This window comes from Arachis ipaensis, chromosome B8 (assembly GCF_059453495.1).
Source record: "Arachis ipaensis isolate K30076 ecotype BB chromosome B8, ASM5945349v1, whole genome shotgun sequence".
NCBI lineage: Eukaryota > Viridiplantae > Streptophyta > Magnoliopsida > Fabales > Fabaceae > Arachis > Arachis ipaensis.
In genome coordinates this window covers 31,088,585-31,160,270 of record NC_142443.1, presented here as the reverse complement: position 1 = coordinate 31,160,270, position 71,686 = coordinate 31,088,585, and the positions used below count along the sequence as shown (strand labels likewise).

General features: G+C 36.1%; 4 protein-coding genes and 2 non-coding genes across 7 annotated transcripts; 2 read left to right on the top strand and 4 right to left on the bottom strand.

Moving 5' to 3' along the window:
- Positions 1–5,444: 5,444 nt before the first annotated feature.
- Positions 5,445–5,552, bottom strand: LOC148547596 (small nucleolar RNA R71). The gene has a single exon (XR_015898256.1). It is a non-coding gene; the product is annotated as a small nucleolar RNA R71 (small nucleolar RNA).
- A 28,617-nt stretch (positions 5,553–34,169) lies between these two features.
- Positions 34,170–38,707, top strand: TLP7 (tubby like protein 7). The gene is made up of 4 exons (XM_016315378.2): positions 34,170–34,873; positions 35,712–35,799; positions 37,144–37,273; positions 37,933–38,707. The coding sequence occupies exons 1-4, from the start codon at positions 34,556–34,558 to the stop codon at positions 38,513–38,515; spliced, it is 1,119 nt and encodes a 372-aa protein (XP_016170864.1). The 5' UTR covers positions 34,170–34,555; the 3' UTR covers positions 38,516–38,707.
- Positions 38,708–44,314: 5,607 nt separating this feature from the next.
- On the bottom strand, positions 44,315–48,332 carry LOC107624662 (multiprotein-bridging factor 1b). Its single transcript, XM_088496240.1, has 4 exons — positions 48,096–48,332; positions 47,356–47,439; positions 44,974–45,056; positions 44,315–44,581 (listed from the first exon to the last, which is right to left on the bottom strand). The coding sequence occupies exons 1-4, from the start codon at positions 48,235–48,237 to the stop codon at positions 44,462–44,464; spliced, it is 429 nt and encodes a 142-aa protein (XP_088352366.1). The 5' UTR covers positions 48,238–48,332; the 3' UTR covers positions 44,315–44,461.
- Positions 48,333–48,423: 91 nt separating this feature from the next.
- Positions 48,424–50,316, top strand: LOC107624663 (cytochrome C oxidase assembly factor). 2 transcript variants are annotated; one of them, XM_016327119.3, is made up of 4 exons: positions 48,424–48,552; positions 48,649–48,753; positions 48,862–48,966; positions 50,120–50,316. In XM_016327119.3, exons 2-4 carry the CDS (start codon positions 48,685–48,687, stop codon positions 50,159–50,161), a joined length of 216 nt encoding a protein of 71 aa, XP_016182605.1. In that variant the 5' UTR covers positions 48,424–48,552; positions 48,649–48,684; the 3' UTR covers positions 50,162–50,316. The 2 variants fall into 2 exon arrangements, with proteins under 2 accessions (XP_016182605.1, XP_088352367.1); XM_088496241.1 differs by having other exon boundaries at positions 48,483–48,552; positions 48,653–48,753.
- A 1,433-nt stretch (positions 50,317–51,749) lies between these two features.
- On the bottom strand, positions 51,750–54,032 carry LOC107614276 (uncharacterized). The gene is made up of 5 exons (XM_088496910.1): positions 53,869–54,032; positions 53,681–53,749; positions 52,394–52,975; positions 52,130–52,174; positions 51,750–52,025 (listed from the first exon to the last, which is right to left on the bottom strand). Exons 1-5 carry the CDS (start codon positions 53,887–53,889, stop codon positions 51,966–51,968), a joined length of 777 nt encoding a protein of 258 aa, XP_088353036.1. The 5' UTR covers positions 53,890–54,032; the 3' UTR covers positions 51,750–51,965.
- A 14,210-nt stretch (positions 54,033–68,242) lies between these two features.
- On the bottom strand, positions 68,243–68,350 carry LOC148547595 (small nucleolar RNA R71). The gene has a single exon (XR_015898146.1). It is a non-coding gene; the product is annotated as a small nucleolar RNA R71 (small nucleolar RNA).
- Positions 68,351–71,686: the final 3,336 nt, after the last annotated feature.

Here is a 71,686-nt window from a genome sequence, read left to right as displayed (position 1 = left end):
GTGCCCATACGCGAGCCTCCAAGGCAAGTGCTGAAGCCGAAATTCCCTTAGGGCGGGTACGATGGTATCCGTAGATCCATCGGCTGCCAGGTAGTGCGATAACTCTGAGAACAGCGTCCCAGTCAAATTGGTATATCTGGCGCTTGAGTGCGGCTTCTTGAAAGGCATCCAATCCTTCTGGAATAGGGGGAAGACTTAGAACTTTTTGAATGGCCTCTTCTGTAATGGGGACTTGCTTCTGACGGACATAGACAGACTGCAGGGTTGGCAGGTGAAAGTTGGAGTAGAACTCGACTACCAAAAAAGATTGACCTACCTTGGCTGTTTCTGTAGGAAACCCCATTGCCTTCGGGCAATTTGCGGCTCAACAAAGGTAGCAATATTGGGCGGGAGGAGAAGAATGTATTCGTTGTTGTAACTCCTTTCAGCCAGGATGGGGAACATCTGCTCATAGTAGTGATTGGGGAATCGCGCAGTGTCCTTTGCTGAGAAGGCTTTTTCTTTATCATCAACCTTTATAATCCTCTTAATTTTCTTTGTTGAGGGCTTAACTGCGGTTGAAGAGGGTTCTGCCACTAGTGCTCTCTTTGTACCTCTTCTTGCTGGTTGTTTGGGAGTAGCTTTCTCTTTTCCTTTCTTGGTGGCCATCCTTGCTAATGGGGGTGAGAGAGAGTAAAAAGTGAGAAAGAAGGAAGAAGGAAAGAAGAGAGAGAGAAGAAATAAGGAGGGAAAAGAGAAAATAGGATTTGGGGAGAAAAATATATGATAATTGGCAAAATTGGGGGCTGTGCGGCGCAAGCGACGCGGTCGCGTGGGGCACGCGGTCGCGCGACTTGCGCTTAAACTCAATGACGCGATCGTGTCGGTCACGCGGTCGCATGATCCGTTTTAGGCTAATGGCGCGAGGGTAGCCTCGCACTCGTACAACTCTCTGTTCAAAATCATATTAGTGCCAAATTTTGGGTGACGCGATCGCATGGGGCATGCGATCGCGTGAGTGGTCAAATATTAGGATGTGACGCGGCTGCGTGAGGCACGCGGTCGCGTGAGATGGACTGCGCGTCCAGCGCCAGTCTAGCACTACTCTAGCACAACTTTCGGCTGTGCACCCTTATGACGTCGAAATCCAGGTCACGCGGCCGCGTGGGGCACGCGGTCGCGTGGGAGGCCATTGTTCCCATATGACGCGGTCGCGTCGGCGACGCGGTCGCGTGGGACGGTTTGTGCCATTGGCACGCCTCCAGCCCTGCTCCTGCGTAACTCTCTGTTCATATTATTATTGTCTCCCAGCTCCTTGCAACGCGGACACGTCAATGAGGCGGTCGCTGATGAGCGGATAATTTATACGCTTTTTGACATTGTTTTTAGTATGTTTTTAGTAGGATCTAGTTACTTTTAGAGATGTTTTCGTTATTTTTTATGTTAAATTCACATTTCTGGACTTTACTATGAGTTTGTGTGTTTTTCTGTGATTTTAGGGATTTTCTGGCTGAAATTGAGGGACTTGAGCAAAAATCAGATTTAGAGGTTGAAGAAGGACTGCTGATGCTGTTGGATTCTGACCTCCCTGCACTCAAAGTAGATTTTCTGGAGCTACAGAACTCGAAATGGCGCGCTTTCAATTGCTTTGGAAAGTAGACATCCAGGACTTTCCATCAATGTATAATAGTCCATACTTTGCCTAAGTTTAGACGACGCAAACTGGCGTTCAACACCAGCTCTCTGCCCAATTCTGGCGTCCAACGCCAGAAACAAGCTGCAAAGTGGAGTTCAACGCCCAAATTGGCACAAAAGCTGGTGTTCAACTCCAAGAAGGACCTCTACACGTGCAACATTCAAGCTCAGCCCAAGCACACACCAAGTAGGCCCCGGAAGTGGATTTATGCATCAATTACTTACTTCTGTAAACTCTAGTGACTAGTTTATTATAAATAGAACTTTTTATCATTGTATTCGGAGTCTTGGTTACTCTGGTTCCCCTCTGGGGCCGAGACCAATGAACTCCATTATCGCTTATGTATTTTCAACGGTAGAGTTTCTACACTCCATAGATTAAGGTGTGGAGCTCTGCTGTTCCTCAAAGATTAATGCAAAGTACTGCTGTTTATCTATTCAATTCAACTTATTCCGCTTCTAAGATATTCATTCGCACTTCAACCTGAATGTGATGAACGTGACAATCATCATCATTCCCAATGAACGCGTACCTGACAACCACTTCCGTTCTAACTTCGATTGAATGAGTATCTCTTAGATCTCTTAATCAGAATCTTTGTGGTATAAGCTAGATTGATGGCGGCATTCATGAGAGTCCGGAAAGTCTAAACCTTGTCCGTGGTATTCCGAGTAGGACTCTGGGATTGAATGAATGTGACGAACTCCAAACTCGTGAGTGCTGGGCGTAGTGACAGACGCAAAAGGATAGTAAATTCTATTCCAGTATGATCGAGAACCTCCAAGATGATTAGCCATGCAGTGACAGCGCATCGGACCATTTTCACAGAGAGGAATAGGATGCAACCAACGACAAGGGTGATGCCTCCAAACGATTAGCCGTGCTGTGACAGAGCATTTGGACCATTTTCCCGAGAGGATTGAAAGTAGCCATTGGCACCGGTGACATCCTTACATAAAGCCAGCCATAGAAAGGAGTAAGACGGATTAGATGAAGACAGCAGGAAAGCAGAGGTTCAGAGGAATGAATGCATCTCCATACGCTTATCTGAAATTCTCACCAATGATTTACATAAGTATTTCTATCCTTATTTTAGTATTAATTTCGAAAACTCCATAACTATTTTATATCCGCCTGACTGAGATTTACAAGGTGACCATAGCTTGCTTCATACCAACAATCTCCGTGGGATCGACCCTTACTCACGTAAGGTTTATTACTTGGACGACCCAGTGCACTTGCTGGTTAGTTATGCGAAGTTGTGAAGATATGTTTAGTCCATGGTTCTGTGCATCCGTTTTTGGTGCCATCGCCAGGGAATCAATTTCGAACAATAATTCACAACTTGAGTAACAATTTCACATACCAAGTTTTTGGCGCCGTTGCCGGGGATTGTTCGTGTTTGGACAACTGACGGGTCATCTTGTTGCTCAGATTGGGTAACTTTCTTTTTGTTTTGTTTTCAAAAATCTTTCAAAATTTTCTCCTTTGTTTTCGAAAAAAAAGTTAAAATAAAAATGTTTTCAAAAATAAATTATTCTATGGCTTCAAAACTTTCAAGAATGAATTCTAGAGTTTCATGGTAACATGTTGAATCCTATCTGGCTGAAAAGCCATACCCAAACTCCTTTGGGATTGGTCTTCAACTAATCACCTCAATGGATGTAAATCCATTCTAAAGCTTGACTGGCTATTAAGCCATGTCTAACCCTCATATTGGAGCTTTAGACTAAAGAGTACAAGATTCCTGGAATTCATATGAAAAATTTTGAATCCTTATTTTTTTTTCTTTCTTTTTCAAAATGATTTTCGAAAATTTTAAAATAAAAATACAAAAAAATCATAAAATCATAAAAATCAAAAATATTTTGTGTTTCTTGTTTGAGTCTTGATTCATGTTATAAGTTTGGTGTCAATTGCATGTGCATCTTGCATTTTTCGAAAATTCTCATGCATTCATAGTGTTCTTCATGATCTTCAAGTTGTTCTTGGTAAGTCTTCTTGTTTGATCTTTGCATTTGCATGTTTTGTGTCTATTCTTGTTTTTCATATGCATTCTTGAATTCTTAGTGTCTAAGCATTGAAGAATTCTAAGTTTGGTGTCTTGCATGTTTTTCTTGCATTAAAAATTTTTTTTTCAAAAATATGTTCTTGGTGTTCATCTTGACATTCAAAGTGTTCTTGGTGTTCATCTTGACATTCATAGCATTCTTGCATGCATTCATTGTTTTAATCTAAAAATTTCATGCATTGCATCATTTTTCTTGTTTTTCTCTCTCATTAAAAAAATTTTCAAAAATCAAAAAAATATCTTTCCCTTTTTCTCTCTTAAAATTTCGAAAATTAGATTTGACTTTTTCAAAACTTTTAAAAATCTAGTTGTTTTTATGAGTCAAATCAAATTTTCAATTTAAAAATCTCATCTTTTCCAAAATATTTTTCAAAAATCAAATCTTTTTCAAATTTCTTAGTTATTTTCGAAAATTCCAAAAATATTTTTCAAAAATCTTTTTCTTATTTTTATATCAAATTTTTGAAAATAACATAATCAATTAATGTTTTGATTCAAAAATTTCAAGTTTGTTACTTACTTGTTAAGAAAGATTCAAACTTTAAGTTCTAGAATCATATCTTGTGATTTCTTGTGAATCAAGTCATTAATTGAGATTTTAAAAATCAAATCTTTTTCAAAAACTAATTTCAATCATATCTTTTCAAAAATATCTTCTCATCTTATCTTTTTCAAAAAAAAATTTGATTTCAAAATATCTTTTCTAACTTCCTAACTTCTTATCTTTTCAAAATTTGTTTCAACTAACTAACTAACTTTTTGTTTGTTTCTTATCTTTTTCAAAACCAACTAACTAACTCTCTCTCTCTAATTTTCGAAAATATCTTCCCTCTTTTTCAAAATTTCTTTTTAATTAACTAATTATTTCAATTTTTAAAATCTTAATTTTCGAAAATTACTAACATTTTTCAAAAACTATTTTCGAAAATTACTAACTCTTTTTCAAAAATTGTTTTCGAAAATCTTCTCCCTCTCTCATCTTATTCTATTTATTTATTCATCTACTAACATCTCTTCCTCACATCACTCACCAAATTCGAACCCCCCTCTTCTATCTGTGTTTAAATTTGTCTTCTTCTTCTCTTCTTCTACTAACAATAAGGAACCTCTTTACTGTGACATAGAGGATTCCTCTTCTTTTCTTTTTCTCTTCTCTTTCTTATGAGCAGGGACAAAGAAAAAGGCATTCTTGTTGAAGCTGATCCAGAACCTGAAAGGACTCTGAAGAGGAAACTAAGAGAAGCTAAATTACAACAATCCAGAGAAAACCTTATTGAAAATTTCGAACAAGTAAAGGAGATGGCAGCCGAACCCAACAACAATAATGCAAGGAGAATGCTTGGTGACTTTACTGCACCTAATTCCAATTTACATGGAAGAAGCATCTCCATTCCTGCCATTGGAGCAAACAACTTTGAGCTGAAACCTCAATTAGTTTCTCTGATGCAGCAGAACTACAAGTTTCATGGACTTCCATCTGAAGATCCTTTTCAGTTCTTAACTGAATTCTTGCAGATATGTGATACTGTTAAGACTAATGGAGTAGATCCTGAAGTCTACAGGCTCATGCTTTTCCCTTTTGTTGTAAGAGACAGAGCTAGAATATGGTTGGACTCTCAACCTAAAGATAGCCTGAACTCTTGGGATAAGCTGGTCACGGCTTTCTTAGCCAAGTTCTTTCCTCCTTAAAAGCTGAGCAAGCTTAGAGTGGATGTTCAAACCTTCAAACAAAAAGATGGTGAATCCCTCTATGAAGCTTGGGAAATATACAAACAGTTGACCAAAAAGTGTCCTTCTGACATGCTTTCAGAATGGACTATCCTGGATATATTCTATGATGGTTTATCTGAGCTATCAAAGATGTCATTGGATACTTCTGCAGGTGGATCCATTCACCTAAAGAAAACGCCTGCAGAAGCTCAAGAACTCATTGACATGGTTGCAAATAACCAGTTCATGTACACTTCTGAAAGGAATCCTGTGAATAATGGGACGCCTATGAAGAAAGGAGTTCTTGAGGTTGATACTCTGAATGCCATATTGGCTCAGAACAAAATATTGACTCAGCAAGTCAATATGATTTCTCAGAGTCTGAATGGAATGCAAGCTGCATCCAACAGTACTCAAGAGGCATCTTCTGAAGAAGAAGCTTATGATCCTGAGAACCCTGCAATAGCAGAGGTGAATTACTTAGGTGAACCTTATGGAAACACCTATAACTCATCATGGAGAAATCATCCAAATTTCTCATGGAAGGATCAAAAGCCTTAACAAGGCTTTAATAATGGTGGAAAAAACAGGTTTAGCAATAGCAAGCCTTTTCCATCATCCACTCAGCAACAGACAGAGAATTCTGAGCAGAACCCATCTAGCTTAGCAAACTTAGTCTCTGATCTATCTAAGGCCACTGTGAGTTTCATGAATGAAACAAGGTCTTCCATTAGAAATTTGGAAGCACAAGTGGGCCAGCTGAGTAAAAGGATCACTGAAATCCCTCCTAGCACTCTCCTAAGCAATACAGAAGAAAATCCAAAAGGAGAGTGCAAGGCCATTGACATAACCAAAATGGCCGAACCCAATGAGGGAGAGGAGGACGTGAATCCCAAGGAGGAAGACCTCCTGGGACGTCCAGTGATCAATAAGGAGCTTCCCTCTGAGGAACCAAAGGAATCTGAGACTCATCTAGAAACCATAGAGATTCCATTGAACCTCCTTATGCCATTCATGAGCTCTGATGAGTACTCCTCTTCTGAAGAGAATGAGGATGTTACTGAAGAGCAAACTGCCAAGTTTCTTGGTGCAATCATGAAGCTGAATGCCAAATTATTTGGTATTGAGACTTGGGAAGATTAACTTCCCTTGTTCACCAATGAACTAAGTGATCTGGATCAACTGACATTGCCTCAGAAGAGACAGGATCCTGGAAAGTTCATAATACCTTGTACCATAGGCACCATGATCTTTAAGGCTCTGTGTGACCTTGGTTCAGGGATAAACCTCATGCCCCTCTCTGTAATAGAGAAACTGGGAATCTATGGGGTGCAAGCTGCTAAAATCTCATTAGAAATGGCAGACAATTCAAGAAAATAGGCTTATGGACAAGTAGAGGACGTGTTAGTAAAGGTTGAAGGCCTTTACATCCCTGCTGATTTCATAGTCTTAGATACTGGAAAGGAAAAGGATGAATCCATCATCCTAGGAAGACCTTTCCTAGCCACAGCAAGAGCTGTGATTGATGTGGACAGAGGAGAATTAATCCTTCAATTGAATGAGGATAACCTTGTGTTTACAACTCAAGGATCTCTCTCTGCATCCATGGAGAGGAAGCAGAAGAAGCTTCCCTCAAAGCAGAGTCAAACAAAGCCCCCACAGTCAAACTCTAAGTTTGGTGTTGGGAGGCCACAACCAAACTCTAAGTTTGGTGTTGAACTCCCATATCCAAACTCTAAGTTTGGTGTTGGGGAGTTTCAACAATGCTCTGAACATCTGTGAGGCTCCATGAGAGCCCACTGTCAAGCTATTGACATTAAAGAAGCGCTTGTTGGGAGGCAACCTAATTTTTATTTATCTAACTATATTTTTCTTAGTTATATGTCTTTATAGGTTCATGATCATGTGGAGTCACAAAATAAACAAAAAAATTAAAAACGGAATTAAAAACAGCAGAAGAAAAATCACACCCTGGAGGAGCATCTGTCTGGCGTTCAACGCCAGAACAGAGCATGGTTCTGGCACTGAACGCCCAAAATAGGCAGTGTCTGGGCGCTGAACGCCCAAAATGGGCAGCATCTGGGCGCTAGACGCCAGAATTGCACCCTGGAGAGAAGCTGGCACTGAACGCCCAGAACAAGCATGGTTCTGGCGTTCAACGCCAAAAATGGGCAACAAATGGGCGTTGAACACCCAAAATGGGCACCAACCTGGCGCTGAACGCCCAGAGTTGTGTGCAAGGGCATTTTACATGCCTAATGGGTGCAGGGATATAAATCCTTGACACCTCAAGATCTGTGGACACCACAGGATTATCTCAGGATCTGTGAATATCACAGGATCCCCACCCACCTCACCTTCTCTCTATCCATTCATGGTCATCCCTTCTGTTTTCCTTTCACCACTCACATCCATACACATATCCCTCCATCTCCTCTATATCTTCTTCTTCTTCTTCTATTCTTTCTTCTTTTGCTCGAGGGCGAGCAACATTCTAAGTTTGGTGTGGTAAAAGCATAAGCTTTTTATTTTTCCATTACCATTGATGGCACCTAAGACCGGAGAAACCTCTAGAAAAGGGGAAGGGAAGACAAAAGCTTCCACCTCCGAGTCATGGGAGATGGAAAGATTCATCTCAAGGGTCTATAGCTCAGTGGTAGAACATGTGGCTGCAAATCAAGAGATCCCTGAGATACCTCAGGGGATGCACTTCCCTCCACATAAATATTGGGAGCAAATCAACACCTCCCTAAGAGAATTGAGTTCCAATATGGGACAACTAAGGGTGGAACATCAAGAGCACTCCATCATCCTTCATGAAATTAGAGAAGATCAAAAAGCAATGAGGGAGGAGCAAAAAAGACAATGAAGAGACATAGAAGAGCTCAAGGACATCATTGGTTCCTCAAGAAGGAAACGCCACCATCACTAAGGTGGATTCATTCCTTATTCTTATTTCTTCTGTTTTTCATTTTCTATGTTATGTTCTTATCTATGTGTGTGTCTTCATTACATGATCATTAGTAGTTAGTAACTTTGTCTTAAAGTTATGAATGTCCTATGAATCCATCACCTCTCTTAAATGAAAAATGTTTTAATTCAAAAGAACAAGAAGTACATGAGTTTCGAATTTATCCTTGAACTTAGCTTAATTATATTGATGTAGTGACAATGCTTCTTGTTTTCTGAATGTATGCTTGAACAGTGCATATGTCTTTTGAAGTTGTTGTTTAAGAATGTTAAATATGTTGGCTCTTGAAAGAATGATGACAAGGAGACATGTTATTTGATAATCTGAAAAATCATAAAAATGATTCTTGAAGCAAGAAAAAGCAGCAAAGAACAAAGCTTGCAGAAAAAAATAGGCGAAAAAAATAGAAAGAAAAAGAAAAAGCAAGCAGAAAAAGCCAAAAGCTCTTAAAACCAAGAGGCAAGAGCAAAAAGCCAATAACCCTTAAAACCAAAAGGCAAGGATAAATAAACAGGATCCCAAGGCTTTGAGCATCAGTGGATAGGAGGACCTAAAGGAATAAAATCCTGGTCTAAGCGGCTAAACCAAGTTGTCCCTAACCATGTGCTTGTGGCGTGAAGGTGTCAAGTGAAAACTTGAGACTGAGCGGTTAAAGTCAAGGCCCAAAGCAAAAGAAGAGTGTGCTTAAGAACCCTGGACACCTCTAATTGGGGACTTTAGCAAAGCTGAGTCACAATCTGAAAAGGTTCACCCAATTATGTGTCTGTGGCATTTATGTATCCGGTGGTAATACTGGAAAACAAAGTGCTTAGGGCCACGGCCAAGACTCATAAAATAGCTGTGTTCAAGAATCATCATACTGAACTAGGAGAGTCAGTAACACTATCTAAACTCTGAGTTCCTATAGATGCCAATCATTCTGAACTTCAATGGATAAAGTGAGATGCCAAAACTATTCAAGAGGCAAAAAGCTATAAGTCCCGCTCATATGATTAAAGCTCTGTTTCATTGATAGTTTGGAATTTATAGTATATTCTCTTCTTTTTATCCTATTTGATTTTCAGTTGCTTGGGGACAAGCAACAATTTAAGTTTGGTGTTGTGATGAGCGGATAATTTATACGCTTTTTGACCTTGTTTTTAGTATGTTTTTAGTAGGATCTAGTTACTTTTAGGGATGTTTTCATTATTTTTTATGTTAAATTCACATTTCTGGACTTTACTATGAGTTTGTGTGTTTTTCTGTGATTTTAGGGATTTTCTGGCTGAAATTGAGGGACTTGAGCAAAAATCAGATTCAGAGGTTGAAGAAGGACTGCTGATGCTGTTGGATTCTGACCTCCCTGCACTCAAAGTGGATTTTCTGGAGCTACAGAACTCGAAATGGTGCGCTTCGAATTGCTTTGGAAAGTAGACATCTAGGGCTTTCCAGAAATGTATAATAGTCCATACTTTGCCCAAGTTTAAATGACGCAAACTGGCGTTCAACGCCAGCTCTCTGCCCCATTCTGGCGTCCAGCGCCAGAAACAAGCTGCAAAGTGGAGTTCAACGCCCAAACTGGCACAAAAGCTGGCGTTCAACTCCAAGAAGGACCTCTACACGTGCAACATTCAAGCTCAGCCCAAGCACACACCAAGTGGGCCCCAGAATTAGATTTATGCATCAATTACTTACTTCTGTAAATCCTAGTGACTAGTTTATTATAAATAGAACTTTTTATCATTGTATTCGGAGTCTTGGTTACTCCGGTTCCCCTCTGGGGCCGAGACCAATGAACTCCATTATCACTTATGTATTTTCAACGGTAGAGTTTCTACACTCCATAGATTAAGGTGTGGAGCTCTGCTGTTCCTCAAAGATTAATGCAAAGTACTGCTGTTTATCTATTCAATTCAACTTATTCCGCTTCTAAGATATTCATTCGCACTTCAACCTGAATGTGATGAACGTGACAATCATCATCATTCCCCATGAACGCGTGCCTGACAACCACTTCCGTTCTAACTTCGATTGAATGAGTATCTCTTAGATCTCTTAATCAGAATCTTTGTGGTATAAGCTAGATTGATGGCGGCATTCATGAGAATCCGGAAAGTCTAAACCTTGTCCGTGGTATTCTGAGTAGGACTCTGGGATTGAATGACTGTGACGAACTCCAAACTCGCGAGTGCTGGGCGTAGTGACAGACGCAAAAGGATAGTAAATTCTATTCCAGTATGATCGAGAACCTCCAAGATGATTAGCCATGCAGTGAAAGCGCATCGGACCATTTTCACAGAGAGGAATAGGATGCAACCAACGACAAGGGTGATGCCTCCAGATGATTAGCCGTGCTGTGACAGAGCATTTGGACCGTTTTCCCGAGAGGATTGAAAGTAGCCATTGGCACCGGTGACATCCTTACATAAAGCCAGCCATAGAAAGGAGTAAGACGGATTGGATGAAGACAGCAGGAAAGCAGAGGTTCAGAGGAATGAATGCATCTCCATACGCTTATCTGAAATTCTCACCAATGATTTACATAAGTATTTCTATCCTTATTTTAGTATTAATTTCGAAAACTTCATAACTATTTTATATCCGCCTGACTGAGATTTACAAGGTGACCATAGCTTGCTTCATACCAACAATCTCCGTGGGATCGACCCTTACTCACGTAAGGTTTATTACTTGGACGACCCAGTGCACTTGCTGGTTAGTTATGTGAAGTTGTGAAGATATGTTTAGTAATGGTTCTGTGCATCCGTTTTTGGTGCCATCGCCAGGGAATCAATTTCGAACAATAATTCACAACCTGAGTAACAATTTCACATACCAGTCGCGTCGCGTGATTTTTTTTTTTATAAAAGTACGGAAATGCAGATGCACGAAATGTACTAATGAAGAGAAGAGTTATTGAATAAGAAAACTAAAAATAAAGAAAAGAACGATCATACCATGGTGGGTTGTCTCCCACCTAGCACTTTGCTTTAACGTCCGTAAGTTGGACGCTCCACTAGCTCAGTCTTCGGCTATGTGGGGATCTTCCAAGAGGAAGATCTCAAGCTCCTTGTTTTTCTTCAGCTTTTCGCCATGGTATAGCTTTAAACGATGTCCATTAACTTTGATAGGTTCAGAGCTTGAAGGATGGCTTTGGTGATAAACTCCGTACGGTTCGGCCTTCTCTACTCTGTATGGACCTTCCCATCTTGATCTCAACTTGCCTGGCATGAGCCTCAGTCGAGATTTGTAAAAGAGGACTAAGTCCCCAGGTTGGAACTCTTTCCTCTTGATGTGCTGATCATGTATAGCCTTCATCTTCTCCTTGTATAGTCTTGAGTTCTCATAAGCTTCTAGGCGAAGGCTTTCTAGTTCCTGCAGTTGCAACTTTCTTTCAGCTTCGGCTTTTCCAATTCCCATGTTGCATTCCTTTACTGCCCAAAAGGCTTTATGCTCTATTTCAACAGGGAGATGACAAGCTTTTCTATAAACTAAGCGGAAAGGACTTATCCCAATGGGTGTTTTGTATGCTGTTCTGTATGCCCAGAATGCATCTTGTAGCCTGGTGCTCTAGTCTCTTCTATGAGGTTTGACTATCTTCTGCAAGATACGCTTTATCTCTCTATTTGACACCTCGGCTTGCCCATTAGTCTGGGGATGGTAAGCTGTTGCAACTTTATGAATTATCCCATGTTTCTTCATTAGTCCTGTTAGTATCCTGTTACAAAAATGGGTGCCTTGATCGCTCACGATTGCTCGTGGTGATCCAAAGCGACAAATAATATGGTTTCTCACAAAGAAAACAACAGTGTTAGCATCATCATTGCGGGTAGGAATTGCTTCTACCCATTTGGAAACATAATCCACAGCTAACAATATATAGAAATAACCATTAGAATTTGGAAATGGACCCATGAAGTCAATGCCCCAAACATAAAAAATTTCACAGAAAAGCATAATCTGTTGAGGTATCTCATCCCTCTTGGATATATTACCAAATTTCTGGCATGGGAAACAAGATTTACAAAATTCAGCAGCGTCCCTAAAAAGATTAGGTCACCAGAATCCACAGTCTAAGATTTTCCTAGCAGTTCTTTGAGGGCCAAAATGTCCTCCACTCTCAGATGAGTGACAGGCCTCTAAGATGGACTGGAATTCTGATTGAGGCACACACCATCTAATTATCTGGTCAGTGCCACATCTCCATAAATATGGGTCATCCCATATATAATATTTAGGCTCACTTTTCAGCTTGTCTCTTTGATGCTTAGAAAAGTTTGGAGGGAAGGTGCGGCTAACTAGATAATTAGCTACAGGTGCATACCAAAGGACTATCTCAGATACTGCTTGCAGGTTATCAAATGGGAAATTATTAGATATAGGAGTGGAATCATCTGTAATATGTTCAAGGCGACTCAGGTGGTCTGCCACTAAATTCTAGTTACCACTCCTATCCTTAATTTCTAAATCAAATTCTTGTAATAGCAGTATCCAACGTATAAGCCTTGGCTTGGACTCCTTTTTAGATAATAAATACTTTAGAGCTGCGTGGTCTGAATACACTACTACTTTAGTACCAAGTAAATAGGCTCGGAATTTATCCAGAGCAAAAACAATAGCAAGAAGCTCTTTGTCAGTAGTAGTGTAATTCGACTGAGCGGCATCTAAGGTTTTAGACGCATAAGCAATAACAAAAGGATCCTTACCTTCACGCTGAGCCAGTGCTGCTCCTACTGCATGGTTGGAAGTATCACACATTATCTCAAATGGTTGGCTCCAGTCTGGTCCTCTTACAATTGGGGCTTGAGTCAGTTCAGTCTTCAGCTTATCAAACGCTTGTTTGCAATTTTCACTGAACTCGAACTCAATATCTTTCTGCAGTAGTTTGGATAAGGGAAGTGCTACCTTACTGAAGTCCTTAATGAACCTCCTGTAAAAACCTGCATGGCCAAGGTAAAAACCTGCATGGATCTACAGAAATGCCAGTATTAGACACAACATGTCCTAGTACAATCCCTTGTTTAACCATAAAGTGGCATTTTTCAAAATTTAATACCAGGTTTGTACTGACACATCTATCTAATACTCTAGATAATCCATCTAAGCAAAGGCTAAAGGAATCGTCATAAACACTAAAATCATCCATAAAAACCTCCATACAGTCCTCAATAAGATCAAAGAAAAAACTCATCATGCACCTCTGGAAAGTAGCTGGTGCCTTGCACAAGCCAAAGGGCATTCTCTTGTAAGCATAAGTCCCAAAAGGACATGTAAAAGTGGTCTTTTTCTGATCCTCAGGAGCTATATGTATCTGGAAATAACCTGTGTAACCATCTAGAAAACAATAATGTGATTTACCTGACATGCGATCCAGCATTTGATCAATGAATGGAAGAGGATAGTGATCCTTACGAGTTGCTTGGTTGAGGCGTCTGTAGTCAATGCAGACCCTCCAGGTGTTCTGAACTCTGGTTGTCAGGAGTTCTCCATGCTCATTCTTCACTGCAGTGACTCCAGACTTCTTTGGCACCACTTGTACTGGGCTTACCCATTCACTGTCTAAGATGGGATAGATGATGTCTGCCTCTAGTAGTCTGGTCACTTCCTTTTTGACAACCTCTAGGATAGTGGGGTTCAGTCTTCTCTGGGGTTGACGGACAGGTCTTGCTCCCTCTTCTAAAAATATTCTATGCTCACAGACTTGAGGGTTGATGCCTACTATGTCTGCCAAACTCCAACCAATTGCCTTCTTGTGCCTCCTCAGCACACCAAGTAGCTGCTCTTCCTATTGAGAAGTGAGTTCCTTTGCAATGATAACCGAGAACTTCTGCCCGTCTTCAAGGTAAGCATATTTGAGGTGTGGAGGAAGGGGTTTTAATTCTAACTTCTGATCATGTTCAAGCTCTGGGTTGTCTGGAGCTGGTAACAGTGGTAAGGCACTATCATTGTCCTCTGAAAATGTCCCCACACTTGGACCTTGTCCTGTGTGCTTCTCTTTAAATTTCTCCTGATGGACTTCAGCCACGGTTTCATCTATAATGTCACACTTGAGGATAGAGTGATCCTCTGGAGGATGCTTCATAACTCCATTCAGATTGAAGATTACTACTCTGCCATCTATTTTAAAAGAGTATGTTCCTGAAAAAGCATCTAATTTAAACTTTGAGGTCTTCAGGAATGGCCTTCCGAGTAGGATTGATGATGGCTTGTCTGAGTCATTTTGGGGCATTTCCAGGATATAAAAATCAGTGGGGAACGTGAGTCCCTTAATGCCTACTAGTACATCTTCAGCAACTCCAACCCCTGTAATAATGCTTTTATCTACTAACACAAAACGAGCTGCCAACCTTTTTAAGGGAGGGAGCCTCAAAATATCATATATAGACAAAGGCATTATACTCACACATGCTCCTAAATCACACATGCATTCAGAAATTATCACACCACCAATAGTACAATTATGGAACTTCCTAAAGGAATAGTTTCTAATTCATTAATTTTGTCTTTATATATACATAAATCTTTTAGAAACTTAGCATACTTAGGTACCTGTTGAATAACATCAAATAGAGGAACAATTACCTTAACCTTTTTGAATATCTCTACCATTTTGGGATCAGGTTTCAGCTGCTTCCTTGCAAGTTGTAGAAATGGAATAGGAGTGGCATTTTCTGCAGTGTCTGTGCCTTTTAGTGCTTCCTCTCGTGGTTGCACTTCTTCTTCTTCAGCCATGTCCTGTATGTCCTCTTCTTCTTCAACATCTTCTATTTCCACTACCTCTTCAGCTGAGGCGTGTTCTGGTGGGTTTGGCTCCTCTTGATTCCTCTCCTGCAGTGTGGTTCCGGACCTCAGGGTGATGACATTAATACCACCCTTGGGATTGGGTAATGGTTGAGAGGGAATCCCAGTGGAGCTCAAAGGTTGGTTATTGGAGTTATTCATTGATCCTATCTAGGAGACAAGAGCCTGCAAAGTAGCGGTCAGACCATTCAGAGTGGCATTAATGTTATTTTCCATGGTCTGCTGTCTCCGATCAATAGATTGTAGTAAGTCATCATTGGCAGATGCAGAAGGATGGGTAACTTGAGAGGTCTGCTGTTGGGTATTCTGTGGTCCTTGGGATTGCCTTAGGTGAGGTGCTCTGTAAGGCTGATTCTGATTCTGCTGCCTGTTGTTGTTGTTATTTCACCTCTGATTTCCCTGATTATCTCTGCCTCCTCTGTTGTTGTTGTTGTTCCTCCAATTCTGGTTAGAATTGTCCTGCCATCCATGGCTGTAGTTGCCACCTTGATTGTACCCTTGGTTGGGACGGTCATAGAAGTTATGTGTGGCTGCCACGGTGTTGTCTTCCTGCTGGAGCTGCGGACATTCATCAGTATAGTGGCCATAATCAGCGCAGATTTTGCAAACTCTCTGTGGGACTAACTGTTGGTTTTGCTGTGCTGGAGAAGGTTGAGCTTGCTAAACTTGTTGTTGATTCAATTGCATTTGCTTCAGCAAATTGGTCATTTCACAGATACTCTGAGTTAAAGCAGTAGTCTCTCTGCTAGAGAATACTTCTGCAACGGCTTTTGAACGGTCTTATTTCTGCCTGTGATTCCTAGTAGATTCAGCTAAGTCACTGATCAATTGCCATGCCTCATCGGTAGTCTTGTACTTTTTCATAGACCCATTGCTAGCACTTTCCAATGTGGTCTTATCTTGGGGCCTCATTCCCTGTGTGACATAATCAAATAACACTATCTTATCAATCATATGGTGGGGGCAAGCTTCCAGAAGATTATTGAAGCGCTCCCAGTACTCGTAAAGAGTTTCAGAATCATCCTGAACAATTATGGAAATATCTTTCCTCGGTTTATCAGTAACTTCAGCTGGAAAGAACTTTTTAAAGAATTCTCTTCTCAGTGTATCCCAGTTGGATACAATTGCTGCTGGTTGAGTATAGTACCACTCTCTTGCCTTCCCCTCAAGAGAAAACAGGAAAGCTTTCAGCAAAATTGAAGTTTTATCTGCACCATCACGCCTGACAGTAGAACAGGCTGCCTGAAAATCTCTCAGGTGCTTGATAGGATCTTGAGCAGGTAAGCCATGAAACTTGGGCATCAAATTGAGTAGTGCGGTCTTTATTTCAAAGTCTGTAGCTACCGCTGGGTGATGTGCTTGAAATGGTTGCATTGTAAAATCAGGGGCTTCAGCCTCCTGGATAGTAACTCTCCTGGCTGCTGCCATGTTACCTGCACGTAAAACAACCAAATCAGTAGAATGGGGGCTGGTTTCTTTCTCAAATGACGTTTCAGATCCGCCCTCAGAGAGGACTAACCGACGCCGAGCTTGCCTTATTCGTGAAATAGTTCTTTCAATCTCAGGATCGAATATTAGCAAGCTTGGATCAGGAAGTGAACGTGTCATCTAATGAAAGAAACAAGCATCTCATAGTAGCAAAATAAAATAAAATGCAAATAAATAAATTCCAATTAATAACTTTAACACTCTATTGCAACTCCCCGGCAACGGCGCCAAAAATTGATGCGAGCGGAAATTGGCGAGTTAAGAATGATTATAAAATATGCGTTGCAAGTATAGTTCTCAACCAACCAGAAATCCGCTTATCAATTTAGAAGGGTGTCACAGAAATTAAAATCAAAATACTGGGAGTATGAATCCCAGGTCATCTCCCAACGAGTTGCAGAAAAGTGTGCTATTTTATTAATCAGTTGTTTTCAAAAAAGTTTGAGTTGAATAGCAGAAAATTAAATTAGAGAATTTATATAAATTTAAATAAAATCCTTCACTGGAGTTGATTAGCTGGAAGCCCTATTCTTGTTGTAGTACTCTCAAGATTAATTGATAATTGGGGGTTATTCTGTTTAGTTATCCCTTACTAAGTAAGGGGAAGTCAAACAAGTTGGAATGCTGTTCTATCCACAAGTTCCAATCCGCTCTTGGGAGGATTGGTGTTAATGACTAGAGAGTAATCCAACAATAAACCCAATTACAATCTTTCTCTTGAGCATCCCAACTCAAGGGTTTCTTTCAACCAACTCCCCATCAAGTTAGGGAACTACTCACTCATTGTAAATGAAGAATTCATAACATAAGAAAGGGAATTAAAGAAAGACATGATAAATAATGATCAAAGGATTAATTGAAAATAAAAAGTAATTCTTGTATTTAATAAATGCTAAAATAATCCAATAGTAAAATTAAGTAAATTAAGGAACATGGAAGAGTAAGCGACAAGTAAAGAGAACGAACTAGAATGTCGAAGTCTTGATGAGGCAATAACTCTTCTCAATATCCCAATGAAAAACAATGAACATAACAAATCCTAAAAACTATGAATGTGTAGAGAGAAAACCTAGAGGAGAGGAAAACTAGATCTAAAAACTAAAACTACGCGGAATGAATGTTGTTGTTGGTTTCTGCATGTTCTCTGGCTCTAGTCTGCTTTTCTGGGCTGAAAACTGGGTCAAAATAAGGCCCGAAATCGCCCCCAGCGATTCTACAGATTATGCAGATCGCGCATGTCACGCGGTCGCGTCATCCATGCGGCCGCGTCATTCGGCTTTCTGCTTTGCCACGTGGTCGCGTCATCCATGCGGCCGCGTCACTCGTGCTATTCCATGCCGCGCGGTCGCGTCATCCATGCGGCCGCGTCACTGCGATTTCTTTTCTTTTGCGCGGTCGCGTCATCCATGCGGCCGCGTCGCTTCTCGCTGGTCATCTCCTCAATTTCTTGTGTTCCTTCCATTTTTGCAAGCTTCCTTTCCAATCTCCAACTCATTCATGCCCTATAAAGCCTGAAACACTTAATACACAGATCACGGCATCGAATGGAATAAAGGAGAAATGAAATATATAATTAAAAGTCTCTAGGAAGCAAGTTTTCAATCATGCAATAACTTTAGGAAGGAATTATAAATACATGCTTATTTAACGAATAAGTAGGTAAAGATCATGATAAAACCACATAAATAAACATAATATAAACCATAAAATAGTGGTTTATCAACGGTCTGCGGGCCATTATGTGAGTTTAAATTAATTCTAAATTTTAACTTTATTTGGTTTAAAGTCAATTATTTAACTGTTATCCTAACCACAACTAACGTGTGTGATGCATGAGGAGTATCATAGACCTCAGTCGTGGATCCTGACAGAGTTTGGCACGAGACCGCCTCTAAATCCCACAAGAATTGCTGCTTCGGATTGGGCTCGTCCTTTGCCAGTGGCCTTCGCTCTTCCGCGTTGGCGACTTCCTCTGCCTCTGCCACCATCCCTGCTGATCCTCAGTAAGTTGTCGACCTGAGGGAGGACGTGTAGAAGCTAACACAGGAGCTTCACCTGCAGGCGGAGCAGTCTGAGTAGAGGTATCGAGTGATTCTTGCACGCGTTGCTGTCATCTCGGACCTGATGGAAAAGCTGGAACGGCTCGATCGGTTGTGATAGTAGATGGAGGAGTATAGCCAACAGATGTGCGCTAGAGGCAACGACGCTGCTGGTGGGGCACCAACGACAACACCTACTCTACTGCCTCAGCAAGAGACCACGACAATGACGACGACGCCGACAATTACCAAGATCTGTAGGGGTTAGGGTTTATGCATTTTTGTTTATTTAGGGTACATTACTCTATTTCTGTGACATTCTATTGTATTCATACCATTTATTTTTAATAAAATAATTTGTTGATTTCTACTAATTTTAGGTTTTTGATAACAATTTTGTTAATAAGAGTTTTAATTTGATTTGACTGTTAATTATGGCTAAACTGTGCCAAAAATAAATAAATAAACAAAAATCCTTCTGTAGGATTTACTATTGGTTTAATCCGACGTATGTTTTGGCATAATTTCAAGTGAAATAGCGCCAAAGTTACCGTTGGATTAATTTGACGGTAATCATCTACTCAGACTCAACAAATCCATTGAAAACACCGACAGAAAATCCACCGGTAATTAGTATCGGACAAAAAAATCCGCCGATAAGGGGTTTTTGGCGCCATTTATACCGTCAACTAGAGGACGACGGTAAATCCAACGGTAAATCTGACGGTAAATCCGATGGTAATTAATATTTTTCTTGTAGTGATATGATTAGGGGTAAAAAAAGGCCAGGCGGCCTGCTAGGGGCCTGCAGCCTGGCCTATATTTAGCCTGGCCTGGCCTGACCTGTTATAAAATAGGTACAAGTTCAGACTCTTGTAAAAGCCTTAACATATTAATAGGCCAGGTCCAGGCAAATTAATTAGCCTTATTGGCCTGTCAAGTCTGTCTGGACCTGTTAACACATAATTAAATATATATATAATTTTTTTATTATTAATAAAATTATGAGATAATTTAAATTTATTATATTTTATTATAAATACTTTTGTATATTTTAAATACTTTAAAATTTTAAAAATTTTTATAAATATTAAATATAACATATTACATATAAATTTTTATTAAAAAATAATTTTTTAAATAATATTTTTGTTTTTGTAAAAAAAAATTATCAGGCCTTTTAACAGGCTTCAGGCCAGGCCAGGCTAAATAACAAGCCAGGCTTAGTACTTTAAGAAAAGCCTATAGCAGGCTGCAGGCCAGGCTCAGACCAATTAACTACATAACAGGTCAGACCTGTTAAAAATAAAGCCTGACTTGACCTGGCCTGTTTCAACCCCTTATGATATAGAATATTATAATTATTAACAAATCTCACCATAATTAATCATTAATTATTAATAAATCTAATTATTTGATACATATTTTTTAAAAATAGCATCAATATATAGAGTGACACTATACGCACCACATCATTGACGTCAGTATACTTACTCTAAAACTTACGCTTCTAAATGATAAAACAAAACATTATATCTAACATTTAGATAAATATAAAAAAGACTTGTGATAATTTTTAAATGGATATAAAATAAAATAATAGAATTATTAATTCATACAAATATAAAAAAATAATGATAATTAGTTAATTATTAAAAAATACGAAATAAAATATTAGAATTATTAATAAATCTCAATATAATTAATCAATAAATATTAATTTGCGTATCATTGATTATATAATACTTTTTTAAAAATTAGTTGAGAAGAGAAAGATATTCAATAATATCAGCATGTTTGATGTTAGAATATAAACTGTTGTAGAATTAAAATGATTGATGATTGATAATTGGCTCACTTAAATATAAAATAAAAATCATAATAATAATTACTAAAAAGATATAAAATATAATATTAGAATTATTGACAAATTTTAACATAAAATAATTATTAAATATTAATTTGTGTATGATGAATTACATAATACTTTCTTAAAAAATGGTTGAGAAGAAAAATGTAAGCAAATTGTCACTAGAATGCGTCACGATAGCATGCTTAGTGTCATAGTACTTAGTTGTGTGTCATTAAGTTAATAAAAGAGATCTTTTCTCAATGAATTTTTTTTTAGCATGTTTGATAAATTTTTAGTAGTAAAAATAAAAACACTAGAAAAATAAAAAATATCTTTTTTGAGAAGTTATAATTTACATATTTTTTAAAAGATATTTTTTCTTTAAAAAAGATGTTTTTTACATAATAAATAAACAAAAAAGTACTTTTATATTGTTATACCTAAACAGAATTGATAGATAAAAAGATCTTTTTGCATGAGATATCTAAACATAAAACTACTTTTACTTTTCTATAAAATCTTTTAAAAATAAATAACTCGAAAAAATATATTTTCTTAAAAGCCCAAACAAGTCATTAATGCAATCCATTGTAAAATAATATAATAATGATGGATAAATTTCACCATTATTAATCATTAAATATTAACAAATCTAATTATTTAGTAGATAACATTTTTCAAAAAATAACATCAATATATAAACGGACAAGAGAACACACCACGTCAACATACTAGACTCTAAAATTTATGCCCATAAATGATAAAACGAAATGCTATATATAACATTTATATAAATAAAGAATTGTAATAATTTTTAAAAGAATATAAAATAAAATATTAAAATTATTGATTTGCAAAATGAAGGTTGTAGAAGACTTAGAGAAGGCGGGGTTGAATCTATAACCTTCTTTTAATTTAGTGAAATAACCCTTTTTAAAATAAACTTGTAATCTGAATCTGTTTGAACTCAGCAGTGGAAAATTTATGAGATAATTTCATTTTATCTCATGAATATCAGAAAATAGAACAGAGCAGAAAAGTGAAAAACTGACACCATCATGTATCCTGGTTCGGTTGCCTTGTGCAATGTAACCTACGTCCATTCTGCACCACAACAGTGGTGGAATTTCCACTATAGTTAAAGTATTACATACACTAATTCCACAGGATTGACACAATCCTTTCACACTCAAGTTCTAACCTAACTTGACTTGGTTATGCTAATACCTAACTTTTCACTCTTAGTGCTAACCCAACTAAGAAAGGGGTACCTCACAGGTATAAGATACAAGACACAGACTCAACCTAAAGAAATTTGAAGTCACTCTAGGCTTTTTACTCATGTGTATCTCTCTGCCTCTTTCCACTCTTAGACTTTTTCAATCACTCTCTCATTCAGCCTTTTACCTCAAGAAATTACAGAAAGATAAACATTAAAAAGAAATTATAATCGGTAAAGCATGAAGGAGATTGATGCTTCAACAGCCTCTTTGCTATGTGATAAACCAGATTTACTTGCCTCTGATTCAGTTCTTTATTCTGGTGGAATGCTCCTTTAACTAGGAAGCACTGTCCAAGTTGATGAACTTCTTCAGAGAACTCTTCTCAGAACATACACCTCAAAACGCTGGTTATCTCTCCTTAGCTATAGAATAATGAAAAATCTTCTTTTGTAGCTCCTTGCATGTTGCTGAGTTGCTCTCTCCTAGGTCAACTCCTTGAACTGTGTGCTTCACCAACTCACCACATAACATTTTTCCAGTTAATCCTCAAATTAGGAACTTTGGTTCTGACCTTCTTCCTTGACCAAAAGCCACAGGACAGCAGAAACAAATATTTTTAATGGTAAACCCAGATCTTGGCCATTGAAACACTACTTGGTCCCCACGACACATTTTTTATCATAGATTCACAGCAGTGTTGAACAGAGATCATCTTTCCTATGTATCCCAATTTGGAGTGGCAGAGAGTTGAAGATGAAGAGAAGAAAATGAGATGCGCGTAGAAGGAAATAAATCACCTTTAGCTTCTGACTTCTTCTTGATACAATATGATGTGGGTGATTAGACTTCAACCTTTTTGCTAAACCTTCTCTTTCTTGCTTCTTTGGTGAACAGCTTAGGAGCTAAGCTTTCTCTCTCTCTCTCTCTCTCTCTCTCTCTCTCTCTCTCTCTCTCTCTCTCTCTCTCTCTTTTTCAGAGTTCTGACTGAGACAGGAAAAAGTGAACGTTGTTTTGGAAGCAAAGTGGAGGGATTTACCTTGAGTGATATCAAATTGGGCTTGGGTTCAATTAGATTCATTTAGCCTTTTTTGATTTTTTTGCTTTGTTTCTTTTGGACTTCCTTTGGATTGTAGCCCACCAACCTTGTATATATTTTTCATCAATTATGTTAGTTAATTTCTTAACTCAACAATCTCCCCTTTGATGACAAACATAATTTAAACATTAACCAAAAGGAATTGAATTTTAGTAGAGTTAAGAAACTTCTCTTTGAATGATGTTACTTGCTTTTTTATTGCTCCCCCTTTTCTTTTCAAGAGAAACTCCCCCTAGATTTATGTTCTTCTTTTCGTTCCTGTTGACATTATACTTATAGAGAGCACAATAAAGAGCTACTTATAACTCAATCTTGACTAATGGAGTTTAAACAACCAGCAATACATATCCAGCCCAATATTCAACATGTCATGTCAGCACTTAAAAAACATTTCAAAAATTGATTATGCTTTAACCAAGACAGAGCAATAAGACTAATATCAACACAACATAAAAGCAAGTTCCAAATCTCATGCCAAAAACTCACAGCAGTAGCAAGATTTGCAAATCACATTCTCATGCAAAAAGAATAATAGTAGCAGTAATAAAAATCATAGCAAATATTCACAACACAGCTACTAAAATGCACAGCACACTACTACTCCCCCTTTTGTCATCAAGGGTGGAAAGTAGGCGAGATCCAGTGAAATCCGCACCTTAAAACCTGCAAGAAGGTGTTAATGCACAGTCTAAATGACCAAATTAATTTCAAGTAAGTGCAGCAGTAATTAAGGTATTACAGTCATCCGAAATAACAAAAAGTAGTTCAACAGTAAAAAGAGAAACAGTTTTCATGAGACAAAAGTGAGCAGACAACAACAGCTTCAAGAGATAAGTCTAGGCATCTGAACCATTTTCCTCCGAATCAGCTTCCTCTTCAGCATCAGCGGCATAATCTTCATCTTGTTGAAGATTATCAATGAACTTCATGAACACAGCCACTCTGTCTCTTGATTTACGGAGGAAGTTCTCATGCTTACTTGCCAGCTTCCTTTGTTCCTTACTCATGGCAATCATATGATTGGATTGGGAGACAAATTCTTGGACCACATCTCGAAACAACATTAAACAGAGCCAATTTTTGTCCCGCGGAGATGGAAGTGCCCTCGGTGGAAGAAGGAGGAGATTCCTCAGGAATGAACTCATTATCTTCATCATCTAGAACTACTCTCTCTCAGAACAAGTAGGTCCTTTTTGCTGTTTCACTGCACCACCTCCCTTTAGATATGAATGTCTATTTTCATAATCCTCATTGGACAAGTCAACACCAAAATACTCAAAAATACAAGTTAGAAACATGCTATAAGGAAGGGCTTTGTCTTTCTCACTTCTAACAGAGTCAAACATGTATCTTACCATCAAATAAGCAAAAGAAATTTCTGTTTTAGTGAGCAGGGCATATAAAACAAGAGTGTCAGTATAAGAAACCCTTTGATATGAACCGCTCTGAGGAAGTATAATGTGATTTACAATACGGTGCAACTGAGCACGTTCATAACCTAGGGCTTTATGAGTAGGGGTGATGCCATCAATCAGAGAAACATGTTCACAGATATGAGCCAAAGCATTATTAAAAGAGATACCAACTCCTTCATCCCACTTAACAGAAGTATAAGCACAAGCCCCAACATCAGTGTATTTCAGTGAATCACTGATGGTTTCATTATTTAGCACAATGTCTCTGCCTTTGACATAAGAATGAACACTGCCCTCATGGTATGTCATGTTAGCATAAAACTCTTTGACCAAAAGTGGGTAAACAAGCTTTTTAATGTTAAAAAGGTGATTCCAGTCTAAAAATTCTAAATTTTCAACAAATGGAAAACCTTTCTTTTTCAGGTTTGGCAAATCAGCAAGAAAAGAGGGACACAGAGTACGGTACTTAATAACTCCTTCATAAAAGTCATTATTCATGGCAGACATAAATCTATAAGGGTTATAGTTGGAGTGAGATGTCATGAAATCAGATTTATGTACAAAGAGATCAATGTCTGGTTCTCTAACAGATTTAAGAGGGAGTCGAGGTTTACCTCTCTGAGAACACAAGGGAACAGACCTTGTCTTAGGTTGAGTAGGTTCAGAGGTAGGTTTTGTAGCAGCTGGGCGTTTTCCTATCGATGAACTCGGCTTCGACGAACCAGGTGTGGATGGAGGTTCCTTCGGTGGTGGCGTCTGCTTGGTTGAAGGTAGAAACCTAGAGGGGTTCTTAGTGCGAGCCATTGGATCTAACCGAGGAGGTGAAGTAGGAGGAGAAGGAGATGGAGTAAAGGTTCGGTCTTGAGAGCGAATGGAAGGTTTTTGCTTTGCAGGAAGCTTGAAGATCTTCTCATGAGGGGGCTTTTGAGATATGGTTTTCTTCCTCATTTGGTTGGTTTCTGATTTTTGAAGGAAGAGAAGCAGTAAAGGTAGTGGGGAGAAACCGAAGGGGTTGAGGAGTTATGGAGGGAAAAGAAGAAGTATTGGTAACCGTACCCAAAAGAAATTTTCTTAAACCATGCAACTGCATCACCTCTGATTTGACTTGAAGGACTTGACATCACAAAAAAAAAAGATTTAATTTTATTAAAAATTAAAATGGAAATCAATTTTAAAATTTGAAACTTTTGGACTTAAAGATAAAAAGAAATAAAATCAAACACACAAGCCAACAAAAAAAAAAACAAAAAATCATGTAGCATTCATATTGGGCCCAGAGGTGGTTTGGTTTAAGGAAATATATTGGACCACCCATGTTCAGATTTTTGAGGTTGGCCCAGATGATTCTGCACGTGCAACAAAGCCTTAGAACATTGTATAGAGGGAAGGTTCTTCATTTGCCCAGAATTGTCTCATACCTGTTTATGAGACAAAAACTCCAACACACATCAGCAACTTTCAAATAATGAATCATAGCTTAAAATCCCTAGACTAGTCCTAAGCATGCAAAATCTGTCCTCACCTAGTGGTTTAGTAAAAATATCAGCTAATTGCTCCTCTGATTTAACAAATTGAATGCTAATATCCCCTTTTTGAACATGTTCTCTTATTGAGTGAAATTTCACTTCAATATGTTTAGTCCTAGAGTATAAAACTAGATTTTTAGAAATATTAATGGCACTTATATTATCACACAACAGGGGAATATTTTTAGCATTTAATTTGTAATCAGCAAGTTGTATTTTTAACCACATGAGCTGATAACAACAAGAAGAAGCAGCTATATACTCAGCTTCTGCAGTGGATAAAGCCATTATTGGCTGCTTCTTACTTGACCAAACATTCAAAGACTTTCCAAGGAAGCAACATAAGCCTGATGTGCTCCTTCTATCAACTCTATCACCGGCAAAATCTGCATCACAATAACCAACTGCAGAAAAATCATCAATCTTAGGATACCATAAACCAAAATTGGATGTGCCATGAACATATCTAATGATCCTCTTAACTGCAGAAAGATGAGACTCTTTTGGTTTTGATTGGAATCTTGAATATATTCCAACACTTTGCACAATATCAGGTCTAGAGGAAGTTAAATACATAAGAGAGCCAATCATTCCTCTATACCTAGTCTCATCTATATCTTTCTCAGTTTCTCCCATATCTAATTTTGAATTATGGTGCATGGGAGTTTCCATGGGTTTGGCATTTTTCATACCAAATTTCTTAACTAGTTCCTTGGCATACTTCTCTTGATGAATAAAAATACCATTTTCTGTTTGCTTAATTTGAAACCCAAGGAAAAAATCAAGTTCACCCATCATACTCATGTCAAATTCACTTGTCATGAGTTTTCCAAATTCAGCACAAAGGGATTCATTGGCTGATCCAAAAATAATGTCATCAACATATATTTGGACTAGAATGAAAGAATCATTAGAATTCTTGATAAATAGAGTTGTGTCTGTTGTGCCTCTTTGAAAACTATTTTTCAAAAGAAAAGAGCTAAGTCTCTCATACCAAGCTCTAGGAGCTTGTCTCAAACCATAGAGAGCTTTTGATAATTTGAAAATATGGTTGGAAAATTCTTTATTTTCAAAATCGGGTGGCTACTCTGCATACACTTCTCTATTTATCACACCATTTAAGAATGCACATTTCACATCCATTTGATATAATTTAAAACCACAAAAGGCAGCATAGGCTAAGAGAAGTCTTATGACTTCCATTCGGGCAACAAGGGCAAAGGATTCATCAAAGTCTATTCCTTCTTCTTGGTCATATCCTTGTGCCACTAGCCTTGCTTTGTTTTTTGCAATGCTACCATCTTCTCCTAACTTGTTCCGAAATATCCACTTGGTTCCGGTCACTTTTCTTCCATTCGGCCTAAGAACCAATGTCCAAACTTGGTTCTTTTCAAACTCATGAAGCTCATCTTCCATTGCCTTTACCCAAGAAGGGTCATCAAGGGCTTTCTTGATATTTTGAGGCTCCATTTGAGAGAGAAGAGCAATGTTTGACTCTTCACTTGCCTTTCTAGTTGAAGACCGAGTCTTAACACCATGAGATACGTCCCAATGACAAATTTCTCAGGATAATTCTTCAAGAATCTCCATTCACGAGGTCTGGTGAACTTGGAGGCAGATTCAGTCACCAAGGTATTAAGGGAACTAGTGGTTTCAGGATCTCCTTCAGATTCATGAGACAAAACGGAATTGTCTCTTAAATTTTCAGCAACTGTAGTTTCTGGTTCAGCTTGTCCAGAATTTCCATTTTCATGATTTTGTACAGTTTTATCATCCTTTTGAGCTTGATCTCCTGCATCACAGTCTTCCAAAATACTTTGAACCAAGTTAGTATCACAAAAAGTAACATGTATGGACTCCTCAATTATTCTAGCATCTTGATGATAAACTCTATATGCTTTACTAGTTGTGGAATATCCTACAAATAAACACTCATACGCCTTTAGATCAAATTTCTACAAATTATCTTTGTTATTAAGAACAAAGAATTTACATCCAAAGATGTGCAAGTAATCCAAGTTTGGTGGGTAAACTTTCCAAAGTTCATAAGGGGTTTTCTTCAAAAATTTTCTTATGATAGTTCTATTCAAAATGTGGCAAGTTGTATTAACCGCTTTAGCCCAAAGGAATTTTGGAACATTGCTCTCACAAATCATAGCTCTTGTCATTTCTTGAATGCTTCTATTTCTTCTTTCCACAACATCATTTTGTTGTGGTGTTCTTGGACAAGAGAAGTTGTGAGATATTCCAAATTCCTCACAAAAAGATTCATATAAATAGTTTTCAAATTCAGTTCCATGATCACTTCTTATAGAAGAGATCTTTAAATCCTTTTCATTTTGAATTTTCTTGCTAAAAGCTTCAAAGGCCGAAAAGGCTTCATTTTGTGTGCAAGAAATAAAACCCAACCAAACCTAGAATAGTCATCCACAATCACTAAACCATAATATTTACCACCTAGGCTTTGAGTTCTTGTTGGACCAAATAAATCAATATGTAGCAATTCAAGTGGCCTTTTAGTAGAGATGTCTTCCTTTGACTTAAATGAACTTTTTGTTTGTTTTCCCATTTGCCAAGTATCACAAGTGATGTCTTTGTCAAACCTTATCAAAGGAAGACCTCTTACTAAACCTTTCTTTACAAGTTTGTTTATTTGAAACATACTTGCAAGACCCAATCTCTTGTGCCATAGCCACTTTTTAGATTCTTTAGAATGAAAACAAGCTACATTTTGATCCTTTAGTTCATCAAGGGTAAGTCCATACACATTATTGCAATGCTTAGTAATAAAAAGCACTTCATTGGTCTGTTTATTTACAACACAGCATTCAAGTCTTTTGAAAGTCACTAAATATCCTAAGTCACACAATTGAATTATACTCAAAAGATTGTACCTCAAGCCATTACCAAAAAGATATCATTAATGAAGGTAGAGTGATTATTATCTACTTTTCCAACAGCCACTATTTTACCTTTTTCATCATCTCCAAAGGTCACAAAACCTCCATCATACTTGTTTAGTTTGACGAAGAAAGTTGACCTTCCAATCATGTGCCTTGAGTATCCACTATCCAAGTACCACATATCCCTTTTGTTCTTGGATGCTAGGCAAATATGCATTAAAAACTTTAAGTAACCTTAGGTATCCAAATTAATTTGAATCCTTTGAAGTTAATCCATCTTGATTGCCCAAGTGCATTGAAATCACACACAATATTGTAAATTTGGTTTCCTACAATTCTTTTTTCAATGAAACATTGTGAATATGAGTGACTAAATTTTTTGCAGTTGAAACAATAATTTTCTAATGCATATCGCTGAAATTGAGGTGAGTTATTATGCTAGAAATGATTAAAAGACTAAAATTTTCTGGTTTTTGGAAGAGGTGCATTTTTTTTGACAAACTGATTTTTGTTATAATTGTTCCTCTTTGCAAAATCATTCCAACCAGAATTTTTGAAAACTTTTGGACTTTTCGAATATGAGGTTTTATTGTAAAATGGTGGTTTTTTGAAAGCAACCTCATTATTCGAAATGTATCCAAGACCTGACCTATTTGAAGTAGGTTCGGTTCTTGGTGAAGGCTCAGTTTCACTGGTGTAAACTTCATCAAATTTCTCCTCAAGTGTGGGAACATATCCAATACCAGATTTGTTGGATGTGGATTTAGTATTTGATAAAGCAGCCACAAATTTCATAGAGGAATTGTTAAAAACTGTACTTTCCTTGATTACATAACCTAAACCAGATTTTTCAAACAATGGTCTTTGACTTGCAAGTAACTTGTCCAAGTTACTAGAACCTTGAGCAAATTTTTCTAAATCACCATTCAGCTTTTTAATCATTTCATTTAGTCTTTCATTTTCAGTAATAAGCTCTTGAGAAGGATCCACAATGTGCTTTCTTTTTAGTTTTTCAAGTTCAGATTTTAGAAATCTGTTTTCTTCAATAATATCCAAAGCACATTCAGTTTCCTTCACCTTTTTTCTTAAAAAATTATTTTCAGCTTTTAACACATCTTTTTCAGATCTGCATTTATTGTACTTATCCAACAGTTTTGAGGAATTTAGTGTAAGATAATCAATTATAGCATGTAAATCATCTATAGACAAGTCATAATAATTTACTTCATCAAAATGATTATTACCAGCCATGAAGCAGATTTTGTCTTCACCTTCAGAATCTTCTTCCTCATTCGAATCATTCTCAAGCTCCTCCCAAGATGTCATGAGCACTCTCTTCTTTTCTTTCTTCCCTTTGTCCTCCTTCTTGAGCTTCGAACAATTTAGCTTGAAATGTCCAGTCTCCTTGCAATGATGACAAGTCACCTTGCTCAAGTCCATCTTGTGTTCCTTTGAGCTTGAACCCTTGTACTTGCCCTTATTCTTCATCATCCTTCTAAGTCTCCTAACAAAAAACATAAGCTCATCATCTGAAATACCATCACTAGACTCACTCTCTTTTGATTTTATTTTTGACTTGAGGGCTATTTCCTTTTTCTTTGAGTTCGTGTTTGTGTGTGTGGTTTCATAGGCAAGGAGTTTTCCTCTCAGCTCCTCATAGGTTATAGGGCTTAGGTTATTACTTTCGGCTATGACAGTGGCAATGGTTTCCCATTCCTTTGTAAGGCTTCTAAGGAGTTTTCTCACTAGGGTTTGTTCTGAGTAGTTTGTACCCAAAATATCAAGGTTGTTGATTATGATTGAGAATCTCTCAAACACTTCATCAATGCTTTCTCTATCCTTCATATTAAACATCTCGTACTCTTTTCGCAGCATATCAATCCTCATTTTTTTGACATGTTTAGTGCCTTTGTGTGTAACCTGGAGTTTTTCCCAGATTTCTTTGGCTGTCTTGCATCTAGACACCTTCCGGTACTCTTCAAAGTTGATAGCACAGTGAAGAAGGCTGATAGTTTTAGCATTCAGCTCCATCTTCTTCTTGTCGTCTTCATTCCATTCAGCTTCTTCTTTTGGAGTCTCCACTCCATCAGCACTTGTTTTTGTTGGAATCTTGGGACCGCTTACAACAATCTTCCATATGTTGTAGTCAATGGATTAGATGAAGATCTTCATCCTCTCTTTTCAGTAGGCATAATTCTTTCCGTTGAAGAAGGGAGGCCTATTGTTTGACCGGCCTTCAGTTAGAGTGTAGGCAACCGTGGTTGTGCCCAAGTTGTTCGCCATTGGACTTATGATCCAAGCGGTAAAACTTGATTCTTGAGACCAAGGCTCCTGATACCAATTGAAGGTTGTAGAAGGCTTAGAGAAGGGGGGTTGAATTTATGACCTTCTTTTAATTTAGTGAAATAACCCTTTTAAAACAAACTTGTAATCTGAATCTGTTTGAAATTAGCAGCGGAAAATTTATGAGACAATTTCATTGTCTCATGAATATCAGAAAACAGAACAAAGCAGGAAAGTGAAAAGCTGACACCATCATGTATCCTGGTTCGGTTGCCTTGTGCAATGCAACCTACGTCCAGTCTCCACCACAACAGTGGTGGAATTTTCACTATAGTTAAAGTATTATATACACCAATTCCACAGAATTGACACAATCATTTCACACTCAAGTTCTAACCTAACTTGACTTGGTTATGCTAATACCTAACTCTTCACTCTTAGTGCTAACCCAACTAAGAAAGGGGTACCTCACAGGTACAAGATACAAGACACAAACTCAACCTAAAGAAATCTGAAGTCACTCTAGACTTTTCACTCATGTGTATCTCTCTGCCTCTTTCCACTCTTAGGCTTTTTCAATCACTCTTTCATTCAGCCTTTTACCTCAAGAAATTACAGAAAGATAAACATTAAAAATAAATTACAATTTGTAAAGCATGAAGGAGATTGATGATTCAACAGTCTCTTTGCTATGTGATAAACCATATTTGCTTGCCTCTGATTCAGTTCTTCATTCTGGCGGAATGCTCCTTTGACTAGGAAGCACTGTCCAAGTTGATGAACTTCTTCAGAGAACTCTTCTCAGAACATACACCTCAAAACACTGGTTATCTCTCCTTAGCTACAGAATAATGAAAAATCTTCTTTTGTATCTCCTTGCATGTTGCTGAGTTGCTCTCTCCTAGGTTAACTCCTTGAGTTGTGTGCTTCACCAACTCACCACATCACCTTTTTTCAGTTAATCCTCACATTAGGAACTTTAGTTCTAACCTTCTTCCTTGACCGAAAGCCATAGGACAGCAGAAACAAATATTTTCAATGGTAAACCCAGATCTTGGCCATTGAAACACTACTTGGTTCCCACGACACATTTTTTACCATAGATTCACAGTAGTATTGAATAGAGATCATCTTTTCCATGTATCCCAATTTGGAGTGGCAGAGAGTCAAAGATGAAGAGAATAAAATGAGATGCATGTAGAAGAAAATAAATCACCTTTAGCTTCTGACTTCTTCTTTATACAGTTTGATGTGGGTGATTAGACTTTAACCTTTTTGCTAAACTTTCTCTTTCTTGCTTCTTTGGTAAATAGTTTAGGAGCTAAGCTTTCTCTCTCTCTTTCTCAGAGTTCTGACCGAGACAGGAAAAAGTGAACGTTGTTTTGGAAGTAAAGTGGAGGGATTTGCCTTAAGTGATATCAAATCGGGCTTGGGTTCAATTAGATTCATTTAGCCCTTTTTGATTTCTTTGTTTTGTTTTTTTTTGGGCTTCCTTTGGATTGTAGCCCACTAGCCTTGTTTATATTTTTCATCCACTTGTGCTGTAGATTGATTTTGGCCTGCAATACAATACCAAAATAATCAAAACTGATTGGATAATTAACCCAATAATTTAATATTTGTCATCATCAATTATGTTAATTAATTTCTTAACTTAATACAAAAATATAAGAAAAAATTATTATAATTATTGAAAATATATGAAATAAAATATTAGAATTATTAATAAATTTTAATAATAATTAATCATTAAATGGCAATTTGTCTATGATTAATTACATAATACTTTCCTAAAAAATAGTTAACAAAAGAGAGGTATCCAACCGGTACTTAAACATGCCACATTAGTATTTTTGGCGTTAAAATATAATTTGTCGTAGAATTAAAATTATTGATTATTGATGATTGAGTTACTGAAATATGAAAAAATCATAATAATTATTTTAGAATATAAAATAAAATATTAAAATTATTAATAAATTTTAACATAAATAATCATTAAATCTTAATTTATGTATAATAACTATATAATACTTTTCTAAAAAAAATAACTAAGAAAAGTATGTGTAAATTGACATTAGAATGTACTTGTTAGTATCTTTGACGTCAGAGTATAATTTGTTGTAGAATAGTATAACGATTTTTTTTTTATATTATATATCTAGTTTCTGTTTTTATATTTTATTTTTTTACCTTTTTAAATTTAATAAATAAAATTACTCTATAAAAAAAAATTCTTACTCCGTAAAATATGTAAAAATGTCTGTTCTTACCTAACCCAAAAAACACGCTAATATATAATTGGAGCATTTGGGGAGAAGGGCTGCTGTTTAAATAAACAAACGAATAGTCACTAAAAAAAAAAAAAAAAAAAACAAACGAATGTAATTTACTCTAGAAGTAGAATAAAAATAATTATATGAGACTGCAATTGGATAGTGGATACGTAGAAAAAGTATTAACTCTTATTTCTGTTCTTAACCTTTTTAGTTGAAGTTTTCAACCTTAATTTTTCATGGGGAAAAAAGAAAAACTAGAGAAGAAAAGTAAAAGATAAGTGTCTAACCATGGTGCCTATACTTGATGTTTTTAAATTTTTAAAAAAAGCTTTAGTAATTCTCAATAAGTAATTATGTATTACATAAATTATAATTGAATTATTATTTAAGTTTAATTATTTTGTTGGTTCTATAATTTCGTAAAAATTTTAATTAAATTTTTATATTTTTTTTAATTGAGTTTTGTATCAAAATTTTTTAATTAAATTCTTATATTTTTTTATTTAAATTTTTACACTAATATTTTTTTAAATTAAATCTCTATAAAATTAAATTAATTACTATTAAAAAAGATATAATTAAAAGAAATTAATGTAAAAAATTAATAAAAAAATATAAAAATTTAATTAAAAATTTTATAAAACTATAAAAATTAACTGAGTAATTAAACCAATTACTTATTACTGCTAACATCCCCACAAGGCCACAACAACTCATGGACAGTCAAAATTAAAAGAAAAAAATAAAAATAAAAAGAATAGAGAAGATAATAAATAATAAATGAGTAAATCCAGGGTGGAGAAAGTCAAAAATCATCAGCGCAAAATTCAGCACCACCCATGACAAACACAGAACACTATTCCACCCTTTAATAAAATTAAAAACCAACACACAAAATAAAATAAAAATAAAACACAGTACTCGCTAATCTCACGTGCCTGTCATTCGCTTCAGCGTCCTCTTGGGCCCACCATCCCATTTCAATCACCCTCACCCACCCGTCACTTTATCACACCCCTTCTTTCCGTTATTCCCATTTTCTCCTCTCCTCCTCCTTCCCCCTTCCTCCTCCTCCTCCTTCTTCACTCTGTAAAACTCTCTCTCTCTCCTATGACACCAACACTTATATTTTATTCTCAAACCCCTAACCCTAAATTCCCAAATTAGGTTCGATTATTCCTTACACCTTCTAATTGTTGTATTATTGTTATTATTGTTGTTGTTGTTGTTGTTGTTCTGAGGAGATGTCTCTAAGGAAGGTGTTCCGCTCACGGAAATTCTCGAAATCGTTCATGGAGGTTAACGCTGCGGTAGCTCCTAAGGTGGAGGGAGGGGAAAAGAAGGAGGAGGCAGGGGAGGAGGGGAATGCGTGGTCGGGGATGTTGCCGGAGCTGCTGGGAGAGATTATAAGAAGGGTGGAGGTGGAGGAGGAGCAGTGGCCGCAGCGGCAGAACGTGGTGGCGTGCGCCTGTGTCTGCAAGCGGTGGAGGGACATGACGCGTGAGATCGTTGGACAGCCTCATAATAACGGCAAAATCACTTTTCCTTCATGTCTTAGGAAGGTTCGGATTCAAATTGTTATTCATTTCTCAAATTTGAATTAATTTTATGCCTTTTCTTTCAATCAGCTTAAATTTTGTTTTTTTAATTTGATGCGTGAGGATCGAGTTATGTATTGTTTATGCGGAAGAAAATTTTAAAAAACGAAAAAGTTGAGTTTACTTCGTGGTCTTCTGTTGAAAATTTTTGAAGTTAAAATATTCGGTTAGTTATTTGTCTTTTTTATTCTTAAAAATTATATGCAAATATTTTTTTGAGCGTGATTCTAGAATTGGGATTTGATTGTTTCGGACGTGTTTGAAGATGGCGTGTTGGATTTGGTCAATTTTTAGGGGAATTTTTTTTTTTTTTTTTTTTTTTTTTTGGGAAAAGTTGTCCAAAGTGCGGTTTTGATTGTGAGCTTTTTCTTTTTATGCTTCGATTAGTTTAGGGGAGTGAATTTTTACTCTGCTCTGAGGAATCAGCCATGATTTTGGTATCCCTGCATTAAGCCATGGCGGTATTTGGGTGATTAATGCGTCAAATTCAGAATGGGCCCTCACTACTGCATACGAAATTGCAGTTCTTTAGTCATAGAAGATGCAAGAGCGGGAAATGGTGATGTCTTTTGTGAGGAAAACTTTCAGATTCAGATAGTGGCCGTGCTTCACTGTGTGCGTATATGGATGATGTAGTTTCACTTTCATCAGAGTTCTAGTAGATAAAGATTAATTGTTTGCTAGATGTATGCATTTGTTGTGATGAATGCTTTCGTTTCTTGTTGCAATTTCTTCGTATTTTGTTCTATTGAACTTTGGAGACCTGGAGTTGACATTATCATTATGTTTTGATGATCTGCAGCCAGGTCCACGTGAACTTCCCAACCAGTGTCTGATAAAGCGAAACAAGAAGACCTCAACATTTTATCTATATCTTGCCTTAACACCATGTAAGTAAGTATTGTCTTGATGAAAGGCCTTTTTTGCCTACTGTTAAAGATCGATGAAAATGAATTGTGGCCAGAGTTGAATGAGCATCTCTGCTCTTCCTCTCTTGTCACTATAAAGTCCTATGTTGTATGTGTAACAACTAGAGCTGGGCAAGATTTCATTTTTTAAGCGTATTATTCCAACCTTTCTTGTATGACTAGATATGCTATCCCTTTGTGAATGAACTTGCTAAAGTCTGAAGGGCTTTGCGGTTTGCCAATATGTGAATTGACTTTTATTTATATTTATTTATTATTTATTATTTATAGACAGATACCCCCTCTGCCCCCTCCCCTCTTTCTCAAAAAAAAAAAAAAAAAAAAGGAAAAAAAGAAATGTCAAACCTATTTTTCTAGCATTTATGCATTTGAGTGGCCAGACCCAGTCAATGTTGACTTGCTTTAGTCAATTTACAAAAACTTGTCCAATTACTCATATTAAAGTAATTTTAGAGAATGGAAATAAAATTGAGTTCTGCTAGTAACATAAATTTTATGGAGAAATATTGGAGGGTTCTTTTCAGAGGAAGTGAAAGGATCTATGACTGGAAATGTTCATTTATTTATTTCTTTCAAATTTTCATTTAGTGAGAGAAGAAACTTTAGAAACATATATCAGAGGGAGATTAAGTAATAGAAGAGTAGCTGTTATTAAAATCTGCCTTAATACAGATTCTGTTATTTAGAAAGTTATATACATAAGTTATTTTGCATTAAAGAATGAGAGCACCCGTTGCTAAATTTCAACACCTTGGTCCATGGCATATTACATTTCTCATAGTTTGTGAGGAGTGTGTTGGCATATTCAATTTTGGCACAACTAATTAAGTTCACCAACAGTAACTTCTCCTGGAATCAGGCACAATTGGTTGAGTTGAAATGATTAGCTTTATGTTGTGCATTTGCCCTTCCAATTAGCTTATGGTATTTGGATATCCTCTTATAGGAGCATTCTGTGTGAATGGTGTGAGATTCTAAATAGAGTTCTAGCATTCTAATTCTTGACCAATGATTGGTGCCAGCAATATTTGCCCTAAACATATAGAATCTTCAACTGGTTGAAAGGGTGGAGAACTTTTAAAACTTTAGTGAAAGTATAGTATTATGAAGCATTGCAATAAATCAATGTAATTTGTAGGGTAGTTTATGGTAGCAATGCTTAATCCGAGGTTTATTTTTTCTCAGTATTTTATGAGATAGTTCATCTCTTTGAAAGTCTATTGCTCGTTTGTCCTTTTCTTATCTGATGGATATTTATGCCTGTTTTTCTCCTCTAATATACTCACCTGCCCCTCTCCTTTACAGCATTCACAGACAAAGGGAAGTTTTTGTTAGCGGCTAGAAGATACAGGTTTGGTACCCATACTGAATATATAATATCACTTGATGCCGAGGACTTATCCCAAGGAAGCAATGCTTATGTTGGAAAATTAAGGTAAAGCTTTCTTACCAATTAAAAGTTTCTTTGGCATGTTTTTTAACTCAGTTTTGTCATTGGAATGTAGCATTTTTCTTAGTCTCTTCTGTTGGCTCTTTAAAGCCAATAATGAAATGGTACCTCGAAGTACACACTTGGTTATCCGATGAACCGTCATTCATTTGCTTCCAACTATATGATTGAACATCTGAATGACCTATCTGAATTCATCCCCCTCCCCCCAAGGGAATTAAATGAAGACCATTCTTTGTTTGCACGTGCTTAACAGTCAAATTAATTTTGGTGGCTTTATAAGATCAAATCTATCAAAGTGGATCTGGGACCAAAGTTGCTTGGTTATAAAAAGTTGAAGAAACCCTTAATTTGCTGTCAATTTGTCCGAAAATTGAAGTGGCATGTCCTTTATTTACATTTGAAGCTGGATAAAAATGATTTAATCCAATTTTTTAAATCTTCTTAATCCCATCTTGGTAAAAAAAAAGGCAGTAGATCTGAATACTCAATTTGATGGTGCTGTTATTAACGATTGTACTGAAATCTGTTTGTGTTTTGGAATTTGTGATTCTCATTTAAATAAATAAAAATCTACATGTGAATTCTTGGTCCATTTTTGGCTGGTTGTTATGGACCACTTATTTGTTGAATCTCTTTAACAGCTCGGATTTTCTTGGCACCAACTTCACAATTTACGACAGTCAACCACCCCATGCTGGTGCAAAACCATCGAGTGGCAGGTCTAGTCGCCGTTTTGCCAGCAAACAGATAAGCCCTCAAGTTCCTGCTGGTAACTTTGAAGTGGGGCAGGTCTCCTACAAGTTCAACCTCTTGAAATCAAGAGGGCCAAGGAGGATGGTTTGCTCCCTCAAGTGTCCTGCAACACCGTTGGGAGAAACTTCAGATATCACATCATTGGACGGCAACAAGACAAACAGTAAAGATCAAGCTACTCCTACCTGCACAGTCTTGAAGAACAAAGCACCAAGGTGGCACGAGCATTTGCAGTGCTGGTGCTTGAATTTTCATGGCCGTGTGACAGTAGCATCCGTGAAGAACTTTCAGCTGGTTGCTACGGTGGACCAAAGCCAACCGGGAGGGAAAGGAGATGAGGACACGGTTCTCCTGCAGTTTGGCAAAGTGGGGGATGATACTTTCACCATGGATTATAGGCAGCCCTTATCTGCCTTTCAGGCATTTGCCATTTGCTTGACTAGCTTTGGCACTAAACTGGCATGTGAGTAATATATAGTATGTGTCATTATGCTTATTTATTCCGTGGAATGTTGTACGTCAATAGTTTATTTTTGTTTAATATTTTTTCCCCGGCTGAGTCCATAAATTTGATTTCAGGAAGCTTGTTGTAAGTAAATGTTGTTATATTATCAATAGAACATGACATCTTCCATAATGAAAACATGTTGGTCCCTTCCTGCAGTTGATCCTCTTTATTCTTTATTCACATTAGTCAGTATGTAATTGTTTTTAACTTCTAACCCAGGTTCCATTATAGTGTTTCATTTTTCTTTTCCACAAGTCCCTGAATTTAGTTAGACTTAGAAGTTCTAACATCATCATGTCAATTGGGAATTACTGCAATTCAATATACTTGCCTCTTGTCTGGGGTAGCAGAGAGATATTTTAGTTAAAAATTGGAGGGAATGAATAAGCAATGTATAACTGAATTTTGTGATAAGCCAAAGATGGCATCATGGCAAGCAGTGGGGCTAAATATGAAAATGACCAAACATATAGGAAATTTTGGGTACCCTTCTTGAAGAAAGAATAGGTTCATAATAAGGTGGGATGGGATGATATCAATTTCTAAACTTTATGTAGAAGATAACTATTGAACATAATATATAGAACACACGCTGTATAGTGATCAAAAAGCGTTTTCTAATTTATACTTTTCTTTGCTGAATTATTTTCCTGGCCCCCACTTCTCTTCTAAATTGTACTGCCGGTATTCAAGTATTATTATTATCAGAAAATTTTAATCAAAAGATGAATATACTTATCATTGTGATCGATTTGAAGTTAGTATTTGACAGTGACAGCGCATATGGTTGGCCCTTGACATTGAAGCTGAAGCAGAAAAGCTGCATCAGATGCTTGTCAATGGATAAGGGGTTAGCTATGATGATATAAATATGATCAAGCATGAACGAATACTGAGTAGTCCATGCTCTTAAAAGATTACTATTAGTGTTATTATTATTATTCTCTTCTTTTATGGTAGCATCCTTGCCTTGCCTTAACTGGGACCAATTGCAACTCCATTGCTTAAGGGTAAAGATATTGAAAGGTGTTAGGGTCCCACCATTTTCAAAATTCATAAGGTGGTTTTACCTTTTTGTAAGATATTTAGCAAAATATCTCTCACAGAGATAGGAACAGAGGGGAATGGCACCTGTTTCGCTGTGTTTATTTACAAAACCAGGACATAGAGCCATGAATACGACATAAAATTGTGTTGGACACATGAAATATTGATAAAAATATTATATTTTAAAAAGATATAAACATATTAGATGAAGATGTAATTTATTTTTTATTTTTTATTATTATTATTATCAAATTTTTATAATTATATTTTTATTATAAATTTTATCTAAGAAAATAAATTAAACTCTTTATTATTTATTTTATTTGATATTAAATTTATTATTAAATAAAATTTAAAAATATTAATTTTCGTATGTCTATTCTTTTGTGCTATATTTTTAATATTTTATTTTAGGTGAATTATATTCTCAAAACTAAGCTTATCCTAATGAATGATAATCTTCCGGAATCAAATTCTAAACTACTACCTTGTTCAATGATTTGATTGCATTGACAATTATACCCTTTGGTGACCTCGAATTTTAGGCACTTATGCATCACATATTTTTATTTGAGATCCTGATACAATGCGATACGAATAAAACTATAAAATATAATATAATACAATACAATTTTAGTATAAATATAAAACTGGTAAATACTAAATAGTGTAACAAAAAAAATAAATATACTTCCCATTTGTATCTTTAAAAATTTTAAATGTCACTTACAACCTAGGAAGTATTAATTTCTTTTTTCCATAGTAGATCACAGAAAGAGGAATTGAAAAAGTTATACGCAAAAAATGTAATAAAGAAAAAAGAGAAATGAATATGAAACAAATACTAATATACATGGAACATAGGTAGGGCCTAGGGGATTCAGCTTGGTTTGTGTAAGGAAAAAGCTAAAAGAGGGGAAAAGGGGGGGGGGGGGGAGCGATGGAACGTGTCTATGAAAAATCAATTATCAAATTACCTATTTATATAAAATAAATATTAAAAAAATTAAATAATACATATATTTGTAAACAAATATATAGTAATTAGTTTTATGATTACTTTTTAATGAGCACATAGCATTTTTTATGGAACTCTGCGTCTATATATGTGCAATAGATGTAATATTTTTTCGTGATATGATAATTTTAATTTGTTTTCGAGGTTCTATCTGCTTTTGAGCACTTGTTATAGAGCTGGTAACATATACTCTATTTACGAATATTCAATTTGGATCAATCCATTTGAATAGAGTTGTCTACTCGATTCGTTATGAATAGGGTAGGGTGTAATATAAATTTGTCTGCGAATAGGATAGGATACGGACAGGTATATCCTCTCCTATCCTACCCGCACCCCTAATGTATTATATAATATATATAAAAAAATTATTTATGTAATTAAAAAAGTAAGTGTTAAATTCACAATCTTTCTCTTATAAAATTTTGAAATAACTACTAAACTAGTTGATAATTATATTATTTGTAATTTTATGTTAGATTTTTTTAAGATTTTATTGTTTTTAATTTTAATTTAAAATTTATTTTTTATTTTTTATTTTATTAATAGGATAAAGTATACTTTTTGTCCCTGAAGTTTGCTAAAAATTTCAAAAATATCCTTAAGTTTTGATTTGTTTCAATTTTGTCTCTCAAGTTTTCGATTTGCATCAATTTTACCCTTATTACTAATTTTTTAATAATTAATATTTTTCTTTCCAAATATACCCCTCCCTTATACCTACCATCATCATCATCATCACAACCCTCTGTCTCTCTTACTTTCTCTCTTTTCATCTTCACCTTCCTCTCCACCACCATCATCATCACAACCCGTCTCTCTTACTTTCTCTCTTTTCATCTTCACCTTCCTCTCCACCACCATCATCATCACAACCCTCTGTCTCTCTTTCTTTTTCTCTTTCTCCGACTCTCCATCTCCATCACCACCATCTCCGTTGAGCCCCAATCTTTGATGACCACCACCCTTTTTCTTCTTCTTCGCGCAAACTCAAACACAACGAAGCCATCGCTCTTCATCCTTCTCTGTTAGCAAACAGAGAATGAGATGTGGGATAGGTTCTATGGAACCAGTTTTTGGAGGAGCTCTTCTCGCAGGATCCCTCTAGCAATGCTCTTACCACTTTTCACTCTCAATATGTTCATTGAAATTTCAAAAAGCATGCATTTTTGTCCAACAATGAAGTTTAAAAAAAAACATACTTTTTGATGATGCAGGTGTTTAAAGATGTGGTCTTTTCTCTCATCCTCCTCTTCTTATTTTCTCTCTTTTTTAATTTTTAATTTTTTTTTTGGGAGAGGGGAGGAGGTTGGAGTATGATCATGATCATGATGATAATTTTATTTGTTTTGGATGTTAGCATTTTGAGAAATGAGAAGAATTGTGTTGAAATGGATCATGTTTGGTTCTTTGTCATTTATTTTTTGTGTTATTAATTTTTCAATGAGGTATGGTACGAGTAATATTGAAAGAAAGAAACTTTGTTGTTGGGGTCAGGTTGGTGTGGCAGCAAAAGGATTTTGCTTTGCTTTGTGTGAAATCTGGAAACAAAAAAAAAGGAAGAAACTTTGTTGCTGGGTTCAGAGTTTCAAGTTAGTGTGGCAGTAAAAGAATTTTATTTTGCTTTGTGTGAAATCTGGAAACAAAAAAAGGTATTAACCCAACTAGTACTAATAATTAATGAGGCTGGGTTTGCTAACAGAGAAGGAAGAAGAGCGATAGCTTTGTTGTTGTTGGGTTTGTGCGAAAAAGAAGAAAAAGGATGGTGGTCATTGAAGATTGGGACTCAACGGAAATGGTGGTGATGGATATGGAGAGTCGGAGAAAGAGAGAAAGAAAGAGAGACAGAGGGTTGTGATGATGATGGTGGTGGAGAAGAAGATGAAAAGAGAGAAAGTAAGAGAGACAGAGGGTTGTGATGATGATGATGATGATGATGATGATGATGATGATGATAGGTATAAGGAAGGGGTATATTTGGAAAGAAAAATATTAATTATCAAAAAATTAGTAATAAGGGTAAAATTGATGCAAATCGAAAACTTGAGGGACAAAATTGAAACAAATCAAAACTTAGGGATATTTTTGAAACTTTTAGCAAACTTTAGGGACAAAAAGTATACTTTACCCTTATTAATATGTATGAAATTTAGAATGGTTGAATTTTATATTTGTTTAAAATTTTTTTATTTTTTTGTAGATAGAGTTGGGTAGGATAGGATTTAGAACTTTAGGGTGCGGATATTATAGGGTAGAATTTTAAAAAAAATTTTAATCCGGAAATAGGGTTAAAATAGAGTCCAAACCCTATTTTACCTTACTCATTGTCAGCCCTAACTTGTAACTATTAAAAATTTAAAATGAAAAGTAAAAAAATAAGTGCAGTATTAAGTATTAACTATATTAATTTGAATTTTTTTTTTTACCAAAAATAGAAGACTCGAACCTGCAACCTCTTAATTGAGTATGGGGAGACTATGCCATTTGAGTTATTACTCATTGGCATATTAATTTGAACTTTGCCTTTTTCTTTTTAGAATAATTTTATCTGCTTACATACATAATTGTGCTACTATTACCAAGAATGTTTCTTTCTTTTCAGGTCTATATATTTTTGCTTTGGAATATAGTTATTGAGAAATCGAATAAAGTTGGTATCGACACACCTACTATTTTAAATTACTCTTGCATTATGTTGGTACTTTTTTTACATTGTCATCTACTCATTCTGCCATGTTAGTCATTAATTATACTCAAGTAACTCAACTAAAATACTAATTAAAAACCTTGAATTGGGTTGGGTGACCTTGAATGAGTTCTGAAACTTCCCAGTATCAAACTTATTAAAAATTAGACACCCTAGGCCCCCACTCCAACAAAAAAAAAAAAAAAGAAATGGTCAAATGTTAATGTGAACACCAATATGCTAAGCAGGAGACCTACTATTACTACCCAATAAAGCCGGTGTTAACTTTTGGGTCAAACAGAAAAGTCCAATAGGCTTACTGCTTAGGTTAAGCAACTTGACATGCCAATAAATGAAAGACCTTTCTTTTCCAATACCAAGTGGAATGGCTTTGCTGGTACACCAAACCCGTCGCTCAAAGTAGTAATATTTTCCTACTGGCTGGAGAAGAATTGATTTGCCACTTTTGGCCATTGCTTTCTGTTTGATTTGACCTGTTTCATTAAAAATAAAGAAAATTTCTAATAATCTAACCACATAATTAAGGAGGATAATAGTATTCAGATCGGCCTTTTAACAAACATAACTGTCTTCTTAAAACTAAGAATTATTTATTATAAATACTAAAAAAGACCCTATTTTTTTCCGTGTCTCCTAAAATTTCAAACATGTTAAAATAATCTAACGATTTTATGTTACTTTCATATGAAAACATATTCATGTGAGTATTACCTTAAAAATTGTCTTCTATTGAGTTTTCTTCCAAAGGTACCCTTGTATATTTAGAGAGTATTTTAGAATAAAAATTAGCACAAGAACCTTTTCTTTTCTTTCAAAGTGTCCAATTGTCCATTGTGAAAATTTATGGGATGTAAAATGCACGAGCCAAATTTCATAGGGTTAATAATTGCATCTTCCACTTACAAAAATGAGAAAAAGGGGGATATGAACAAACAACACTCCAGCTTTGGCGTTGGGGCATAGAATTTCATAGTTCCATATTATGACTCAGACCACAAAACCATGGATCACATGACATTCATAGGTTAAATTCTGATTAGATTCCTTACAACAAGTATTCATATCATGACATCATAAAGATTTTTGTTACTCCATTAGCAGAAAGACACACAAACACATAAATTAAAAGCATATGATTCATTTCTTTCCACGAAGCTTTGCACCAAGAGCTCTCTCCAGTTTCCCTATGATTTGTTGATTTGGAATGGCTTTGCCAGATTCATATTCCTGTATAATCTGTGGCTTCTCATTGATCATCTGACAGAGAAAGCAAAAGTGATCAGCATCTTAGCTAACCAAAGATAATACCTACTTTTGGAGACAATTGAGTTTTAAATGCGAGCAGAAGTTGAGAAAATTATTGGAAAACTCTCGGCGTTAAGCGAAGTTTGGATATATTTTATTCCCACTGTGTACGAAACTACGAATATTACTGTCTTTTAAGATCATAATGTGCGAATGGGAAATTACTACCTCTATTTCAAAGTTGATAAGTCCAAATAAAAAAGGCACACACAGAGAGAGAGAGAGAGAGAGAGAGAGAGAGAGAGAGAGAGAGAGAGAGAGAGAACACACACACACACACACACACACAGAGAGAGAGAGAGAGAGAGAGAGAGAGAGAGAGAGAGAGAGAGAGAGAGAGAGACCTGAGCCAGCTGAGCCTGAGTAAGTTTTTTGTCCAGTCGGGCCTGCATGATGGCTTTCTTTAGTTCTGATGGTACACGGTCGTCTGAGTACAGTCAGAAATACCATGAGAAGAAATCCACTTTCAATTTCTAATAAAAATGGTACTAACTACAAAGAAATTTTGCTGAAAAATGCTCAGAATCAGAAGCTGAGGACATGGAACAATGAAACAAGTTGAATCTCTACAAATCATACAGCACCTGTGGTACCTGAGATGCTCTTAAAGTTTCTTCAACTAGAGTGGTATGGATGTAATTAAAATTTATAAACAAGAACTACCAACATTAAGAAACCATAAGTTTTACACAAAGCTCTGCCCAATATAATGTGTGAACGACATCACAATGTTCATTTTGATAGTATGTTAAATATAATTTCATTCGCATCAATCAATTATAGTAGCAAGAAAAAGTACATTACAGGGAAGGGAGAAGCTGGAGGATATATTACTATGAAATCAACATCTATTTTGCCAATTTATAATGCCTATTCTTGCAATTTATTTTATATACCATTGTAGTTGTTGCAACATAATTTTTTAAACTGAAATCAATTTCAGAAAGTAACCAATTAAATCGCATCATACATGTTCTCCACTTGGCAGTGACTGTGGAAGTTGTGCTAATTTTTCAGGAATATCTTGAAAGTTGAAACAGGAACAATGCAATGAATATCATTGCATATATAGGCCTAAATGATAGGGCACCTGGGCAGATTTAGACTCAAACATTAAATAAAATAGTTGCAAAAGCAAAATTTGTCCATTAGCCTCAAAGGGGTTTGAATTCATTTCAAGTTTATTATACCAAAAAGACCAAGAACATATGTTCGGTTAATCTCAAAAGACCAACATTATATGATCGAAATTGTTAACGCTAAGATTGAAATGCTACAAAAGAAAGACAATTTCAGGAGCATCATCTTCTAACACTGAATGCTCTTTCATTAACAATGATATATAAGTCACCGCATTCCTTGCCATTTTTGCTCTCACTAGCATAGTTTTTGATGGTGGATGGCAGCTCATGGCGGTGAGCCAAAAATCCGCCATAAAATTATAGCGGATGGCATTGTGGAAAATGGCGGAAATAGCGGATTACCTAAAATACACACACACACACACACACACACACACACACATATATATATACAAAAAAACATGCAGAAAATTGCAAATATAATAAACTAAAATCTATCTATATAAGCAACTTTCTACATCAAGTTCATATCATAACTCAAAAGTCATAAGGAAGCCATAAAACAGAAGACATAAAACATAAAAACTATAAACCATCTATAAAGAAGGGCTTGTCTAGAAGTGGACATAATGAACTGAATGGAAAAAAAAAATTGGAAGAAGAAAGGTTTAACACTGATTATTGATAACGTCTATAAAGAAGGGGCAGCAGGGAAGAGAGAGAAGAAAAAAAATAGGACCAGAGAGGGAACCGTGGTTAGCAGTAGCAGCAAGGAGTGGCTGTGATGATGAGCAGGGATGATCGGAGCCGCGCGACGAGTGGTGGCGATGGGTGGCGCAGAGAGCAGCGTCGCAGAGAACAGAAACGGAGAGAAGTTTTTGTGAAGATGAGGCAGAGAAGGGAGTTTTTGAATAAGAGGCTGATTATTAGGGTTAGTGGGATCACTTGGGTTTCCTAATTTACCCGAAACACCCTCAGATTTTTTTGAAAAATCCGAAAAACCCCGCAATTTCCGCCATTTACATTGCGTTCCGCCATGGCGCCACCGCAATTGCGGCCACCATTTCGCTCGCCGTGAAAACCACGTGGCGGCAACTACTATATGGCGGCAAGGTCAAAACCCGCCACGCCATAACCGCAATTTCAAAACACTGCTCACTAGTGGTCTGTTATTCAAAGTATTGTGCGAGAGGCTGAGCAATTAAGTCATGTGCAAGTCAAAAAAGAAAAAAGGAGAGGTAACACAGTAACAATAGACATCCACTTAGGTATCTGATATAGTAGTGGAAAAATAGAAGTACTTAAAACACGAGCCAAACAATATATGAAAATTGAAAAATAAGCCAAATTAAAATGCTAAGGCAAAACATATTTTATAGTAACATGCAAATGCATATTAGTTTCAAAACCATGTAGACTCCATCAAATGATTAAAACTAGTCAAATGGGAAAGTGATGTGATTAGCTAATATAAACAAAGCCAAGCACTTTCTCTCTCTACAAGAATACAAGCACCCTTGATACAAATGCCAAATGCAGAGAAACAATAAATCCATCAAGTTGCTACTTCTTAAAGCTGATCAGGATTTCTATTACAATGTAGGTGAAGCAGAAGCATAGAATAGACAAATAACATGTACTTACGGTGAAGATTCTCGGTTTCTTCATCAAGCTTCCTGGTGTTCAAAGAAGTGCTACTAGAGGCAGCTCTATTTGTTCCAGCATTTGCTGTGGAGAACACGAAATAACAAGTTAAATTGAATGTCATTATCAAGTATCAACACAAGATGTTTCTATATTTTTAAAACATATGCAGACCAATTATCAGTTGAGGGAGCTATGCATTAATACTCTCATGATTTGATCAATTCCTAATCAAACAACAAGCATAGCGCAGATAGACCATGACACTTGAATTCAGATTAGAGGAATGAAATTAGTCTTTTTTTTCTTCTTCCTTCAAACAACAGTAACAATATAGATTCACAAACAAGTTTTCATTCTAGAACAGATTTACTTCCTTTTTTTTTCCTTGGCCAATATGCAACCAAATAAACAAGTACCTACCAACATCAGAAAAGAAAAACATCAATGAAAAAAGAAAAAAGCACTTTTAGTCATCCCAAATGATCCATTCCACAAATCATCAACAAAAACCCTAATCCCCTATGCGCTAAATAAGTCATCACAGAAAACAAATACACAAAAGATAAAGCAGACCATCGATTTTATTCCAAAATTTCAAATATTTCCTCATCATGATTCTAACCTAAACCCATTAAAACCAAAAAAGCATATCACGACCTAGAAGTGAAAGCATCACAAAAACATAAACCTTTTTTTTTTAAAAAAAAATCAAACAAAAACCCGCAAAACAAATATACATTTCTTGACGGTTTCAATCTCAGCTCCGGCGCGGCGAGCAGCATTGACAGCTTTCTCATCCTTCTTGGCCGCAGCGTTTGGTGCCTTCTTCCTTATCACCACTGGCTCCCAATCCTGCGATATGGGCCCCACACCCGACATTATCTTCTCCTGATGATACTTCTTCTTCTTCTCTCTCTCTCTCTGATGAAACTTGAAAGGGTTTGTGAAAGTGTATCCGTATGCGTGAGCGTGAGAGACCCTTCTTTTCCGGCTCAGAAAAAGGACACATTTTTCATTCTTGGGCCGGTCCAACCAATTTGGGCCCGGGTTGAATTTTGTTTGTGAAATGACCAAAAGGTCCTTCTTTTAGCTTAAACCCCATAAAATACCTGCTTGGTTTTTTTCTGGAACCCTTAATTTTTGAATGTAAGATTATTAGATGAAGGAAAGTCAGTTCCCTTAAAGTGGTTCAAGGTGAAAACTTTTTGTTCATGTTCGCAACCAAAATTCAATTTTTATTTATTTTTTAGTGTGTGTATGTTAATTGATGTGGTTTTGGGGTTTTTGAAGTTAGGAGAGGTGAAATAGAAAGTGGGTGTGGAGAATATGTCTAAGTCTTGCAAAGGGTTGGCCACGGAGCTGGTCAAGTGCCTCAGTGAATCTGATTGTGTTAAGGTTCTTTTGGATGATTTGTTTTTTTGCTGTAATTCAAAAATTCTATATATTTATTCACCATTTATGCAATGTTTGATTATAAATGTGTGTGTTTGTGTTGGAGAATAGGTTGAGAAGAGACCTTATAGGGAGTGTGTTGGAGAGAAGACTCCATCAATACCAAGTGAATGTGTGGGATTGAGGGAAACCTATTTCAATTGCAAGAGAGGCCAGGTACTTGTTATTCTTGGTTTCTTGTTTGTGTCTTTTGAATTGATCTTGGTTCATTTTTATGTGATTTTCAAATGCATATACAATATAATTTTTTGTTTTGGTATTTTGTCATATTCTTTGTTTTGTGCTTGAATTGAATGAAGGTTCAGTATTTCATTATATGTGTAGTTGTTTTTGTTGCTAACTTAACACTAACATCAACTTATCATCTTATTGGAGTTCAACCGAATTATTTGGTTGCTTATTTTCAAACTATTGTATCTCAAAAGGAATGTACCAAGATTTTGATAACCGATATACGGTTAAAAAGCATGGTGGGTAAGGGGAATTTAGTCTTGATGATTAATGAGAATGCATGCTACAATCCAACAAACAAGGGAGGGTGTGGTTAATCCATTTTGCTTCAACTTTCAAAACCAGTAGTGGAAAAGACGGCACTGTTTTTTGAACTAGATTAGTCAGATTTCTAACAATAGGATCGATCGCAATACCAGTGAAAGATGAAAAAAAGTACATGAGGACAGTTTTGGCAATTGTCATTTATGTTGCCAAGTAAATTCGTTGAAATGCTCTAAAATACCAGTTGTCTTTATTCATTATTATGTAATCTAAATTAAGAAAATATTGATCACTTGCAACCAATGTTGAAATGTTTTGATAATTAAGTGTATATATACTTAGTCTATATGATGTGGCATCCCTTCAGCCTTAAACTGCAATCTTTCTAGAAACTAATTAGTTAAGATCTTCATGGTATCTACTTGTATGTGTTGGTTGGCAATAAGTCACTAACAGCATATTTAGGTTTGTATTTGAATTCTGGTGCACTTTTCTATATTTGCATTTGCAAGAGTTGTGTTGTATGTACATTTCTCACATAGGCCAAGATGACTCACGCCATTCCATCATTGTTGGACCCAAATTAACTGGCTTCACACGACGTACAATGGTAGAAGGGAGTATGAATTGGTTCCATTTACGAAAAAGAGCGCGTTCAAGAATCGTTCTCTTTTTGTATATGATATGTAAAATAGTAAAATGTACATAGTTGGTGAAGAAAATGATGAGTATCATTATCCATTATTTGTTAATATTTGCATGCTTGAGGGTGATATTAAAATTAAACATCTAACTTCATTTTCATTGTTATCAGGTTGATATGAGAGCTCGGATTCGTGGAAACAAGGGCTATTAAGAGCTTTTGCTGATCTTAGCTTAGAATGAGAATATCTATATGTTCCAATTGCTCCCATATTCTGATGAAAATGAAAATTGTGTCCAATTAACAATGCTGCTTTCAGTTTCTTTTTGCTCAAAGATGAAATCAATATAATTAATGTTGATGGTGAATCACAGAAATGGGAAGAAGACTATTTGATTGTTTGATTAGTTGGCATTGCAAGCTCAAAACATTTTGCTTTGCTAGAAAAAGAACATTAATACAAACCCCATGTTGTTGCATGAAGGATTTGTGTAAGTCCCGTGTTTGTTCATGGATTCTTGAAATGAACACTATCTCCATGTGTTGGCTATTATGGTTGGAGAGCACTGAAGCTTTAAACGCTGTTATTCTTTGATTGATTCCAATAAAATTTGAAGTTTGAAAAGAGAAATGTTTCTACTTGTTTTTCTCAAGACAATGAGACAAGATACAAATAGATCATTTTATGTGAAAATTTCACTTGATCTTGTTATGTATTGATTTTCACTTATTCATAGGACTATTTTTTTAATGGATGGGGAAAGTCAAGACATGACTAAATCATGTAAACTTTTACATGAAGATTCGATTTTGGACTAATATATACTTGATAAGATAAAATAAAAATAAAAATAAATTAATAAAACACATACTAGTGAATATTCAAATTCCTAATAACAGAAGACTAGTGAACAAAATTATCTAAATTTGGCTTATGAATGAATCATCTAAAATATAAACATTTCATTCTATATAGATGCATGCTATAATAACTACCATTATGGTGGTTAGCTGTACAACTTTGAGAATATTTAAAATGTTTTATTAAAATTAGGATGCTATTTTTTTCACTTGATTAAAGAAAAATTAAAAAATTATTACTTTAATTTTAACAACATTTTTTAAATATTACCAATATTACCAAAATTACATAACTATCATAACCATCGTAAGGTAACCATCATCACCTTCTATATATTCTTCATGAACAACTAATACATAACTTCGGATGATAATAGTTGTTGGCCATTTTTATTTGGAGCTTATGCAAACCTAAAACTTAATTTGGTAAATCTTTTCGAAAAGTTGTACTTTTCAAAAGTACAAACACTTCGTTTTGTATTTGATAAATTAAAAAATTTATGTGCTTATACTTATAGCTTTTAAAAACGCCTAAAAGAGAACTTTCTAAAATTGATTTGCGCTTATCAAAATTAAAAAATCTAATATAACCTTACACATTATTAATATCCAAATTTAATTGTTACATTAATATCTACTGTAATATTTTTAAATTTTAAAAATTATTTTATCAAACACACTTGTGTTGTTTGTGCTTATTCAAAACCATTTTTAATTTAGTTTGCCAAAAATAGATACTATAATTTTTAAAAAACTACCTTTTAAAAATTAATTTTTATAAGTTACTTTTAAAAAAAAAATTATCAAAGTAAGTCTAAGACTGATGTTTGAGCTTTGCCTATTTTTGAAGGCATTCCTCTTGGCCATTTTTCTTGGATACATCACTTTAAACTGCCATATATGAAGTTGAAAACTTTGGAAGCAACACAACACATAAATGTGATAATAAGAACTGCTTCAAAGTTAGGCACTATCCCAAGAGATCAAACTCCACAATAGAAGGATTTACAAAATTAAGGGTCACGAGATAGAAGTATATAAACAACATCTTTCAGGTCAGAATCATCAGCCTCTCTACTAGTGTTAGGGATAAAAGATTAAGGGCCTTCATCTAAAGTCTAAACTATATCATAACTGCTATTCGCTTTTCGGCACTTCACTGAACATGAACCAAATCGTCAACACGTTCATCAACATTACCATTACCAGTTTCACCCTGTGAAAACAACATAGTCAACAACTCAGCATATATTTTAAGTAACCATAATCTTAAACCAAATTAACATAGGATATACAAGTATCTAGCATATGGACACCTACATTTGAATCATCCATGCCATCCCCTGCAGACTTTTTCGATTCAACCTGATAAAAGAATAACTCAGTTAATTAGCATCAAGGTTATTAAATTCTCAAGTTAACCCGTAGACTACAAATCAAGTTTTACGATTTTATGAGTTTGAGCTTTGCAATTCAAATTTAGATAAAATCTCCAGCTTGATTCTCTCGGTTAGCATCAAGACAGGTATATGTATCAGAAAAACATAAAGACATGTGATGTATGCATCAATCAAGATTACTCACCAAAATCTTCCTGGAATTTACAGGCAACTGATCAATGTCCCAACCAATGACTTTACAGACAACATGAGCATAAGCCCTGTGAGCTCGCATCCTTTTTGTCCTTAATACAGTAGTTGAATGTTGAAGTAGTTGATTGCAATCCTTAAACCTCTTCCATACTTTCTTCCATACAGCCCCACAAACCAAACAATAAAAGTGCCCTTCTTTGTGGTTGTTCTCGTAATATCTTCTTAATTCACCATCTTCTTTAAACACTTTTTCAAAAAACTTGTACTCCGCAGACTCATCACCCTCGTCGTCATTGTCATCACCATCTATCGACTCATCCTCATCTTCATCTTCATCCTCATCATCGATGATGTCATCTTCATCAGAGTCCGAACTAGTATTGCCAACTAAAAATGCTTTGCAAGCTTTCACTGCCTTGAGCTGCAAATCCAGTGCTGCTATGGTTGATTTTTCTTCTGCTGAAAGCAAATGAGTCTGAGAAGATGATTTGGTGTTGAATGAACGCCATCCTGAGTCTTCTGAGGGGATTTTGCAAACCCATCCAGCACCAGAAACCGGAGATTCATGAGAAATCTGCATTTAAGTTTCATTAATAAAACAGGATGCAAACATGCATGGGAATTGTTAACATATAAAATTAGTAAAAATTGAAGAAAGTACAAAGCCTAGCCACAAAAGGAGTACCAATTCCCTCTTTCAAAATTTTAATCTGCATTTTAGTTTGTATTTTGATCAATTAACTAAGGTGGTTATTATTGCTGCGATTCTAGCAAAAACATAGCATATGGTCATAACTACCATGTCATTTATGTGATCTCTTCAAAGAAGAGTATCAATCCACAGCATCGTCAATGTATAACTTGAGGAAAGTAGAAACGATTTTACAGAAGATCAATCAAAAGGAGACATGCACTTAATTATCTATCTACTAGCCTATAAATAGATTTGAGAATTAAAAAAGGAAAACATCTTATGTTTACATAAAAATTAACCTGCGACACAAAAACAGCTTAAAACACATTAATCCTCATACATCATAATAAATAACAATGACAGCACAGCCAAAAAGACAAAAACACACACATTGAAAAATGAAACTTTAGGTCAACCTTTCTATTCAGCATTTATATAATTTGAAAATAGAGCAACCATAGAACAGAGCCAACATTAAAATGGCAAAACATTATTTTGGACCCAATTTACATTATTAGGTTTAGCTTCTGATTTGTGATTTTCTTTTTGTCTAAACGGATACACAAAAAAAAAAAAAAGATTAACCTCAGTAGCAGGAGACTCATGCTCATCAGATTGAAGTGGAGTAGCGGCTTTTGCAGCAGCATCATTGTCCTTAAAATGATCAAAAAACACAGCAAACCAAATTCATTTACACAAACGAAACAAAGAACTTGAGGAAATGAAAAATCTGGTTTTGAAATTAGAAAAGGAAAAAGGAAGAGAGCTTTTACCTGCGGCTTAATTTGGTTCATGTTGATCCCCAGAAATTGCAAAAAGAGTAGTAAAAGCAGTGTTGGGTCTCTAAATTGTGTGAAGTGTGAACTAAGTAGAAGTAATGGTAAGAACGAAAGTTGAAAATACGAATTTTAGGGCAGAAAGAATTCAAAAACACTTTGGGCTTTTTTGTTTTCCATCGGGTTATATACATTTTTTACAGGGTCACAAGAAGAAGCCCAATAATAAATTGCATTTTAATAATATTCTCTTTAAAAAGTCAAGTTAAGTTGATTTAGTAATTAGTTCATCGGTTCAACTAGGTATCCTTTAAATATGGTACAATTTTCAGCCTTTTCTTACCGTAATTCAAACAAAATAAAACTAACACATCTAACAATTGTAAATAGATTTAGTGTCTTTAAGAATAAAATTCATATTTAAAATTCAAATTAAATCAAACTAACATTTAAAATTTAAATATTAAATTTCTATTTTAAATTTAATATATTTAATATAATAATATTTTATAATTTAAATACACATCTAAAATTCAAATTACTCAAAATTTAAAATTTAACTTTTAAAATTCTAAAGGTTTTTTACTTTTTAGAATGGATTAACTCTGACGGGTGCAAAAAAATTATGATTAAGTTCTATTTAGTAGTGTGTTAATGATCGAAAGATGTTATTTTTGTTGCATGAGCTTGTTACACTGAAATTAAAAGAAATACATCTATTTGTTGGAATGAGAATAAAGATAAGAACTTGTATAAGTAATTAGCGTGGATGATTACGATTCAGGACGTGTACTTAATTAGTTTGAGTAAAGAAGCAAAAAGTAATCTAGAGTTTATAAGAAAAGATGTAGCTGGTATAGTCATAAAAAATTGTGTTTTTATTTTTCAATTATAACACATCTAATAGTATGATATTATATACAAAATATTCTTAAAACACATCTAAAATGATAAAAATCTAGTTTTTAGATATAAACGTTTTCAAAATCGTTAAATTCTAATTTTTAAATAAAAACGTACATAATACAATTAATCTTTTGATTTTTGATTCGATAAAATGCATCTAATATTTATTATTTAAATTATTAGTTTGGATTTTTTCGTTACTTTTCAATGATAACACATCTAATAGTATGATATTATATACAAAATATTTTAAAACACATCTAAAATCGTAAAAATCTCTCAGATGTGTTATAATCGAAAAATAACAACACAATTTTAAATTAATTGTTGATTATAATAATTTTGAAAACTAATAAATATAAAAAAAAATTCAACTAATAATTTAAATAATAAATATTATATTCATTTGATCGAATAAAAAATCAAAAGATTAATTGTATTATTAACGTTTAAATTTAAATATTTAAAGTTAGCCTGATTTTGGATGTGTTTTAAAAATATTTTGAATAAAATATCATACTATCATATGTGTTATAATTGATAAATAACAACAGAATTTTTATGACCATATCAACTACATCTTCTCTCTTAAATTTCAGATTTTTTTTTTGCTTCTTTGCTCAAATTACTTACATAGAAAGTACTTTATTTGCAACAATTTTATTAATAAAATTAAATAAGATCAACCTTGTTCCAATTAAATCAGCAGAGTGTTTTTATGTTTAAATTAAAATATAATTAAAAATGTTAAACATGATATTTCTTAACAAATTACATAAACACATGTGTGGAAAATAATGATACCTTTCACCAATGCAAAATGAGAGAGTGCTTCAGCTGGAAGGTGGTGATAGTCTTCACCAATGAAGACGAGATGGAGAATTCAGCTGGCAGCATCCTTTTTGGTTTGGGATTCACTAATGCGTGTGAATGTCCCGTAAAATAAGGAATTTAAAAAACTGTTAAGTGAAGTTACGAAAGTAAAGCAAAGTCACCGTAACCACCAATGAAGTGGGTGTGTTTTAAAATTTAAATTTAAATTAAAATCTAATTATAGATATGTATCTACAAAATAGGAACATGTTACACTAAAAAAATAATTAAATATTATTTAAATCTGATTAAAGGCTGATTAATATTGTACAACTAGCATTTTCCTTAGTTCATTAATCTGTTTAAGTAAGTGTGGAAAGATTTAAATCTCATCTTTTATATAAAACAATCTATTAGCTAGTTTTTAGGGGATGTCAAAGCAGGCTAATTATGTTTATGACTAATTATGTATGTTGTTTGAGTTAAGTTTTTTATTTTTGTATGTTTTTTTTCCTTCTTCTTCAATGTGTTTTCTAAGTTTGTGCTATTAATTGTCGTTAATAGTTTGCTGATTTATAATCCTAGACCTACAATTAAATTTTAGTTAGATATATTTTCTGCTGTCATCTTTTATTATGTGGTTCATGAATTACACATTCAATGTTCTTTTTCAAAGTTACAACGCAAAAGGAAGAAGGGTATATAAAGCCTCTAGGTTGACTTAGTCCCTTTTTTATTTGACAGTTTTTTATTGATTTTTTAGTATTTGATTAAATGTATATTCTTCCTTCATTTCCTTAAGACATGGTAAAAAAGTGATTATATGGGTGCATATGCCCACTTTGTTGATGATACTATTTTTTTTATTTAGTCTGAAATAATTAAAGGATATCATTTAGTAACATACTTATTGTTAAACAATTTGATTACGAGATACCTAACATTTAATTTATTATATGACTGATATATGATGATATATAATCCTATTGAGGATGCAAACTAGTGAACAGGGACCGACACTTTAACTGTTAAATTTAAATATATTTACCGTTTTTTTGGTTATATTGTAATAGTTTCTTTAAACATATTTACTTAAGAAAAACTCCTGTATGTATATCCAAAGCAAGCGCTTCTGCCAGAGCCTCCGATCCTCGCTACCTGAAAAGGTTGCTCGTTGGCTTCAATATTTTGTTCAAAGTCTCCTTATAGTATTTTATTTATTTATTTGGTACTATTGTATAAATTATGGAGTTAAGATTTAAATTAGTCTCTGAAATTGTATTCAAGTCTCAAAGTAGTTTTTGAAATTAATAGTTACTCAATTTCTCGAACTTTCACCTCGAGACTCATACTAGTCCCTAATGCGCTTTTTCGATAATTGAAACACTGAAACGACGTCGTTTTGTATTTATAAAAAAAAAACCCAAGTCTCCCCTTCTCCTTCCCCTTCACTTTTCCTTTCCTCTTTCTCTTTGTTGCCATTTCTCACCGGCCTCTCTCTCTATTGCCACTTCTCGCCGGTCTCCGTCACGGTGCAGAACAACAAATGCATAAAGATAGTATATATGTATGTAAATTTTATGCAATAAACTAATAAAACAAAGATTCAAATCAAGCAAAAAAAGGACTTTAAAAATAGAATTAAACACATGTCAGAATCAATGCATCTAAATATTGAGAACAAACTCCATTGCAATAAAAACTTAAAAAAAAAAAGAACTCATACAAGAGAAAAGACAGAGAGGAAAAACTAGATTGGGAAGTGGGGCGAGTGGTGCCGTGACGGAAGTCGGCGAGAAACAGTGGTAGAGGCCTTGAGTTGGGAAAGAAGAAGGAAAAGGGGAAGGGAAAGAGAAAGGGGAACTGGGGAAATGTTGGAAAAGGAAAACGGGACCATGGAATGAAAAGGGAAAGAGGAACTGGGGAAGGAAAAAAGGAGGTAAAAGAAAAAGGGAAAGAGAACTGAGAAAGGGGAACGTGGAAAGGAAAGAGTTGGGGAAGGAAAAGGGAGCATGGAAGGGAAAGAAAAAAGGAAACTCGGGAAGGGGGGGTTAGGGAAGGGGAGGTGGAGGATGTTTTTCTTTTCTTTTTTTTTAATAAATATAAAACGATATTGTTTTTAGCGTTCCGATGAACGGAAAACACCTTAGGGACTAGTATTAGTTCCGGAGTACAAGTTCAAGGATAAAATTGAGTAACTATTAACTTCAAGGACCACTTTAAGACTCGAGTGCAACTTCAGGGATCACTTTGAGACTTAATTCTCCAACATAAAGATGGAGAAAGACAAAAATGGCAAAAATGTGGATGAGACATGGTATAGAAGAATGATTGAGTCTTTGATGTACTTAACCTCATCAAGCCTGGCATTATTTAAAGTATGGGCTTGTGTTCAAGATTTCAGTCACAACCAAAGGAATCACACCTTGTTACAGTAAAAAAAATCATCTGATACAACGTTCATCGGACAACAAACTATGGTTTATGATATCCTAAAACTGATTTTTTTTTAACTCTATTACTTTTAGTGATGTTGATTTTGCAGGTGATATAATGAATAGGAGAAGCACAAGTGGAATTTGCTGCTTCCTAGGCAAATCCCTCAATGCATGGTGTAACAAGAAGCAAGCTATAGTCATCCTTTCAACGGTCTAGGCAGAGTATATAGCAGCGTCCCTTGTTGCTCTCAGGTTTTATGCTTGAAAACTCAACTAATTGATTATAAAATTAAGGCTAAAAATATTTTTCTTATGTACAATAATATGAGTGCCATTAACATTTCTAAAAATTCAGTTTTGTACTCACGTACTAAACATATTGAAGTGAAATATCACTTAATAGGTGAACATATACAAAAGAAAAATATTGATGTTTAGTTTGTTAAATCAGATAATTAATTAGCTGATATTTTCACTAAACCCTTAGTTGAGGATAGGTTTTGAAATTAAGAACTGCTTTGAAAATTTTAAGTGCTTAAGATCTGTTTTAACTAAACAGACGAATTTTTTTTACTTTTTGTCTTTTAGATTGAGATGCGATTTTTTGGGCAGATGATGAACAAATTCATATTTTCAAGCTGGCTATCTTTATATCTTTTTTTAATGATTATGTGATCTCTGCATTTATTTTAAAACTATTTCTTACTGCATTAAAATTGATTTTAATCAAGAGATATTCTCCACATCCAAGTAATTTTAGCATCCAAGCTCATCCAAGCAATTTTAGGTCACGCGCGTTTTTCGTTTTTCTTCTTTCCTCACGCTTCTTCTTCTTCTTCTTCTTCTTCTTCTTCTTCTCATGCTCGTTTATACACGGAGCTTCTTCTTTTTCGCCTTCTTCCTCGCGTTCCTCCTCCTCCTCATTCTTCTCCTTCTTTTTTGCGTTCCTTCTTCTTCACGTATTTTCTCCTTATCGTTATTCTTTTGTTATTATTGCTACTGTATTTTTTTTTCTTTTCCTCCTTCTCTCCCTGGTGAAGAAGCAGTAGAAGGTGAAGAGGAAGAGTTTTAAATTGTGCAGAATAGAAATGAACCGAACATGTTATTGTGGTAAAACAATTTATAGTACTGAGTGAACGAAACACAATCCATTATATAAAATCAAATTCAAATAGCTTTCTGCATAATGAACTAAACACGTATTCATGGTGAAACAATTGTATAGTACTGAGTGAACGAAACATAATCTATTATATAAAATCAAATTTGAACAGCTTTCTACATAATGAACCGAACACATACTCAAGGTGAAACAATTGTATAGTACTGAGTGAACGAAATGTAATACCCTATCACACAAAGTCTTATGCTTAAGTCATAAAACAAAGGTGGCGAGGCATTACGACCTCTAAAAGTAAAATTTAGTAAATATAGTAGTGTGAAAAATGTTTATAACTAGGAGCCTTTGAAGAAAAAGGGGTAAAACAAAATTGTTAAATTGAAAAAGCGCAACACTCCGATCGATAACGTAATGAGACAGATAAAGGATAAGCTAACGCGAGTATATATACAAGAAAGTGCCAAAAATATGAATATCAAAACTCAAGACTCGGTTTGCAAAGAAAATCGGTCCGAGCATAGAAGTATACATACATATATAAAGCAAGGGACCCAAAAGAAATCCAAAAGACAAGTTACAGAACCTGTTCTCCAAAATAACCTCTAAGAGGAGTTAATATATATACACATAATGGAGATAATAAGTATCTAAGTAAGTACATAAAACCAAAATAAAGTCCCGAGAGCTAAGGATCTTCGCTAAAACAGAAGTCTCCAGCATGCCTTAGCGAGGAGCCTCACGTCCTACATCTGAAAACTACAAAATCCGCATGGGTGAGAACCGGAGGTTCTCAACATGGTAACAGTGCCCAAATATCTAACATATAATGTCCTGGGAAAGCCGAAGGCACTCCTAGAACTCCGAAATTCATAATTAAAGCGTATACGCACAACTAAACCATGAGAAACAAAAATAGGCAACTAACTAAGGATCTTCAGTCTAATTAAAACTCCCCTTTCCAAATTCTTCAAACCTCCCAACCGCCATCAGTAATTTGATATCGCAAACACAATTATATCAAGCAAGGAAATGCACAAATAGGAAGCAGATACGACAGTTAGACAATTAGCGAGTAAATATGCAGTCAATTAGGCATTCCAAACAAATCACATATAATGCGTATGATGTATGTCTGTCCTAGTGGCTGATGAGTCTCATCTATCGGTTATAAAGCCAAACCCGACAAGTCCTGGTAGCTAACCATTGGACTGTCCCTTTGTCGTGCACCCCCAACTCGAGTTATTCTCAATCATAATTATCAATACTTATACACAACACCCACACTGGTGTTTATCCACGGGGGCGAGCTCATCCGGAACTTTCACAGTGTCCAGCCATACTTACGACATAGGGTCAGCAGAGTATCGAGTCTCCACCTGGAGCACGTGGTGGCTAGCCACTGCTTTCACCCCGGGAAACTCATATCTCAGATAGTGGAAGTGCAACATTCACATTTCATTCAATAAGCATATATGCAATCATACTCGGCCATAATTCAATAATAACTCAACCATTCGGCTCATAATACAATCCATAACCAGCCATAATTTATTAACAATTACAACACTTCGGCTCATGGCATATACAGCACTTCCACCATCATCCTCCACATCTCATACAATTATCTTTTATCATAACTCATCATTAATTCTCCCATCACTAGGCATACTATAAGTATTTAGGACTTAAAGGGTGAGAATGGAGGCTTAGAAGTCTGAAATTCGGCTTTAAAAACTCAAAAATCAGTTTTTTGGTGAAAACAGGGTCACGCGTGCGCGTCGCTCATGCGCACGCGTGGAAAGCAGAAGAAGTAAAGTGACGCGTGAGCTCGCCCATGAGCACCCATGGGAAGTAGAGAGGTAGAGTGACTCGTGCGCATCAGTCACGCGTACGCGTGGGTGCATTTTGTGCTCCTCGCACAAAACCGGTACGGTACTATCACAACTCTCTGAATTTTCTACTACGCACATGCATCAATACAGCGACGCGTACGCGTCGGCCAGGCGCATGCGTGGGGAAGTAAAATTGTGAGTGACGCGTGCGCGTCGGACACGCGTGCGCGTCGGCCACGCGTGCGCGTGGGAGTACGATTTACCAAAATTCTTACTAAGTTTAAAAAGCTGCAGAATTACATTTTCAAACCCCAAATTTCCGATAGGCATAACTTTTTTGTTTCAAATCATTTTTCATCCGTTCTTAAAACGGCATAAACATCTCGGATCCAAATTTATTTTTAAATAAGTTTGACATAAATTGGAAATCTGGAAACCAAGTTATACTCCATCAAAGTAGACCAAAAACCACAATTTCATACAAACCCACAAAATTTTATTTTCAAAACAACCCAATTTCAACCCCTTTCAAAACCAACGAGAACTTACCAAAAATCAACCTCAAGCCTCCTCAACTCATATGTTAACATTTTTATTAAATTCACAATCCACCAATCCACCATTTTAACCAATCTCAATCAAATAATTCAATTTCAAACAAAATATCAATATCATCCTCACCATCAATATGGTTTCACCCATAATTCAATCTCAACCAATCATTAAGCATATATCAAAACATGTATATCTCTCATACATCATATCATCAAAACATAAAAAATCCACTAATCACATACATAACAACACAATTCATCTCAACCAATCAACAACATCAATAGTTCAAATCCTATCTTAGGGTCTCTAGCCTAAGTTTTCACACCGCATTACATTTTAGATATAGGAAATCGAAACCATACCTTGGCCGATTCTCCGCTCAACCCGGAACACCTCCAAATTACTTTTTCACAAGCTCTCAAGGCTTCAACATCTCTAAGAACAGATTTTTAGCACACAAAAGTCCTTTTCCAAGCTTTCCAAGACTTCAATCAAGCCCCAACATACATATATACACTACCTAAACCATAATACCACATTCAAACATACCCACTCAATACCCAAACATCATAAACCAATAAATTCTACTAGGGTTGAGAATCTTACCACACCCAAAGATCAAGGAGACATGATTAAGCCTCTCTTTCAAGCTAGTTAGATCCTATAACATCAAAAGCTCACTAATCTCAACATTTTTCACCCAAAATTTCGAATTCAAGGGGTGGAAAAACAGAGATGAAATCGTGGCTTACCTCTAAAACAAAGTTATGGGCTTTGTAGAGCTTGACACGGTGAACGCGTGGCCATAAACGGTGAGGCGATCGAAGCACCGGATCAAAAGTTATGTCACTTTGAATCACAAGTGAGGGTTTGTGATTTTTGGAAGAAAGTTCTGCCTCCTTGGCTGCCCAGCAGCGTGTTTGAGGTTTAAGAGAGGAGAGAGAAAGAGTGCTGTTTAAGGGTTTTAGGCTCAGCTTGGTTGGGACTACGGGTCCAGTTTGGACTCGGTTCGACCGGTTCGGTCCATTTGGCCCAATCTTGGGCCAAATTCTTTAAAATTAGTATCGAAGTTCTCGTTTTAATTTTCTCTACCATATTAAACCATAAAAATATCATTTCCAATTTTCTAGAATATATTTTAATTTACGGATTAATTATTCGCTAATTATCCGAGTTTTACATTCTACCCACCTAAATGGGATTTTTGCCCACAAAATTCAAATTCAGTTACCTGGGAATAGGTGCGGGTAGTCAGTTTGCATCTCCGACTCAAGTTCCCAAGTGTGCTCCTCAACACCGGCTCGACTCCATTACACTTTAACTAACGAAACCTCTTTTCCACGCAACTATTTGATACTCGTATCGTTAATTCTGACCGGAGTCACCAGAAGCGTCAAATTTTCTTTTAACTGAACCGATTCAGGTTCTAACACATGGCTAGCATCAGGAGTATACTTCCAAAGTTACGACATGTGAAATACGTCGTGCAGGCTCAAAAAGTGAGGTGGTAGAGCTATCTGATACACCATCGGTCCAACCCTCTCCAGGATCTGAAACGGACCGATGTACCGAAGATTTAGCTTCTTCGCTTTAATCGCCCTACCTACGCCTATCATTGGAGTAACCTTAAGGAAAACATGGTTTTCTTCCTCAAATTCCAAGGGCTTCTGCCTTTGATCGGTGTAACTTTTCTGACGACTCTGCGCAGCGAGCATCCTGTCTCAAATTTTCTTAACTTGTTCAGTAGTCTCAGCTATCATATGTGGCTCCAACAAGCTTTTCTCCTCAGCTTCATACCAGCATAGTGGAGATTGACATTTTCTCCCATACAAAGCCTCATACGGAGCCATTTTGATGATCGCATGGTAACTATTATTGTACGCAAACTCCACTAACGGCATATACCGATCCCAGCTTGTTGGCTGGTCCAAACCACAAGCCCTCAACATATCCTCTAGGGTTTGGATTGTCCTCTCAGATTGACCATCTATTTGAGGATGGTAAGCCATACTCAAGCTTAATCAGGTTCCGAAAGCTTTCTAAAATGCACCCCAGAACCTTGAAGTGAAACGAGGATCTCTATCAGAAATTATAGTAGTAGGCACACCACGAAGTCTCACAATCTCCTTTATGTATAAGCGTGCTAGCTCCTCAAGGGTATAGTTCATCCGAATGGGTAGAAAATGAGCCGACTTCATTAGCCGGTCCACAATCACCCAGACAGCATCAAAACCGGCCCTAGTTCTCGGCAATCCCGATACAAAGTCCATCGCAATGCTCTCCCATTTTCACTACAGAATCTCCAAGGGTTGCAAAGTCCCGGAAGGTCTCTGGTGTTCGATCTTTACTTTCTGACAGGTTAAACACTTTGAAACATATTCTGCCACATCATTTTTTATACCTGGCCACCAAAACATTGCTTTTAAATCATGGCACATCTTAGTACTCCCCGGGTGAATAGAGAATTCACTTTTGTGTGCTTCCTTTAAGATATCTTACTGCAAAGTCCCAACATCCGGCACAATGATCCTACCCTTGAATCTCCATAACTGATGAGCGGATAATTTATACGCTTTTTGGCATTGTTTTTAGTATGTTTTTAGTAGGATCTAGTTACTTTTAGGGATGTTTTCATTAGTTTTTATGTTAAATTCACATTTCTGGACTTTACTATGAGTTTGTGTGTTTTTCTGTGATTTCAGGTATTTTCTGGCTGAAATTGAGGGACTTGAGCAAAAATCAAATTCAGAGGTTGAAGAAGGACTGCTGATGTTGTTGGATTCTGACCTCCCTGCACTCAAAGTGGATTTTCTGGAGCTACAGAACTCGAAATGGCGCGCTTCCAATTGCTTTGGAAAGTAGACATCCAGGGCTTTCCATCAATGTATAATAGTCCATACTTTGCCTAAGTTTAGATGATACAAACTGGCGTTCAACGCCAGCTCTCTGCCCAATTCTGGAGTTCAGCGCCAGAAAGGGATCAAAAACCAGAGTTGAACGCCAGAAATGGATCAAAACCTGGCGTTCAACTCCACAAATGGCCTCTGCACGTGGAAAGTTAAAGCTCAGCCCAAGCACACACCAAGTGGACCCCGAAAGTGGATTTATGCATCAATTACTTACTTCTGTAAACCCTAGTGACTAGTTTATTATAAATAGAACTTTTTATCATTGTATTCACAGTCTTGGTTACTCCGGTTCCCCTCTAGGGCTGAGACCAATGAACTCCATTCACTTATGTATTTTTAACGGTAGAGTTTCTACACTCCATAGATTAAGGTGTAGAGCTCTGTTGTTCCTCAAAGATTAATGCAAAGTACTACTGTTTTCTATTCAATTCATCTTATTTCGCTTCCAAGATATTCATTCGCACTTCAACCTGAATGTGATGAATGTGACAATCATCATCATTCCCTATGAACGCGTGCCTGACAACCACTTCCGTTCTACATTAGATTGAATGAGTATCTCTTAGATCTCTTAATCGGAATCTTCGTGGTGTAAGCTAGAATGATGGCGGCATTCAAGAGAATCCGGAAAGTCTAAACCTTATCTGTGGTATTTCGAGTAGGATTCAATGACTGAATGACTGTGACGAGCTTCAAACTCGTGATTGCTAGGCGTAGTGACAGACGCAAAAGGATAGTAAATCCTATTCCAGCACGATCGAGAACCGACAGATGAATAGCCGTGCCGTGACAGGGTGCATTGACCATTTTCACTGAGAGGATAGGATGTAACCATTGACAAGGGTGATGCCTCCAGACGATTAGCCGTGCCGTGACAGGGCATTTGGATCATTTTCCTGAGAGAAGACCGAAAGTAGCCCTTGACAATGGTGATGCATTACATAAAGCCAGCCATGGAAAGGAGTAAGACTGATTGGATGAAGATAGCAGGAAAGCAGAGGTTCAGAGGAACGAAAGCATCTCTATTCGCTTATCTGAAATTCTCACCAATGATTTACATAAGTATTTCTATCCCTATTTTATTAATTATTTTCGAAAACCCCATTACTATTTTATATCCGCCTGACTGAGATTTACAAGGTGACCATAGCTTGCTTCATACCAACAATATCCGTGGGATTCGACCCTTACTCACGTAAGGTATTACTTGGATGACCCAGTGCACTTGCTGGTTAGTTGTGCGAAGTTGTGAACCATGGTATTGGCATCATGTTTTTGGCGCCACTACCAGGGAAAGAAAGAGTGATGAATTTTACATAATCAAAGTGTAATCACAATTTCTGCGCACCAAGTTTTTGGCGCCGTTGCCGGGGATTGTTCGAGTTTGGACAACTGACGGTTCATCTTGTTGCTTAGATTAGGTAATTTTCTTTTTGTTTTCTTTTCAAAAATTTTTCAAAAATATTTCAAAATTTTCTCACCTGTTTTCGAAAAAAAAAATTTATTCAAAATTTTTAAAAAATGAATTCTAGTGTTTCATGAAGCATGTAAAGCCTGGCTGGCTGTAAAGCCATGTCTAAATTCTTTTGGACTGAGGCTCCCACTCATAAGTATATGAAGTTGGATGAAATATCAGCTGTTGTATACATGAGAGGTATCTATGTTTGCTGAAGCTTGGCTGGCCATTGGCCATGTCTAGTGTTTTGGACCGGAGCTTTCATTGAAAGCTTGGCTGGCTAGTGAGCCATGTCTAATTCCTGGACTGAAGCTTTAGACTAACATGGCAAGATTCCTGGAATTCATATTAAAAATTTTGGAATCCTTATTTTTTCTTTTACAAATAATTTTCGAAAAAAAAATCCAAAAAAAAATTAGAAAATCATAAAAATCAAAAATATTTTTCTGTTTCTTGTTTGAGTCTTGAGTCATGTTATAAGTTTGGTGTCAATTGCATGTGCATCTTGCATTTTTCGAAAATTCATGCATTCATAGTGTTCTTTATGATCTTCAAGTTGTTCTTGGTAAGTCTTCTTGTTTGATCTTTGCATTTGCATGTTTAGTGTCTTTTCTTGTTTTTCATATGCATTCTTGAATTCTTAGTGTCTAAGCATTAAAGAATTCTAAGTTTGGTGTCTTGCATGTTTTCTTTGCATTAAAAATTTTTCAAAAATATGTTATTGGTGTTCATCATGATCTTCATAGTGTTCTTGGTGTTCATCTTGACATTCATAGCATTCTTACATGCATCACATGTTTTGATCTAAAATTCTCATGCATTGCATCATCTTTCTTGTTTTTCCCTCTCTTCATTAAAAATTCAAAAATAAAAAAAATATCTTTCCCTTTTTCTCTCTCATAAATTCGAAAATTAGATTTGACTTTTTCAAAAATTTTTAAAATCTAGTTATTTTTATGAGTCAAATCAAATTTTCAATTTAAAAATCTTATCTTTTTCAAAATCTTTTTCAAAAATCAAATCTTTTTCAATTTTCTTAGTTATTTCCGAAAATTCTAAAAACATTTTTCAAAAACATTTTTCTTATTTTTATATCAAATTTTTGAAAATAACATCACCAATTAATGTTTTGATTCAAAAATTTCAAGTTTGTTACTTACTTCTTAAGAAAGTTTCAAACTTTAAGTTCTAGAATCATATCTTGTAATTTCTTGTGAATCAAGTCATTAATTGTGATTTTAAAAATCAAATCTTTTTCAAAAACTAATTTCAATCATATCTTTTCAAAAATATCTTCTTATCATATCTTTTTCAAAAAAACTTGATTTCAAAATATCTTCTCTAACTTCCTAACTCCTTATCTTTTCAAAATTTGTTTCAACTAACTAATTAACTTTTTGTTTGTTTCTTATCTTTTTCAAAACCACCTAACTAACTCTCTCTCTCTAATTTTCGAAAATATCTCCCCCCTTTTTTCAAAATTTCTTTTTAATTAACTAATTATTTCAATTTTTAAATCTTAATTTTCGAAAATTACTAATATTTTTTTCAAAAACTATTTTCAAAAATCAACTAACTCTTTTTCAAAAAAATTATTTTCGAAAATCCTCTCTCTCTCTCTCATCTTATTCTATCTATTTATTCATCTACTAACATCTCTTCCTCACATCACTCACCAAATTCGAACCCCCTCTTCTATCTGTGTTCGAATTTCTTCTTCTTTTCTTCTACTTACATAAGGGAACCTCTATACTGTGGTAAAAAGGATCCCTATTATTATTATTTTTCTGTGCCCTCTTTTTTGTCATATGAGCAAGAGCAAGGACAAGAACATTCTTGTGGAAGCAGATCCAGAACCTGAAAGGACTCTGAAAAGGAAACTAAGAGAAGCTAAAATACAACAATCCAGAGATAACCTTTCAGAAATTTTCGAACAGGAAGAGGAGATGGCAGCCGAAAATAATAATAATGCAAGGAGAATGCTTGGTGACTTTACTGCACCTAATTCCAATTTACATGGAAGAAGCATCTCCATTCCTGCCATTGGAGCAAACAACTTTGAGCTGAAACCTCAATTAGTTTCTCTAATGCAGCATAACTGCAAGTTTCATGGACTTCCATCTGAAGATCCTTTTCAGTTCTTAACTGAATTCTTGCAGATCTGTGATACTGTTAAGACTAATGGAGTAGATCCTGAAGTCTACAGGCTCATGCTTTTCCCATTTGCTGTAAGAGACAGAGCTAGAATTTGGTTGGACTCTCAACCCAGAGACAGCCTGAAATCTTGGGATAAGCTGGTCACGGCTTTCTTAGCCAAGTTCTTTCCTCCTCAAAAGCTGAGCAAGCTTAGAGTGGATGTTCAAACCTTCAGACAGAAAGAAGGTGAATCCCTCTATGAAGCTTGGGAAAGATACAAGCAGCTGACCAAAAAGTGTCCTTCTGACATGCTTTCAGAATGGACCATCCCGGATATCTTCTATGATGGTTTATCTGAGATATCAAAGATGTCATTGGATACTTCTGCAGGTGGATCCATTCACCTAAAGAAAACGCCTGCAGAAGCTCAAGAACTCATTAACATGGTTGCTAATAACCAGTTTATGTACACTTCTGAGAGGAATCCTGTCAGTAATGGGACGCCTATAAAGAAGGGAGTTCTTGAAGTTGATACTCTGAATGCCATATTGGCTCAGAACAAAATATTGACTCAGCAAGTCAATATGATTTCTCAGAGTCTGAATGGAATGCAAACTGCATCCAACAGTACTCAAGAGGCTTCTCCTGAAGAAGAAGCTTATGATCCTGAGAATCCTGCAATAGCAGAGGTGAATTACTTAGGTGAACCTTATGGAAACACCTATAACTCATCATGGAGAAATCATCCAAATTTCTCATGGAAGGATCAAAAGCCTCAACAAGGCTTTAATAATGGTGGAAGAAACAGGTTTAATAATAATAAACCCTTTCCATCATCCACTCAACAACAGACAGAGAACTCTGAACAAAATACTTTTAATTTAGCAAACTTAGTCTCTGATCTATCCAAGGCCACTGCAAGTTTCATGAATGAAACAAGGTCTTCCATTAGAAATTTGGAAGCACAAGTGGGCCAGCTGAGTAAAAGGATCACTGAAATCCCTCCAAGTACTCTCCCAAGCAATACAGAAGAGAATCCAAAAGGAGAGTGCAAGGCCATTGACATAAGCACCATGGCCGAACCCAAAGAAGGAGAGGAGGACGTGAATCCCAAGGAGGAAGACCTCCTGGGACGTCCAGTGACCAATAAGGAGCTTCCCTCTGAGGAACCAAAGGACTCTGAGGCTCATCTAGAGACCATAGAGATTCCATTGAACCTCCTTATGCCCTTCATGAGCTCTGATGAGTATTCCTCTTCTGAAGAGAATGAGGATGTCACTGAAGAGCAAACTGCCAAGTTTCTTGGTGCAATCATGAAGCTGAATGCCAAATTATTTGGTATTGAGACTTGGGAAGATGAACCTCCCTTGTTTACCAATGAACTAAGTGGTCTGGATCAACTGACATTGCCTCAGAAGAGACAGGATCCTGGAAATTTCATAATACCTTGTACCATAGGCACCATGATCTTTAAGGCTCTGTGTGACCTTGGTTCAAGGATAAACCTCATGCCCCTCTCTGTAATAGAGAAACTGGGAATCTATGGGATGCAAGCTGCTAAAATCTCATTAGAGATGGCAGATAATTCAAGAAAACAGGCTTATGGACAAGTAGAGGACGTGTTAGTAAAGGTTGAAGGCCTTTACATCCCTGCTGATTTCATAGTCCTGGATACTGTAAAGGAAGAGGATGAATCCATCATCCTAGGAAGACCTTTCCTAGCCACAGTAAGAGCTGTGATTGATGTGGACAGAGGAGAATTAATCCTTCAATTGAATGAGGACAACCTTGTGTTTACAACTCAAGGATCTCTCTCTGCATCCATGGAGAGGAAGCATAAAAAGCTTCTCTCAAAGCAGAGTCAAACAAAGCCCCCACAGTCAAACTCTAAGTTTGGTGTTGGGAGGCCACAACCAAACTCTAAGTTTAGTGTTGAACTCCCATATCCGAACTCTAAGTTTGGTGTTGGAGAGTCTCAACAATGCTCTGAACATCTGTGAGGCTCCATGAGAGCCCACTGTCAAGCTATTGACATTAAAGAAGCGCTTGTTGGGAGGCAACCCACTTTTTATTTATCTAACCATATTTTTCTTAGTTATATGTCTTTATAGGTTCATGATCATGTGGAGTCACAAAATAAACAAAAAAAATTAAAAACGGAATCAAAAACAGTAGAAGAAAAATCACACCCTGGAGGAAGCATCTGTCTGGCGTTCAACGCCAGAATAGAGCATGGTTCTGGCGCTGAACGCCCAAAATGGGCAGTGTCTGGGCGCTGAACGCCCAGAACAGGCATGGTTCTGGCGTTCAACGCCAGAAATGGCCAACAAATGGGCGTTGAACGCCCAAAATGGGCACCAACCTGGCACTGAACGCCCAGAGTTGTTTGCAAGGGCATTTTACATGCCTAATTTGGTGCAAGGTTGTAAATCCTTGAACACCTCAGGATCTGTGGATCCCACAGGATCATCTCAAGATCTGTGGACCCCACAGGATCATCTCAAGATCTGTGGATCCCACAGGATCATCTCAGGATCTGTGGACCCCACAAGATCCCCACCTACCTCCACTCACTTCTTCTCACCTCTCTTTCACACAATCCCATAAACACCCTTTCCCAAAAACCCTTCACCAATCACCTCAATCTCTCTTCTCCATCACCTCTTCACCACTCACACCCATCCACTCTTCCCCATAAACCTACCTCATAAACTCCACCTACCTTCGAAATTCAAAACCAATTTTCCACCCAAACCCACCCTAAATGGCCGAACCTTAACTCCCCTCCCTCCCCTATATATAGCCCTCCATTCTTCCTCATTTTCACACAACACAACACTTTCTTCTCTACTTGGCCGAAACACACTTCACCTCTTTTCTCCATATTTTCTTCTTCTTCTTCCTCTATTCTTTCTTTTATTGCTCGAGGGCGAGCAATATCCTAAGTTTGGTGTGGTAAAAGCATAAGCTTTTTGTTTTTCCATTAGCATTGATGGCACCTAAGACCGGAGAATCCTCTAGAAAGGGGAAAGGGAAGATAAAAGCTTCCACCTCCGAGTCATGGGAGATGGAAAGGTTCATCTCCAAAGCCCATCAAGACCACTTCTATGATGTTGTGGCCAAGAAGAAGGTGATCCCCGAGGTCCCTTTCAAACTCAAAAGAAATGAGTATCCGGAGATCCGACATGAAATTCAAAGAAGAGGTTGGGAAGTTCTAACAAATCCCATCCAACAAGTCGGCATCCTAATGGTTCAAGAGTTCTATGCCAATGCATGGATCACCAAGAACCATGATCAAAGTAAGAACCCGGATCCAAAGAACTACGTTACAATGGTTCGGGGGAAATACTTAGATTTTAGTCCGGAGAATGTGAGGTTGGCGTTCAACTTGCCCATGATACAAGGAGATGAACGCCCCTACACTAGAAGGGTCAACTTTAATCAAAGGTTGGACCAAGTCCTTATGGACATATGTGTGGAAGGAGCTCAATGGAAGATTGACTCCAAAGGCAAGCCGGTTCAACTAAAAAGATTGGACCTCAAGCCTGTGGCTAGAGGATGGTTGGAGTTCATTCAATGCTCAATCATTCCCACTAGCAACTGATCTGAAGTTACTGTGGATTGGGCCATCATGATTCATAGCATCATGA

Excerpts from the sequence above, each read along its gene's own strand:
- TLP7 (XM_016315378.2), top strand. The coding sequence starts at position 34,556 with ATGTCTCTAAGGAAGGTGTTCCGCTCACGGAAATTCTCGAAATCGTTC. Across the intron at positions 34,874-35,711 it reads TTCCTTCATGTCTTAGGAAG|CCAGGTCCACGTGAACTTCC; the intron begins GTTCGGATTCAA and ends GATGATCTGCAG. Across the intron at positions 35,800-37,143 it reads ATATCTTGCCTTAACACCAT|CATTCACAGACAAAGGGAAG; the intron begins GTAAGTAAGTAT and ends TCTCCTTTACAG.
- LOC107624662 (XM_088496240.1), bottom strand. The coding sequence starts at position 48,237 with ATGTCGGGTGTGGGGCCCATATCGCAGGATTGGGAGCCAGTGGTGATA. Across the intron at positions 47,440-48,095 it reads GATTGAAACCGTCAAGAAAT|CAAATGCTGGAACAAATAGA; the intron begins GTATATTTGTTT and ends TGTTCTCCACAG. Across the intron at positions 44,582-44,973 it reads CTCAGGCTCAGCTGGCTCAG|ATGATCAATGAGAAGCCACA; the intron begins GTCTCTCTCTCT and ends TTTCTCTGTCAG.
- LOC107624663 (XM_016327119.3), top strand. The coding sequence starts at position 48,685 with ATGTCTAAGTCTTGCAAAGGGTTGGCCACGGAGCTGGTCAAGTGCCTC. Across the intron at positions 48,754-48,861 it reads GTGAATCTGATTGTGTTAAG|GTTGAGAAGAGACCTTATAG; the intron begins GTTCTTTTGGAT and ends GTTGGAGAATAG. Across the intron at positions 48,967-50,119 it reads TCAATTGCAAGAGAGGCCAG|GTTGATATGAGAGCTCGGAT; the intron begins GTACTTGTTATT and ends CATTGTTATCAG.
- LOC107614276 (XM_088496910.1), bottom strand. The coding sequence starts at position 53,889 with ATGAACCAAATTAAGCCGCAG. Across the intron at positions 53,750-53,868 it reads TGAACCAAATTAAGCCGCAG|GACAATGATGCTGCTGCAAA; the intron begins GTAAAAGCTCTC and ends GATCATTTTAAG. Across the intron at positions 52,175-52,393 it reads TAAATTCCAGGAAGATTTTG|GTTGAATCGAAAAAGTCTGC; the intron begins GTGAGTAATCTT and ends TTCTTTTATCAG.